The sequence below is a fragment of the Zootoca vivipara genome, chromosome 2 (assembly GCF_963506605.1).
Source record: "Zootoca vivipara chromosome 2, rZooViv1.1, whole genome shotgun sequence".
Lineage (NCBI taxonomy): Eukaryota > Metazoa > Chordata > Lepidosauria > Squamata > Lacertidae > Zootoca > Zootoca vivipara.
In genome coordinates this window covers 18803880-18873958 of record NC_083277.1, presented here as the reverse complement: position 1 = coordinate 18873958, position 70079 = coordinate 18803880, and the positions used below count along the sequence as shown (strand labels likewise).

Below are 70079 nucleotides of genomic sequence, written 5' to 3'. Positions count from 1 at the left end.
GGATGACCTAGAAATGTAAAAAAAAGAAAAGAAAAAAGGCTGACACCCTTGTAAGTGTGTGTAGGATTGCACCCTAGGCTTTATTTAAACAGGTGGTTGCCTTAGATCAGGCATCCCCAAACTATGGCCCTCCAGATGTTTTGGCCTACAACTCCCATGATCCCTAGCTAACAGGACCAGTGGTCAGGGATGATGGGAATTGCAGTCCAAAACATCTGGAGGGCCGAAGTTTGGGGATGCCTGCCTTAGATAGAAAAATGGAACTGGGTACCCCTTTTCCATATTAAAAGCTACTGAATCTGTTCCCATTTGTGAAACAGGTAAATGTCAGGAATAGCGTGGCAAACCTGGTGAGTGTCTTGCTCCAAAAAGCCCACAGTGACCTGGAGAAAGTCCGAGCCATTTGGACATGGATTTGCCACCACATAGGTAGGTGGCGGGGACAACTTTTTGTATCCTTGTGCCCCTTTGCTTCTGACAACATCACAACGGACAGGCATTCCACAGGTAAAGCTCTCCCCTAGCCCTGCATCTCCATCCATACTGGGGGAGATTTTCCTTTTGAAGTGCTGCCTGCCATGCAGCTGATAGATGCGTGGATGCCCCACAGGAGGGCGAAAACTCTGAAACAGGGTGGGGAACCTGTGGCCATATTGTTGGGCTACAACTCCCATCATTCCTGAGCACTGGTCATGCCGGCATGCTGTGAGAGGAGCAGGAAGTATTTGTGTTGCTGGTTGTTAGGGTTGCCAGACTCAATAGAGGACAGGACTTCTGTGCCTTTAATTGTGCTGCTCTCTTTTGAGTCTGGAAACCTTAAAGAGAAACCAGCAGACCCTTTGCTCGGAAATTAAACTTGGACTTCTTTCCCTGCACAGACAGCTTTCTAGGTCATGTGGCCAGCAGGACTAAACCACTTCTGGTGCAATGGGACACTATGACGGAAACCAGAGCACACAGAAATGCCGTTTTCCTTCCCGCCGCAGCGGTACCTACAGGTGAAACTTGGAAAATTAGAATATCGTCGAAAAGTGCATTTACAGTACAGTGGTACCTCAGTTTATGAACCCAATTGGTTCCGGAAGTCTGTTCATAAACTGAAGCGAACTTTCCCATTGAAAGTAATGGAAAGTGGATTAATCTGTTCCAGACGGTCCGCGGAGTACTTAAACTGAAGCGTACTTAATCTGAAGCGAACTTTCCCATTGAAAGTAATGGAAAGTGGATTAATCCGTTCCAGACGGGTCCGCGGAGTACTCAACCTGAAGCGTACTTAACCCGAAGTATGGGTGTAATTGGTTCCGGAAGTCTGTTCATAAACTGAAGCGAACTTTCCCATTGAAAGTAATGGAAAGTGAATTAATCCGTTCCAGATGGGTCCGCGGCGTTTGTAAACCGAAAATTCATAAACCGAGGTGTTCATAAACCAAGGTTCCACTGTATTTCAGTAATGGAACTTAAAAGGTGAAACCAATATATGAGATAATGCATGACATGCAAAGCAAGATATGACAAGCCTTTATTTGTCGTAATTGTAATTATTTGTCGTTAGGCGGGTCAATTATAAATGGAATGTAATCAATGAAATGTAATAGCGATGTTTATTTTTGTTTATTTTTGTATTATTGTAACTATTTGTTTTATTACTGTGGAATTTCCAAAAGAAAGCATTTGTAAAAAGTAAAATAAAATAATAATAATAATAAGTTGCTTTACTGAAATAAATGCACTTTTCGATGATATTCTAATTTTCCGAGTTTCACCTGTATCTACTTGCACTGGTGTGCTTTCGAACTGCTAGTTTGGCAAGAGCTGGGACAGATTCGAACTGCCGACCTGCCGATCGGCAAACCCAAGAGGCTCAGTGACTTAGACCACAGCGCCACCCATGTCCCTTGTAACAATATTTTCATTTAATTGATCAATCACTCTGATCTTCTGCTCAAAGTTTGCAATCCAAGTGAAACTGCTGCAGTCCCTTTCATGCTTTGGAGTGGTATTTCACAAATGTCTTTTTTCCTGCAGAATATGATGTGGAAGGCTACCATAACCTTGACAAGGTGTCTTGTGCAGCAGCTGATGTCCTTCAATCAGGAAAGGGCATTTGCGCTGGATATGCCTCACTCTTTGAAGAAATGTGCAGGTAATTCCTATTCGCCCCAGCCTCCATGACAAACGGTTGTTACTTGGCAAGGATGATGGGAGATATGGTGAGCCAGGGGTTCCCTACCCCAGCACCAAACTATGAATGCTCCTGAAGCAAATTTTGATATACAGTGGAACCTTGGTTTATGAACACCTCGGTTTACGATTTTTTGGTTTACGAACGCCGCAGACCCATCTGGAACGGATTAATTCACTTTCCATTACTTTCAATGGGAAAGTTCGCTTCAGTTTATGAACGCTTCAGTTTATGAACAGACTTCTGGAACCAATTACACCCATGCTTCGGGTTAAGTACACTTCAGGTTGAGTACTCCGCGGACCCGTCTGGAACGGATTAATCCACTTTCCATTACTTTCAATGGGAAAGTTCGCGTCAGTTTATGAACGCTTCAGTTTATGAACAGACTTCCGGAACCAATTGTGTTCATAAACCGAGGTACCACTGTATAGGCTTGCATTGTAATTGAAGTGGACTGAAATCAATTAATGATTAACTTGTTTTCAGAGGTATTCAGCCCATATTCTCTTGGTTTGCACCATTATGGAAAGAAGAACCAAAACACAGGTCTGCTGGAAATCTTGTTCGTGCCCTGTTATGTATTCAGTGGTCTGTATGCTGCGGTGGTAAGAACGACGCGACTCAAGGCAGGCTCATGTCCGGGAAGGCAACCCCAAAAACATGTCGGGTGCTCCCTTTTACAGTGGTACCTCTACTTACGAATTTAATGCGTTCCGAATGCACATTTGTAAGTAGAAAAAATTTGTAAGTCGAATCCCATAGGAATACATTGGGAGAAAAAATTCGTAAGTCGAAGCAACCCTATCTAAAAATTCGTAAGTAGAAAAAATCCTATCCAAACTGCATCCAAGATGGCGGATGGAGCTCCATTCGTAAGTAGAAACATTCGTAAGTAGAGTTATTCGTAAGTAGAGGTACCACTGTATTGGTAATTTTACAGGCTGTCAAAAATTAACTTCTCAGGTACAGTCTTCCAATCACAGGGGGACACACAGGACCAAAGGTGGGACCGGAACAGCATATTTGGGACTATTCATGAATACCGCACCTTTGTTGACATCCCCAGAATTCCCGCAAGCCGCCATTGTGGACGTGCGGCTCTGCAGGCACTCTGCCCATGCTCCTGTCACATGTGTCCTCTCTAAACACCCCTCCTTACTTAGTTCACGACCTTCCAGTACCTTTCCATCCATCCCATTGTTCTTTCCTGCCTGGTTCTGACCCATCCAGTTCATCCTGCTCCATCTGGTTCCAACCTGTCAAATCCCTCTTCGTCCTGTCTTGGTGACCTCTTCATGTCCTCTTATGTCCCATTGACCTATGTTCCCTATCCTGGTGTTTAGCGTGGCTTGCCAGCGCTTCTAACTTAATGCAAATGGTATGACGTGCCAGTGTACCCTTGGCAGGATTGGCATGGCATGCCATTGCCAATCCAAACCTTCCCAACACTGTATTTGCCTGAGCTTGAGTCTGGACTAAGGATTCTGAGTCCCTGTGTTCTGATTCGATACATGATATCCAATCATAGAACATTTCAGGATTTGGGCCTCTGCCATGGGACGCGGCTGACACTGTGGTCTAAACCACTGAGCCTAGGGCTTGCCGATCGGAAGGTCGGAGGTTAGAAACCCCGCGACAGGGTGAGCTCCCATTGCTCTGTCCCATCTCCTGCCAACCTAGCAGTTCCAAAGCACGTCAAAGTGCAAGTAGAGAAATAGGTGCTGCTCTGGCGGGAAGGTAAACGGTGTTTCCGTGCACTGCTCTGGTTCGCCAGAAGCGGCTTAATCATGCTGGCCACATGACCCGGAAAAACTGTCTGCAAACAAACATTGGCTCCCTCAGCCAGTAAAGTAAGATGAGCGCCACAACCTCAGAGTTGTTCATGACTGGACTTAACTTTCAGGGGTCCTTTACTTTTTTTACATTGGCCCTTAAACTCTGGCTTATGATTCGCAGCTTGGAAGTTTAGACAGCCAATCGCGTTGGGAATGGGAGTGCTCCAGGCCTTCATAAATGTACATAAGGAAAATAAAAAAATTCCTTCAGTAGCACCTTAAAGACCAACTAAGTTTTTATTTTGGTATGAGCTTTCTTGTGCATGCACACTTCTTCAGAAACCTGAAGAAGTGTGCATGCACACGAAAGCTCATACCAAAATAAAAACTTAGTTGGTCTTTAAGGTGCTACTGAAGGAATTTTTTTATTTTACTTCGACCCAGACCAACACGGCTACCTACCTGTAACCAGTACATAAGCAGTTGCTTTGCCCCTGTTGTCTAGTTCTGTTAATTCAATAAAGGTTCTTGCTGTTATTGCTGTGTCTTGCCTTGTGGGAACCCACCTACACTTCACACTCTCCCTAACAAGCATCCTTCACCAAGAACTGCCTGCATGTTTTAAAGCTCCTCTGTGCTACCTTAAAAGCTTAAGCTAAATTTCTCTGTCTGCCTGCCTGTCGCCTGCCTGTCTTCAAAATCTAAGCTGAGATTCTCAGGGTGCCAGATTTTTCTTCTAACCACAGCTTCTATGTCAATGCACGAAACACAGTCCGAAATGCAATGGGCTCAAAATAATGTTCTTTGGCATAACAATTCCAGCCGAAAAGAGCAGTGAAATGACATTCCTGAATACCTTTCTTCTCTCCCCCCCCCCCAGTATTGCAGGGATACAGTGCAAGACGTTGTCAGGGTACGCCAAAGGGGCTACGTACAAACTAGGGAAAGTCTTTAAGGGAGCGAGTACTCATGCTTGGAATGCTGTCCATCTTGATGGAAGGTGGCACCTTTTGGACAGTACGTGGGGAAGTGGCTACGTGGATGACAACAACAAAAACTTCGCTTTCAGGTATGCTGTTAGGCAAAAGAAAGCCTGGAGATAGTGTGGGACTCAGTGAAGGTATAGTTTACTTCTGCTGCTTTTAGAAGCCTTTTTGTGTGTGTGTCTGTTTGCGATTTGATGGCCACAAGGCTGGCCGTTGTAAGCATTTGCAATGAGAACCAAGCCATAGTGATGGGGGAAATTATGGAAACTCCACCAACCATTCATTTATCCCCTTGAGTGGTTCTAGAGTATTATGCTTATCCTGGGGAAGCTGGAAGCTAGGTTGTTGCAACACAACAGCCTTCGTCAACCCAGTGCCCTCCAGCTGTTTTGGACTACAATTCCCATTGTCCTTCATCAGTGGCCATGCTAGCTGGGGTTGATGGGACATAGAGTTCAGCAACATCTGGAGGGAATCAGATTGGGGAAGGCTGGTTTAGCACAGCGTGGCCAACGTTAACTAAAATTGGTTTAAACAAGCTAGCTGGATAAGCCATGGCTTGTCAAACAAACCGCTGTTGACATTAAGCACAGATTTGGGTGAGATAAACTGTGATTAATCTGAACCAGGATCTAGTTCCTTCACAGCAGTGCGAAAGAGAGAGTGAATGTGAGGCTGGATGTGGCTCATTTTCAGCTGCCCCCCCCAATCAAGTAAATACTGTAAATCAAAATACTTAACTAGCTGACCAGTTGCATCACAGATAGCTCAGTTCTGCCCCCCCTAACCTAAATCCTGGCTATACACATGAACTGGGCCGATATAATTCCACACTAAGTTTTAGGTAACTTTCCCAGTTTGTCCTTGGTGATGATTGAAGCAATTTTATGAAATGCTGCACAATTCCGCCTTCTCCTTTTGCAGATACGAGGAGTTTTACTTCCTTACCCACCCTGCTCTGTTTATTAATGATCACTTCCCAGAAGACCACAGCTGGCAGCTTCTGAAACGGACATTATCACTGCGGCAGTTTGAACGCAATGTGTGGTATTGGCCTGCCTTTTATTCGTTAGGACTGACTGGCACATCCACGGCAACGTCAGTCATCGAAACAGGTAAAGTCAATCAGAAGCTTTTGGCTGTTTTGTTGCTTTTGGCTGTCACACTGCCAATCCGTCTCATGTTTTTTCAAAGGCAAACTGCCCCATAACATGAGTCGCTACTGCATTATTATGAAACAGGGATGAGGGAACCTGTGGCTCGGGGAACCTCCAGAGGTTGCTGGACTGCAACTCCCATCATCCCTGGCGATTGGTCATGCTAACAGGGGCTAATGGGAGCTAGAGTCCCACAACAGCTGGAGGGGCCACGCAGGTTCCTCACACAACAATTGAGAGGCAGCTGGATTGCGCCTGGTCTACCTGGACAATCCCTGTGCATTACATATTGATATATATTTCAGCAGAGCACATAACATAGCTGCTAAGTCTCCCGTATTCCCCGGGAAACCCCGTTTTTCCAGCTGTTCCCAGCCGAAAAAACAGATTTTTTTTGTTTTCCCCGGTTTATTCTGGCGCGGTGGCCATTTTGGAACTGGGCGGAGCATGCTCAGAAGTGACTTTTGAAGCTGCTTTGCCCAGTTCCAAAATGGCTGCAGCGCAACTTCTGGTGCGACGGCCATTTTGGAACAGGGCAGAGCAGCATCAAAAGTCACTTCTGAGCATGCTCCGCCCAGTTCCAAAATGGCGGCAGCGCTACTTCTGGTCTGCTACTTCCGGTCCAGTCCCTTATTTCTCAGGCCGGAACTTGGCAGGTATGGCACATAAATGAATACACTGGTAAAACCTACTGAATGACGAACTAAATAAACATAAAGCAGCACAGCAAACTCTCACGTGCGCAACAGAACTTTCCCCTCCTCTCCCCTGCAGCCCTCCTCACACCCTCCAGGTCTGCTTTAGAGGGTTGGATGACCTTCCAGATCAGATTTGGAGGGCATGTGCCAAGAGGAAAGGGTGGGCAGAACTCTGCACGAAGAGCTCTTAGTGACATCTATCAGTTTCAATGGGTCTACTCTTGGGTATAAACAATAACAGTGCAAGGTGGAGGGAAAACCTCCAAAAAAAAGTCTGCTGATGAGCATTTCTCTATAATAGAAGTATTAACAATTGGAAACTCTTCACTTTTCTTTCACAGAAAACGGCAAGGCAACTGTTTTCATTGAGAGTCGTTCTCCGACCCTCTTCCTTTGCAACCTCAACGGGGCAATCGAACACTGCTTCATGAACCTGCAGAGGAACGGGATGACCCTGGAAGTGTATCCTCAAGAGGTGGGGACTCATATTTTGAACATCTCTGCCAAACCTTCCAAGAGCAAGGAGAACTACAGCCATGTGGTAAAATACTCCCTGGTGTGCCGATCTGTGGATAAGAGCTTCCGCTTGCCCAAACCGCTCTTCTACCCTATGGGGCCCAGCTGGTCATCGGAGGAGAAGGGGATCCTGGAGGCTTCGCCCGATAGCCCCATCATACACACTGATGACGGCCGCTGTGTTGTCACTTTCACTCGGTGGAGTGACCTGGACTTCTTTGCCACCCTGGACTCGGATACCAGCCGCACGCCAGAGAACGTGCGGAGGCGCCACATCTGGGTAACTCGCTGGGGTACTAAGGCTGAGTTGAAGGTACAGCTCCCTCATGCAGGGACCTTTGCTCTTCACATCTGGGCAAAGAAAGCATCTGATCCGGGCAAAAGTCATTGCGCCCTCAGCTACCTCATCTCCTGCCCAAATAAGGAGGTGACGTGGCCGGTTTTCCCACAAAGCTATACGAACTGGGAGGATGGCTTTGAGCTGGTGGCACCTCTCGCCGGTGTCCTGCCGGCCAACCGCGATGTCACGTTCAAGCTCAAGCTGCCTGGTGCAGATGAAGTGTCTGTCGAATGCAGAAAGTCTCGCCCACTGAGGCTGAGTGAAGACGGTTTCTGGGAGGGAACCTGCAGCACCTCAGGTGGCTCCACAGTGACAGTGAGAATGTCAAAAAATGGCAGTAATACCTTCTGGTCCTTGTTGGAGTACAAAGTGGAAAGTCACTAGCTAGTAGGAGACAGACTCAGTGGGAGAGTTGTGAGCCACAGATTGCTCCATCGACTCTGATGTGGCAGAGCAGCTCCACAAGGCCACCTCCTCCCTCAACTGTCATTTTGGGGCTGCCTCAGTGGGGGAGTTAGGAAGCAGGGCTCATTTCATCAGCTTTGCTGGAAGCCCAGTTCTTTCAGGGAACCTCTTGCCCCTGAACTGTGGCAGATGGTTGTAATGTATTTAGTTGTCTATGTTTGCCTGAGCTTGAGTCTGGACTAAGGATTCTGAGCTCCTGTGTTATGATTTGATACATGGTGTCCAATCACAGAACATTTCAGGATTTGGGCCTCTGCCATTGGCTCTTGAACTTTGAGTTGTTATTCACAGCTTGGAAGTTTAGACAGCCAATCATGTGGGGAGTGGGAGCGGCCCAGGCTTTCAGGAATGTATATAAGCAATTGCTTTGCCCCTGTTTCCCAGTTATGTAGTTCAATAAAGGTTCTTGCTGTTATCACTGTGTCTTGTCCCGTGGGAACCCACAGGGGCATACCCAGGATCAAAACTAGGGGGGGACAAGGGGCGGGGCCAAGGCACGGGAGGGGAGGGGCCACAAAGTGGGAACGTGGGCAGGGCTACAAAGCCCAGGTGAACACTAATAATAGTACATAAACCCAAAGGAAGAGAAAAAAAAATCTTTCTGACTCTCGGAGTCAGGTCATTGTTCCATTTTTCTTCTCCTCTTTATGCATTCCATATATTGGGGGCATCGTTAGGAGTCTTTACACGTTTCTGATGACCCCGGCGCCCGATGGCTAAGGCCATTTCCCAACAGGGACTAGGCTTGGACAAGCACGGCATGGCCAAAGGCTCTTTTGCCTCTGTGCGCCACGTGCCGAGCGGTGCATTTTATTTGCAGAAAACACACACAGAGAGAGGGGGAGGGAGAGAGGTTGAAAAGCTCATTCCTTCTTTCTTTTGCCAAGGACATGAGAGCGTGGCGTTGCAGATCGATTTCAGACCTCGCACGCAAAAGCTATGGATTAAGGGAAAGTGGCCGCATTTGCCGCCGCCACCTAGGTATGGTGACTCAGGCTCCGCTGCCTGCTGCCGCTCCTTGAGACCAGTTCGGAGCCTGGCGGCGTTGGTGCTTAAAGCCATTTCTATCCGCTTTCGCTCTCGCAGAAATAATGGGGTGCTCATTCCACCAGAGTAAAACAGCCGGAAACACGAGAGTTTTTGGAGAAACGCCGCTGTAGTGGAGAAGGGTTGCCTGGCTCGAGAGTAGACCTTCTGTTCCCCCCCAACTTTCCCATTGCGCCAAAAAAATATGTTTAAATTTCCCCGCTCAAATATTTCCAGTTCCTTGCTTTTAAGCTTACATTAGAGGGCGTAGGAGGCACAAGAAGCACTTGCAGCTCTTTGTGTGCGGCGCACTATAAATATAAGGCTCAAGGAAGGAGAGAACAGCTTGGGAAGATCAGAGGAGGAAGCTGACTTTAATAAGAAATACAAATGCTCTAAATAAATAATAAATAAGTTTGGCCACATTAACAAGATCTAGCCTTACTTGAAGAGACGGAAATAGCAACACATCTATTAACAGCAGCTTGTATTGAGGGGGTGCTTATCAAATTTGCAGATGACACCAAACTGGGATGGGTATTCAATGCCGCAGAAGACAGAATGAGGATTCAAGATTAACTGAACAGATTGGAGACATGGGCCCAAAGTAACAAGGTGAATTTTAGTAGGGACAAACATAAGGGTCTACACTTAGGCAGATAGAGCCAGATGCACAAATATAAGATGGGGAAAACTTGGATTGCCATGTGAAAAGGATCTAGGAGTCTTAACATGAGTCAACGGTGGGATGCTTACCTTCCAAGTCCCGGACTGCAGAATCCGGGACCGGCAGCCGTGTGACACCGGAAGTTGCGTCAATGTAAAAAAACCCCACAAAAACCCTAATGCTATTGCACATGCGCAGACCGCGCACACCACTTCTGCGCATGCGCATGCCACACGTGCGGTTAAAATACTTCTGGGTTTGCGGACTTCGTAAGTCGAAACCTTCAGAAGTCGAGGCATTCGTAAGTCGAGGTACCACTGTATAGTGTCTAGATCTATGGAAGTCATAGTCCCACGTGGAGTTCTCAGTCCAGTTCTGGGTGCCACAATTTAAGAAGGATATTGACACGCTGGAACGTGTGCAGAGAAGGGTGACCAAGGTGATCGAGGGTCTGGGGAACCAAGCCTTATGAGGAATAGTTGAGGGAGCTGGGTATGTTTAGCCTGGAAAAGAAGAGACTGACAAAAATCTAAAGGGATGTCACATGGAGGATGAAGCAAACATTCTCTCCTGCTCTGGAGGGTAGGACACAAACCAATGGCTTCAAGTGACAATAAAGGAGATTTCAACCAAACATCAGGAAGAACTCCTGTCAGTAAGCGCTGTTCAACAGTGGAACAGACTCAGAAGGTGGTGGACTCAGGGGCGGAGCACCCTGGAGAGGGTGTCACTCGGGACCGCCATCAGAGGCCCCAAGGCCAGGCGGCGGCACCACGATATTCCGCAAGCGCTCGGTGGTCCTTACGGGGTGCCACTCTCGCACGGCACTCTTTAACGAGCCGCTCTTGCACGTGCGGAACACCGTGGAGACACTGCACGCCAGCGGCACGCCCAACGGAATGCGCATGTGCTAGATCTGGCACGGGCACACTCCAGGATGCCGCTGGCGCTCGGCGGCCCACGTAGAGGGGGATTGCCCCCCCGCGACTTCTAAACGGAGCCTAAACGCCCCGTTTAGAAGTAGTGGCTGTGGCGAATTTGAAACGGTTATGTTATGTTTTTGTTTCGCAACCGACCTATCGAAGGGTTAACCCAGACTCCTGGTTTACTGACAGCAACATCCCATGGAAGGCGTGGCCTGCATGGGGTTTAAATGGAAAGGGGAACTGTTATTATCAGTTGGCGGTTGAGGGTTTTGTGTGGGAGCTTGTGTGGTTGTGGAGAAGGTAGATTTGGAGTAGATGAAGTAGTTGATAGGTATTCTGTTATTTGATTACCAAGAACGTTACCTTTGAAATTAAGTTGGTACCAATGTTACCAGAAAGCAACCATTAAGATTCAAGCCAATAAATATCCATCTTTAAAGTGTCATACCAGTAATCGTCTATTTCATTTTCCAGCTAAGGTATCCAGGAACCCAGTTGGTGGGGAACTCTTTTAAACTGTCAAAACTGCCTTTTAGAGGAGAAAGGTTAGTTTGTGGCTGAGAGTGCACCAAGAAAAGGAGGGGGGCTAAAGGAGGAGACAGGTTCTGAGCGATAATAAAGTTACCTCAGGAAGGAGGCTAGCTTTACAGTGAGGGAGTTTCTAGTGAAGTGAAAACCCTTATCCGAGTACACATAGGAACAGTCTTACTTATAGCCCCGAGTCTATATAGGTACCTGGCCACGTTTAGGCTGGAAGAGGACTCTCTTTTATTTTTGAAAACCCACGAGCGCTAGAGGGTTTAAAGAAAGGCTAGAGGGATAAGTGGGAGGTTTGAGTTACCTCAGAAATCCCTGTTAGTGCTTTTAATAATTGAGAGGTCAAAGTTATAAGACTGAAAGTGAGAGGACTTTTGTCGCAGCGGCCCATGCATCACTACATAGCGGCCCATGCGTAGCGATGCCACGCCCCCCGGGTACATGGCAATTTGCCGCCCCGGGTGTCGCGGCGGCTCCCTACGCCGATGGGTGGACTCTCCTTCCTTGAAGCTTTTTAAGCAGATGTAGGGAGCCACAGGTGAGAGAGCTGAGTGCAGGGTGGGGACCAAAGGTGGACGGACTATCCCAGAAGGAACATGACCTGTCCCCCCACCAGAGATACTGCCCTTCCCCATACACCCCATGGCTTTCGTTACATATATGCAGATTGAGTATAAGATGGAAGAGCTCACCTCATTAACACTCTGACATGTCTTGTTCTCATAGCTGCCAAGTTATCCCCTTTTTAAAGAGATTTTCCCTTATGCTGAATAGGCTTCCTCGCGAGAAAAGGGAAAACTTGGCAGCTATGCTTGTTCTCCCATTGGGTTTCTAGGGGGGGGGTCCCTGTGTTTTGCCTGCTCCAGGTGAGACTGGCCCAAGTCTATTGTTCTCTTACACTCACTGATGACATCACCTCCGGCCAGGGGAGTGGGGAGGGAAGGCTGGTCCCCTGAGCATCTGCAGCCAGTACTTTTTCTGTAGCAAGTAGTCACCTGTACTTTTTAGACATGCTCAGAAATGCTTCACAGCCATGAGCTTGACCAAGAGACTTGCTAGCCGCCTCCCTTTCTTTAGAATGTCACCTTAAAGGTCTAAAGCCACGGGCATGGTGAGGACCCGAATATGACATCCAGACTACTCCCACCCCCTAGTCCTATGACGTTGTGTCCCTATGGATCCTTCAGTAACTCGTTCTCTGTGTGTATATGTTCCTGGCGCTGCAGGACTCCAGATATTTCCCCACCGGACGAGGCAGGACAATGAAGGTAAGGCCTCCTCTGTACGGCCATACATTCGGGGTAGGCACGGCGGTTGTAGATCAGCCCAAGGCACAAATTTGGACTACAGCGTTGTGGGCAACCGAGAACAGCATAGGAGGTCAGGCCATTGATTCATAGAATCATAGAGTTGGAAGAGACCATAAGGGCCATCCAATCCAACCCCCTGCCAAGCAGAAAACACAATCAAAGCATTCCTGACAGATGGCTGTCAAGCCTCCGCTTAAAGACCTCCAAAGAAGGAGACTCCACCACACTCCTTGGCAGCAATTTCCACTGCCGAACAGCTCTTACTGTCAGGAAGTTCTTCCTAATGTTGAGGTGGAATCTTCTTTCTTGTAGCTTGAATCCATTGCTCTGTGTCCGCTTCTCTGGAGCAGCAGAAAATAACCTTTCACCCTCTTCTATATGACATCCTTTGATATATTTGAACATGGCTATCATATAACCCCTTAACCTTCTCTTCTCCAGGCTAAACATACCCAGCTCCCTAAGCCGTTCCTCATAAGGCATTGTTTCCAGGCCTTTGGCCATTTTGGTTGCCCTCCTCTGGACACGTTCCAGCTTGTCAGTATCCTTCTTGAACTGAGGTGCCCAGAACTGGACACAGTATTCCAGGTGAGGTCTGACCATTCATCTAGCTCCATGCTGTTGGCACTGTCAGGCAACAGCTGTCTGTTGGTGGGAGGCATTCCCAGTCCTACCCAGAGATGTCAGGGATTGAACAAGGGACCTTCCGCTTTCAAAACAGATGCTCTGCCACTGAGCTACAGCCCTAAAGACAGAATTCAGTACAGGGATGGAGGCTCAGTCTGCGACATGATAATGCTCAGTCAGTTGCTTCCCCCCAACTGCCCCAATTTCTCTTTTTATATCTAAAGTTTAGGGAAGTTTTTCATGTTTGATGTTTTACCAAGTTTTAATATTCTGTTGGGAGCTGCCCAGAGTGGATGGGCGGGGTATAAATAATAAATTATTATTATTATTATTATTATTATTATTATTATTATTATTATTATTAAAGTAGCCATAGAAGACCGACAGTCTTCACCACACCACCCCTCCTCTGCCCCCTTCTTCTTCTTTGACGATTACTCGTAGCCGAGTAAGATTGTCTTCCATAAACACGATTTTAACAATGGGTCCGTAAGTGACTGTGGAGGCCAATTCTGGATCCACACGTCCTTCCACAGTGGGGACATTGGTTTCCAGGCGGGAGTTTTATCACGGTGTGGATTTGCCAAGCGTGCCTTCCTCTCAGCACATTTCTCCCTTGCGTCCTGAGATCGAGTTTCTTCAAAGCCCATGACACCTTTGGTAAAGGCTGTTCTCCAACTGGAGCGCTCGCAGGCCAGGGTTTCCCAGTTGTCAGTGTTTAAACAGTACTACATTTTGTAAGATTTGCCTTGAGACAGTCTTTAAACCTCTTTTGTTGACCACCAGCATTATGCTTTCCATTTTTAAGTTCGGAATAGAGTAGTTGCTTTGGAAGACGATCATCAGGCCCCCACTTCTTCCCCGGCCTCATACTGAATACAACACTAATGTCTCATATCAAATGTAACTGATCTGCAGAAAAGAATCTACAACCAGAAAAAAAGCAACAATGCACATACTTTTGTAAAGCAAGAAAATCTTAATAGAAATATTTTTAAAAAGAAAGAAAGAAAAGAAGACCAGCAGTCTAAAGACCAGGACCAGGATGAGAGAAAGCAGTGCTTTCAGTTTAGTTGTTGAGTTTCCCGCAGCCCCAGCAAGCATGGCCCATGGCCAGAGATTATGGGAGTTGCAATATATGTTTTTAATGTACATATTGACACCTGCCACCCCAATCTCCATGAGTGGTGCAATATTTTAGGGGTTGCAGGCATGCTCACCCGGGTCTGTGTTCCCTTTGGGGACAACGAGCTCCAACAGGGACTGGTGTCTTTAGGATATATGGCTTATTTGCACGTATATACAACTTGTACCTAGATGGAGGGATCATGGAGCATTCGCATCCTCTCAGGATTGGATTCAAAGGACAGCAAAAATCCATCCTCTGCCTCTCTTTGTTTCAGCCTGTTGTCCCCAGCTCACTTGGACCTCTGCCCCCTTCCTCCTTCTCGTTGTGAACCTCCTCCCAGCCTACGTCATTCAAAGCTGTAACCCTAAACCTTCCCTTTGCCCCTGCCCACTAACTCTCAGTCCCCTTGGACTGGCACTCTTGCCCTATTATGGTTTCCTAGTTGGGCCATCGCTGGCCTTTGTCGCATCCATCAAGCTCTGCAGAGGTGTCTTGGCTTACTAGCCTAACTAAATCCAGCTGGGTTCCATGTCTGGCAAAGTTTAATCCATGCAGTAAAGGTAAAGGGGCCCCTGACCATCAGGTCCAGTTGTGTCCGACTCTGGGGTTGCGGCGCTCATCTCGCTCTATCAGCTGAGGGAGCCGGCGTTTGTCCGCAGACAGCTTCCAGGTCATGTGGCCAGCATGACAAAGCTGCTTCTGGTGAACCAGAGCAGCGCACGGAAACGCCGTTTACCTTCCCGCCGGAGCGGTACCTATTTATCTACTTGCACTTTGACGTGCTTTCGAACTGCTAGGTTGGCAGGAGCTGGGACCGAGCAACAGGAGCTCACCCCATTGCAGGGATTCGAACCGCCGACCTTCTGATCAGCAAGCCCTAGACTCTGTGGTTTAACCCACAGCACCACCTGGGTCCCCAAACCATGCAGTGCAAGTAGATAAATAGGTACCGCTCTGGCAGGAAGGTAAACAGCATTTCCGTGTGCTGCTCTGGTTCACCGGAAGTGGCTTAGTCATGCTGGCCACATGACCCGGAAGCTATACACCAGCTCCCTCGGCCAGTAAAGCGAGATGAGCGGCACAACCCCAGAGTCGTCCACAACTGGACCTAACGGTCAGGGGTCCCTTTACCTTTACCTTTAATCAAACTTTGATTAATTCTAACTTTTAATAAAGCATAACACATTTAGAGGAATCCCCCCCAACTCATAATGATATTGTCTCACCCCAACAATACCAATTTCATAGGTTATCAGGATGACGGAGAACAAGGATCAACGCTGTCTCAAAGACAAGATCTGTATGGTAAATGCAAATTATTTGTTATATCTGACTACAGACCTGTATATAGGGAACATTTGGCCCTCCAGATGTTGTTGGATGACAACTCCCATCCGGCTACAATCATGGCCGGTGGCAAAGGATGATGGGAGTTGTAGTTCAGCAGCACCTGGAGGGCCAAACTACCCCACACCTCCTGTGTATCATAATAGAGAAAGCACGTGCCCATGTGTACACCCACCATATACATGCCATGAGATGTTCTGGGAACAAGGCTTGCATGGTAAATATTAGCTGCACTGCACCCTTGCGTCCAGGACTGGCCCCATATTTAGGCAGAGTGGGTGCGGGGCATGTCTGGCACCAGATGTTCATCAGGAGAAGGGGGGCAGGCAGTGACGGATCAGAGGGCCGATCTCTGCATGCTACGCAGCCTGCCTTGCACCTTCTGCGTTGGCCTGTTGTCGATAGCAGAAGAGGATATATTGATTACCGTACTTTTCCGTCTATAAGAAGCCCCCATGTATTAGATGCCCCCTATTTTCGGGGACTCAAATTTAAGAAAATGGGGGGAGATGGCACAGAGTTGCTGAGCTTTTTTGGGGGGGATTACCCAAGGGTTGTTGAGCTTTTTTTAGGGGGGATTGCCGAAAATCACTCACCCGCACGCATCGCAAAAGCCGCCTCCCATCTGTCCCATTGCTGGCAGAAGCTGCCAATCACCCGCCCAACTGCCAGAGCGTCAGCCAATCAACACCACCCATTGAAGCAGCACCCAATAACACGCGGAATAGCAGCGGCAGCAACAACCAATCAAATGTCCACACTATGCACTACCCATGTATAAGATGACTCCCACTTTTTAGCATGATTCTTAAAGAAAAAACCCAAAGTCTTATACAAGGAAAAGTACGGTAAATATTATCCTACCTCACGCTAGTGAGCTGGTCGCAGAGTACATTCCCCTGTATATTTCAGGAAGCTAGTTGGTAGATTTGTTTGAATCTCTTGAGTTAAGCAATCCTGTCTGGCTTGTCCAGATTGGATTGTTCCTGGTGAATTCCCCTTTATTCCCTCTTAAAACACAACAGTGTTCTTTAAAAGTAATGATAAGAAGTTTACTTACATTCAGTTCACAGTATGATCCTGAAGGCAGGCTTTAGCTTGTGGTTACAGAAGAGAGTGTGAGTTCATCCCATATATGGGGACTGAGCCCATGTGCTGCTGGCTGAGAGCCAGCAGACAGCAAAAGCAGAATGGCAAAAAGAGAGCAACAAGAGAGTCACGAGAAGATGGCTGCGTGACTAGCCCCTTTAAAGGGTCTGCCAGGGTCAAGCCCATCTACCTGGTCACATACAGGGGGAGGATGCTCCAGACAAGTGTGACAGGAAGTCCTCCTGGCTGGAGTAACATCCCCCTGTGTGTCCACTCTGGGCAAACAGGAAATGTTGTACTTGACTGCTACAGTGATGCAACTCATCCCACAGCCTGCTCTCCTCAGGTGTGGTGGAGGACTCTGTCCCATCACCTGTGCTTAGCTTCTGTAAATGGAATGAGATGGGTGGGTATGAATAATAAATAGTGATGATGATGATGATGATGATGATGATATATGTGGCATGTGGGTGGGTCGGCCAGTACACTTTATCCATCATCTGAACCAGCCCGTGTACAAAACCAGAGGCTTCAGTGTAAAGAGGACTTCCCTAAGGACTTCACAATATTTGTCAACTATGGTCCAAGAAATAAAGGTAAAGGGACCCCTGGGGTTGCGTGCTCATCTCGCTTTATTGGCCAAGGGAGCAGGCGTACAGCTTCCGGGTCATGTGGACAGCATGACAAAGCCGCTTCTGGCAAACCAGAGCAGCACATGGAAACGCCGTTTACCTTCCCGCTGTAGCGGTTCCTATTTATCTACTTGCACTTTGACGTGCTTTCGAACTGCTAGGTTGGCAGGAGCTGGGACCAAGCAACGGGAGCTCACCCCGTCACAGGGATTCGAACCGCCAACCTTCTGATCAGCAAGCCCTAGGCTCAGTGGTTTAACCACAGTGCCACCTGGGTCCCTGGTCCAAGAAATAGAACCATCTAAAATTGTCTTGTGTGACGGCAGATCAAAATCTGCTCCAGCACTGTCTCGCTGGTTCTCTTTCTCCATGGTCATGTAAGCAGAGGAACATTGGTAACTCTGGGTTTTTACTTGGGGAGTAGAAAATGCCCGATATCTGTGGCCTTTTTCATTTGCTGCAGTTCGGCCATTTCAATCCCATGGTAGGTCCTCCTCCATTTCTCCTCTTGCCTTTTTCTGCTGGACTTGCGCTGGTTCTAGAATGACTTTTCCATGTTTGTTCCTAGATTACCCGTGGGATAAATCCAGCCTGAAGTCAATACCAATGGACTTGACGCAGTTTAAGGAACTGGATGACCATGCATCAAAGGTATACTGTCTCTTACGGTGATATAGTCCACACGGAATAATACTGCTGTAAAGAACCTTCTAGGATGCTGAGAGTTTTTTTAAAACAATAAATGTGGATTTGGAATTGGACCCTAAGGATCCATTCCAACTCTGCAATTCTATGATTCTATGATAGTACCTTCAAGTGTCCTCTTCTTACAGGAGGCAACTTCTTCTGTGCACATGGAAGTTCACAGTCGGAAACATTATGATTCAAAATCCACCCCAAGCCTGACACAAAGGGGATTTGGATTACAGTTGAATATTGTGGAAATAGCATGCCTGTGTACCCTGGAAAAAAAGAAAGGTTAAACATGCTTCATCCTTCAGAACGGGACGCGGCTAGCGCTGTGGTCTAAACCACAGAGCCTTGGGCTTGCTGATCAGAAGGTTGGCGGTTCGATTCCCAGCGATGGGTGAGCTCCCGTTGCTCGGTCCCAGCTCCTGCCAACCTAGCAGTTCAAAAGCACGTCAAAGTGCAAGTAGATAAATAGGTACCACTCCGGCGGGAAGGTAAACGGTGTTTCTGTGCGCTGCTCTGGTTCACCGGAAGTGGCATAGTCATGCTGGCCACATGACCCGGAAGCTGTCTGCAGACAAACGCCGGCTCCCTCAGCCTATAGAGCGAGATAATAATAATAATAATAATAATAATAATAATAATAATATTTATACCCCACCCATCTGGCTGGGTTTCCCCAGGCACTCTGGGCAGCTTCCAACAGAAAAATAAAATACAGTAATCTATTAAACATTAAAAGCCTCCCTAAACAGGGCTGCCTCCAGATGAGCGCCGCAACCCCAGAGTCGTCTGCGACTGGACCTAATGGTCAGGGGTACCTTTACCTTTACCTTTATCCTTAAGAACAATTTTACCCAGGGATAAAATTTAACAGATCGATAGACTGATCAAGTAGAATGCATACACTTACGCAGTATTCCTGAGCAGTTTTACACAGAAGTAAGCTCCATTGAGTTCAGTAAGGCTGACTCTCTTTTTAGTGCATGTAGGATAGCAGGCACCCTAATTTTTCTTTAGACAGCAGAAATGAACTCCTCCATGTTAACTTCTACTGATCTACAGTATTTACCTTTTGTGAAACAGGTGGATATCAGGAACAACGTGAAAAAACTGGTGAATGTCTTGCTCCAAAAAGCTCACAGTGACCTGGAGAAAGTCCGAGCCATTTGGATGTGGACGTGCCATCATATAGGTAGGTGGGGGTGTGACCTTTCTGCCTGTGAAGCAGGAAGTGATCCCTCCAGACAATGGAACAACTCTTCTAGTGGTGTTATAGGAAAGCTCCTTTATATTGTTGTTGTTTAGTCGTTTAGTCGTGTCCGACTCTTCGTGACCCCGTGGACCATAGCACACCAGGTGCTCCTGTTTTCCACTGCCTCCTGCAGTTTGGTCAAACTCATGTTGGTAGCTTCGAGAACACTGTCCAACCATCTCGTCCTCTGTCGTCCCCTTCTCCTAGTGCCCTCAATCCTTCCCAACATCAGGGTCTTTTCCAATGATTCTTCTCTTCTCATGAGGTGGCCAAAGTATTGGAGCCTCAGCTTCAGGATCTGTCCTTCCAGTGAGCACTCAGGGCTGATTTCCTTAAGAATGGATAGGTTTGATCTTCTTGCAGTCCATGGGACTCTCAAGAGCCTCCTCCAGCACCATAATTCAAAAACATCATATATATACCATTGTATTAAAGCAGAACCTTTGAAGGTGATTAACTGTTGATTTGTGAATGAAATAGATACCCCTAATCGAATTGATTAGTTACTCGGATCGTCTGCTAAAAGTTTCTGATGTAAGTGAGGTTGCTGCAGTCCATTATTTGTTGTGCATTGCAGACTTTGTGGTGACTGTCCATAAATGTCTTTATTCTTCCAGAATACGATGTGGACGGATACCATAACAAGGTGCCTTCTGAGGCAACTGATGCCCTTCAGTCGGGAAAAAGCGCTTGTGGGGGATATGCTGGCCTCTTCGAAGAAATGTGCAGGTAATCCCTATTGGGCCCGAGAGAGCTGGAGAGCCACAGGTCCTCCACCCCTGCTCTATAAAGGCGACTTTCAACACATCATTATGGAGGCAAACTTGGGTCCCTCCACAGCCACTGGAAATCCTGTTTGGCCCTCCCCACCATGCTTCTTTCACCAAACACTTCTTGTACCTTTTAAAACCCTTCTGTGCTGCCTTGAAAGCTTGTACAGTACTAGATTCCAGTCTCTCTCTCTCTCTTTCCAACATGCAAACCGAGATTCTCAGGCTGCCCGATTCGGCTTCTAACGACAATTTTTGTACCAGTGCAACATACAAAACTATCATGCAGGACTGGGGGATCTTGGGCCTTCCATATGTTGTTCAGCTACAACTCCCACCAGCCTTAGCAAGCTTGGCCAACCACCAGGAATGATGGGAGTTGTAGTTCAGCAACATCTGGAGGACCAAAGATTCCCCCAACCTGTAATATGCAGTTAAATGAGGCAGCCTGGCATTTCTTCAGAGTAGTCCACAGGTGCCATTTAGCATACTTCTCTTTCCTCCACCAAAATCCCAAATTGCACATCCTTAAGGGGCAAGATTGGGCAATATGGGAAAAAGCCTGACATGCAGGGTGTCGTTTGGCTTCTCCCTGAAAACAGAGCAAAATGAAGGATGCCCATTCTAATCCAAAAAAGCAGCGATTGCAACCACGGTGCCTTGTTCACAATGGCGTTCCTGAATCCCTTTCTTTCCCCCTCAGTCTTGCAGGGATACAATGCAAGCGGTTGTCCGGCTTCGCCAAAGGGTTCCAATACAAACCAGGAAAAGTATTTGAGGGGAAGACTAATCATGTCTGGAATGCGGTTTATCTTGATGGAAGGTGGCATCTTTTAGACAACACCTGGGGCAGCGGCTGCGTGGATGACTCTTGTAGTAAGTTCACTTTCAGGTATGTTGTTAGGCAACAGAAAGCCCAGTCAGAGTCTGGGATACAGCAAGGGTATAGTGAACTTCCTTTGCTTTCAGATTTTTGTTTGGTTTGCTTGGACTACAAGTCAGAAATGGTGATCTGATAGCCACAGGGCATCAGCATGGAGTGTTGAGGTAGTGGTGGGACAATTAATTGATGCTTTTGAATTATGGTGCTGGAGGAGACTCTCGAGAGTCCCATGGACTGCAAGAAGATCAAACCTATCCATTCTGAAGGAAATCAGCCCTGAGCGCTCACTGGAAGGACAGATCGTGAAGCTGAGGCTCCAATACTTTGGCCACCTCATGAGAAGAGAAGACTCCCTGGAAAAGACCCTGATGTTGGGAAAGATGGAGGGCACAAGGAGAAGGGGACGACAGAGGACGAGATGGTTGGACAGTGTTCTCGAAGCTACCAACATGAGTCTGACCAAACTGCGGGAGGCAGTGCAAGACAGGAGTGCCTGGCGTGCTATGGTCCATGGGGTCACGAAGAGTCGGACACGACTAAACGGCTAAACAACAACAGAGTATTATGCTTATACTACATTATGGTTACCAGATGTCCCCGTTTCCCAGGGACAGTCCCCGGATTTACAAATCTGTCCCCGGACAAAAACCCATCCCCGGATTTCATTTAATGTCCCCAGATTTATATTTTTAAGTGTTGTAGATTTATTAGTAGGGAATGAATGTTGTGTGATTGGTTCAATGGCACAAGGCACATCATATGGGGACTTCCGGCGAGGCAAAATGCCGGGCGCCACGGCAGCGAGCAGCTCCTGAAGCCAGCCAGAGCCAACTGTGCAGCGCTACCAGGCTGGCTCCGGGCTGCTGAGACTACCGCTGCTGCCGCGGAAACCAGAGACACCCGGCGTGTCAACCCCGGAATACCCTGGAGCCGACGCAGGGAGAAGGAGGAGAGGAGAAGGAAAAGGAAAAGAGAGAAAGAGGAAGGAGAAAAAAAGAGGGGAGCCCTGACCTTGCCGCGCTGCTGCCATAGCTGCCACTTAGGAGGAGAGGTAGGAGAGCACTGGGAGGGCAAGGACACGTGGCTGAGCCCAGGCCCGACCTGAGCCTACTCCACAGCGGCTAGCGCTCCAGAGGAAGGCCACGCAACAGAGTGTCATGGTCCGGTCGGCGGGCGTCAGGACCAGAGGCAAGATGGTGGTGAAGAAGCAGGGTTGAGGAGCAAGGCAGAGGCGAAGGTCCACGGGGCATGAAGCAAGGCGAAGGCGAAGCAAGGGTCCAAGGAGCAAGGAGCAAGGCGAAGGGTCCAGGAACAAGAAGCAAGGCGAAGGTCCACGGGGCAAGAGCAAGGCGAAGGCGAAGCAAGGGTCCAGGAACAAGAAGCAAGGCGAAGGTCCACGGGGCAAGAGCAAGGTGAAGGCGAAGCAAGGTCCAAGGAGCAAGGAGCAAGGCGAAGGATCCAGGAACAAGAAGCAAGGCAAAGGTCCACGGGGCAGGAGCAAGGCGAAGGCGAAGCAAGGGTCCAAGGAGCAAGGAGCAAGGAGCAAGGAGCAAGGCGAAGGATCCAGGAGCAAGAAGCAAGGCGAAGGTCCAAGGGTCGAGGAGCAAGGCGACGGCGAGGCAGGGGTCCAAGAAGCACGGCGGCAACAAGGCAAGGGTCCAAGGAGCAGGAGGCCAGATGCAACTAGGCAGGGATAGCGTTGCTGTGGCAAAGAGCTGAAGGGAAAATGCTGAGCTTTTATCCCTCCCAGCTCCTGCCACCAGGTGCAGTGAGATCTCAAGTGGCCTCACCTGGGTGACTACTCCTTGCCTCTCCAGCACAAGCTGAGGACTTCACCTGTGTGGCCACGCCTTGCTTCTCCAGCACAAGCTGAGGCATGCCCCAGTCCTGCAAAGCACTACAGGCCCCAGAGCCTGACTCCTGCCCATACTCCTGACACAGAGGAGACCACAGAAGAGAAGATATTACTTCTTCTTTTTTAAAAAAATAACTGTTTTAATAACTTTTTTTCTCTCTTTTTTAAAAAAGTGTCCCCGGATTCTTTGGAAAAAAAAATCTGGTAACCTTATACTACATGTGTAGGATTTGGGGATCCTGTGGCAATGCCCCTCCCTCCACGTGAAATAAGACACGAGGCACAATGAATAAGTTTAAGTGGGCGAAAAGGCCACAACTTTATTGGTTACGAATGATGAGCGGTATTGGCTTAGGCATTGGAACCTAACCGGCTATATCCAACTGTAACCCGTGTGTTACAGTCTGGGAGAAATTAACCACCAGAAAGGAGCCCAGTGATGTACATCTACTCGAACACCTCCTGTGGCCACCGTTGGGGGGTGCCATAAGGCCCTGTCCTCTGCAGGCCCAGGACAAATCTTCCGCCCCCGGAACACCTTTAACGGAGTTGCTTCTCCAATTTCTGGGCAGAGGATGACGCAATCTGCCCCCCTTCTTCTTTTATGCAAATTTCCAATGCCTAACCGCAAAACCAAGTTGTGACGAATTGCTATGAGGTAGGCGAAAAAACCAGCTTGGCTAGCCCAAGTGGAAAAGGTCTTACCAGGCCCCTGGCCAACCAAGGCGACCAACCGAAGTCCATAGCAGCGTCGGCTTACCTGCCTAGCCTACAGGGTGGGTGGGCGGGTGATCCGTTCGGGTTGGGAGCCGGGGCAGGAAAGGCTGAGTTCCCGCCTCCGGCCGGTTTAAAGATTGCAAAACCCCGCCTCCCGGCTGACCCTATTGGCCGGCCCAGGTATGACGGAGGCGGGAACTCCCACCTTGTGAGGGGGCTGAGCTCTCAGCCCCCATCGCGATAGTTCGCTCGGGGCCAGCCCACAACACCACCTCCGTGGGGATGCGGAAGTGGTTTTGCAACACAGCAGCCTTTCTCTACCAGGTGCCCTCCAGTGGTTTTAGACTACCACTCCCATCATCACTAACTATTGGGTGTAAGGCTTCAGGGACTCGGCTCCCCCCCCCCGCCCTTTGGCAGTAGATAAGCAAAACAAAGCAAAAGGAGTCTCTTACCAGTTACGAGATTTTAAATGGTCGTAGCGAGAGAACAAAGAATCCATTTCTAGGAATGAAGGTGCTCCCAATTAAGGATTCCACCCACTTCCTCCCTGGTCACCCACTTCACTTCTGCATCCTGCAACCTGAACTCGCAACCACTGTGCTTTCTGTGCCGCCACCTTATCTACTCTCCTTGACCTTGGGCTGAGTGGATGGACGCTTTCCAGCGAAATGGAGTCTGTTAACTCTCTCCCCCCCAGTTCTTTTCCTCCTAGCTGTTCACCACCTTGCCTTGCCTTGTCAAATAAAGCATTGTTGTCATTAAGCACACTTTAGTCAGATTTGGGTGAGAAAACAGGCTGTGGTTAATCTAAACAAGGACCTGGTTTCCAAACTGTTCACATGTGTGGCTGTGGGGGAGGGAGTTGGAACGAGGCTTGCTATGTTTCATTCCCAACATGCTAAGCTATGGTTTCTCTTGACCTCTGAACAAGGCCTAGAAGTATTCCACGCTCATCTTTAGATAACTTTCTCCGTTTGACCCTGGTGCTGAGATTTCACGAAAGGCTGCACAATTGTGTTTCTTCCTTCTGCAGGTACAATGAGTTTTACTTCCTTACCCACCCTGCTCTGTTTATTAATGATCACTTCCCAGAAGACCACAGCTGGCAGCTTCTGAAACGGACATTATCACTGCAGCAATTTGAACGTAATGTGTGGTATAAGTCTGCCTTTTATTCAGTAGGGCTGACAGGGACATCCACGGCAACATCAGTCATCGAAACAGGTAAAGTCGTAGAATCAAAGAATCATAGAATCATAGAGTTGGAAGAGACCACAAGGGCCATCCAGTCCAACCCCCTGCCAAGCAGGAAACACCATCAAAGCATTCCTGACAGATGGCTGTCAAGCCTCCGTTTAAGGACCTCCAAAGAAGGAGACTCCACCACACTCCTTGACAGCAAATTCCACTGCCGAACAGCTCTTACTGTCAGGAAGTTTGTCCTAATGTTTAGGTGGAATCTTCTTGTAGCTTGAATCCATTGCTCCGTGTCCGCTTCTCTGGAGCAGCAGAAAACAACCTATCACCCTCTTCCATATGACATCCTTTCATATATTTGAACATGGCTATCATATCACCCCTTAACCTTCTCTTCTCCAGGCTAAACATGCCCAGCTCCCTAAGCCGTTCCTCATAAGGCATCGTTTCCAGGCCTTTGACCATTTTGGTTGCCCTCCTCTGGACACGTTCCAGCTTGTCAGTATCCTTCTTGAATTGAGGTGCCCAGAACTGGACACAGTATTCCAGGTGAGGTCTGACCAGAGTGGAATACAGTGGTCAATAAGTCAATCAGAAGCACCTGTCTTGTTGCTTTTGGCTGTCACAGTTACACTGACAATGAGTCTCGTGTCTTTTTCATAACACAAGACGCTACTGTGCTGTAAAACAGGGATGGGGGACCTGAGGTTGCTAGACTACAACCCCCATCATCCCTGACAATTGGTTGTGCTAGTTGGAGTCCCACAACAGCAAGAGGGCCACACAGGTTCCTCGCCCCTAATCGAGCAGAACCAGAACTCACTGGGTCTTCCAATATGTGAAGGATGCTCGGGAAATCTGTTATCATTCTCGGAATTGTTAGGTACAAACGATTGTGAGGCAGCTGGATTGTCCTTGGTCTATTTTGATTATCCTTGTGCATTATATTACTCCTGGCAAACAAAGCCATTCTGTGGCCTTCGTGGAGTCGTGAGGCGAATCAAAACTAACCATCAAGATGAAACAGGAAGTAAAGCCTGAGGGGAGAAAACCTACAGGTAGTTAGTTGCTCAAGGAGGAGTCAGTGAGGAAAGAACAGATTGCCTGTTTCCCATCTACCAATCTATGAACCATCATTATTTTCAATGGGTCTACTCCATAGCTGCCAAGTCTCCCGTATTCCCCGGGAAACCCCCGTTTTTCCAGCTGTCCCCAGCCGAAAAAACGGATTTTTTTGTTTTCCCCCAGTTTATTCTGGCGCGGCGGCCATTTTGGAACTGGGCGGAGCATGCTCAGAAGCGACTTTTGACGCTGCTTTGCCCAGTTCCAAAATGGCTGCAGCGCAACTTCCGGTCCAGTCCCTTATTTCTCAGGCCGGAACTTGGCAGGTATGGTCTACTCTTATATATGGGTGTAACCCTATTTCTCACAGCAAGGTGGCAGAAAATCCATAGGGGGAAATCCATTCATGGGGTTTTAAAATAAAGATATTAACAAGTACAGAAAAACCATTACTTTTTGCCCCTTCCAACTTTTTTACTGGATTCCTGTTGCATACGAAAACATGTCGACATCAAAAACCTTTGCTTTTCTTTCACAGAAAACGGCAAGGCAACTGTTTTTATTGAGAGTCGTTCTCCGACCCTCTTCCTTTGCAAGCTCAACGGGGCAAACGAACACTGCTTCATGAACCTGCAGAGGAACGGGATGACCCTGGATGTGTATCCCCAAGAGGTGGGGACTCATAGCTTGGACATCTTCGCCAAACCTTCCAGGAGCAAGGAGGAGAACTACAGCCACGTGGTAGAATACTCCCTGATGTGCCGATCTGTGGACAAGAGCTTCTGCTTGCCCAAAACGATCATCCAGCCTGTGGGGCCCAGCTGGCAATCGGAGGAGAAGGGGATCCTGGGAGCCTCGCCTGCCAGTCCGATCGTCCACACGGATGACGGACGCTGCGTTGTCACCTTCACTCGAAGTAGGGACCTGGATCTCTTTGCCACCCTGGACTGTGATGCCGGCAGCATGTCGGAGGACCTGCGGAGGCGTCACATCTGGACAACATGCCAAGATGCCCATGTTGAGTTGAAGATACAGCTCCCTCACGCAGGGGCCTTTGCTCTTCACATCTGGGCAAAGAAAGCATCCGATCCGGGCAACAGTCGCTGCGCCCTCAGCTACCTCCTCTCCTGCCCAAACAAGAGTGTGTTGTGGCCGGTTTTCCCACAGAGTTATACGAACTGGGAGGATGCTTTTGAGCTGGTGGCACCTGTCGCCGGGGTCCTGCCGGCCAACCGCGATGTGACATTTAAGCTCAAGCTGCCTGGAGTAGATGAGGTGTCTGTCGAATGCGGAAATTCTCGCCAATTGACTCTTAGTGAAGACGGTTTCTGGGAGGGAACATGCAGCACCTCGGATGGTCCCAGGGTGACAGTGATGATATCCAAAAATGGCAGTCACTCCTTCTGGGCCCTGCTGGAGTACAAAGTGGAAAGTCACTAGCTAGGAGAGGAGCAAATTCAACTACGCAAAAAGATCTACGCTTACCGGAAGAGAGGGAAACGGTAATCCATCGTTAACCGCAGCTTGTATGTTAACTAGGTATAACTGGGAGAAATATTAGCAGTCGGATACTGGAGTATCTGATATTAAAAGACTAAGGGCTTGGGGAAGTGGTCCAAACAATAACCCTGACTAATTATAATTAAAGTAAGGGAAGGCAGACCTCTTAATAGTTGTTTTCTTTGAAGATGGAGTTTATTGCTATTGGTGTAACCAAAGGCAAGAAAATGCAGAACCACATACATTTTGAGAACGCTGTAAAATGGATTCATCTATATACACATACTTGATGGGCAAGCTTGTAACTTTGGCTGGTTGCTACCCCTAACAAAAAAAAAAGTTCAACAGCACCTCTTTTTCTAACAAAAAAAAGAGGCCTGGTTCCATCACAATTTAAGCATAAAATATAGAGGAGGAAATGAGCAAGTAAATGGACCACATTCTGAACCAGGACTTCCTGCTCATGTTGAATGGACCACTGCAAAGTGTAATCTAAGGTGGTTATATGATGTGTGCCTATATTAATAGGGGGCCTTCACCATTAAAATAAAAACATGCTTCTTGTAACATAAGGTTTCCCATGGTTACAGGTAAGTAGCCGTGTTGGTCTGAGTCGAAGCAAAATAAAAAAATTCCTTCAGTAGCACCTTAAAGACCAACTAAGTTTTTATTTTGGTATGAGCTTTCGTGTATGCACACTTCTTCAGATACACTGGAAACGGAAGTGTCAGGCCCTTATATATATATATATAGAGGGTGGTGGGGGTGGGTGGGGATGGGTGATGGGCTGATGGGAGTGGTAAACCTGTGGATGGCTGTTAACCCATGGTGTTGGTGTTGGACTTACACATATTTAACATTACAGTGGACAGCATGACAAGTCCGCTCTCTCACGAGGCCTTATTGGAGCAGAAACACTCCTCTCAAACCAGCAGCATCGCTAGCCTTCTGGCTGCCCAGGGCGGCAAACCAGAAGGCACCCCGCGCGGGATCCGGGTGCTGGAGCACCGCCGCTGGCAACCTGCTCCGTAGCGCGACGTGTGCTTCTTCCTACTCGGGCGGAGCGGCAAGGGGCGTCAGCGGCCACCACTGACGCTGCTCTCTGGCCCACCCCTTGCCTCCGCCCCACCAGGAAGAAGCGAGGGGCGAGGACAGAAACATCGGGGCCTCCACAATGGCGGTTGCGCCGCCGCCACAGTATTGAGGGGGTGCCATGCTGCCCCCCACAGAGCAGAGCCCGGGGCGCCCTGCCCCCCTATTGCGACGCCCCTGCCTCAAACTCAGTCATCTTACATGTGGACTCGGATGTTGCACTTCCACAAATAAATGCAACAGCAGCTACTTTGGAGCATTAGCCACACAGGTCCATTTATCTGTGCTTTATTTGAAACTGTAAAACCTGATCTCAAAGAAAGAGGGTGGGTGGACCTGCTAGTTCATAGAATCATTTGTAACCAGGGACCTCTGGTGGCAAAAGAAAGTGAAACAGCCACTCAACTTACCGTAGTTCACTTGCCTTCAGTTCTGACGTAGGAAATGACATAGAATCATAGAATTGCAGAGTTGGCACAGCCCAACAAGACAATGACAAAAATCTACTGACAGCATACAAATCAGTATGGCTAACCTGATCCAAAATACCCACCCACCCCACTCACACAGGAAAACAAAGACCATCGCAGCCAACCACAAATTAACAATCCACACCCTAGACCAACCCAATCTCTCTCACCCCCAAAAGAACACAAGCGAATAAAAGAGAACCTGCACAAGCAACGCTGACATCAAACCCTACATATAAGTAAAATAGAAACATCACCACCCGATCCCCCCCTTTCCACCCCCCCTATCCACCTCAGTCCCCCTCTTTCTTCCCAGTGTCTCAACAAATGTAACTGATTTGCAAAAATGATACATGTAAAAATAAGAGAGACACACTGCACACACCCTTGTAAATCAAGAAATCTTTAATAAAAATACTTTATAAAAAAATTGCAGAGTTGGAAGGGACCCTGAGGAATCTCAACTAAAGTTCGGGTCCTAGTCTCCAGAGCAGCAGAAAACAAGCTTGCTCCATCGTCCACGTGACAGCCCTTTAGAGATCTGAAGATGGCTATTGTATCTCCTCTCAGTCTCCTCTTTCCCAAGCTACCGTAAACATACGCAGCTCCTTCAACCGTCCGTCACAAGGCTTGGTTTCCAGACCCTTGATGTTCTTTCTTGCCCTCCTCTGGGCACACTCCAGCTTGTCGACATCCTTCTTAAATTATGGAGCGGAGCCCAGAATTGGAGGGCTCAGTATTCCAGGGCTGCTCTGACCAAGGCAGAATAGAGAGGTACTATCACTTTCCTCCATCTGGACACTAGGCTTCTGTTGATGCAGCCTAGACTAGCGATAGCTTTTTGTGGTTGGTGGTAAGTGGGTGAACAGGGCCGGATTTAAGTTTGATGAGGCCCTCAGCTACTGAAGGTAATGGGGTCCTTTATATGGCCAGCTGTCCTTTGTCAACAACAAATGGTCACTGTTTTTTTTTTTGTTGAACATATGCTATATGATAACTTATGGACCGAATAGGTATCTAAAGCCATTTGCACATAACAAAATAACCAGTCCATGCAGAATGTAGGCACCCTATACAGTATAGCCTATAGAAATGAGCAAACCAGTGATATTTTAGGGAGCAGGCTAGCAGGTGGGGCCGATTACTTACATCATAGGAGCCTACACAACACAAAACACTGTTGCTGTATGTAGGTTTTATTTTATTTGTTTTTCATCTTATATTCTGGAAATGTACATCCAGTTTTTTATCCTAACATTTTTTTGGGGGGACCCTCCCTAAGCTATAGCTTGTTTAGCTAATACAGGTGAAACTCAGAAAATTACCTAGAGTATCGTCGAAAGGTGCCTTTCTTTCAGTAACACAACTTAAAAGGTGAAACTAATATATGAGAGATAGATGCATGACATGCAAAGCAAGATATGTCAAGCCTTTATTTGTTGTAATTGTAATTATTTGTCATTAGGCGGGTCAATTATAGATGGAATGTAATTAACAAGATGTAATAGTGATGTTTATTTTTGCATTATTGTAACTAATTGTAATTACTGTGGAATTTCCAAAAGAAAGCATTTGTAAAAATAAAAATAAAAAAATAATAAGTTGCATTACCGAAATGAATGCACTTTTCGACGATATTCTAATTTTCCGAGTTCCACCTGTACATATGAATATGCCCTTCCGAGGAAAACCTCGTACAGCGCGGCTGCAGCGATGGCGCCTTCGCCCTCCAGGCAGGATGCTACCCATCCCTGACTGCGGTGCTTGCTTGCTTTTTTTAACAGTCCGCCCCTCGCTTCCCTCTCCCTCCGCCATCCCGGGTGCCTCCTGCCGGTGGCAGCCCCACCTTTCCCAGCTTCGGCTCCGGCCAGCCTCTTCCTGTTTCCCTCGCCAAAGGATGGGACGTCGGCGCCGCGACCCGGGAGGCGAGGGGGACCCGGGCATCGTGGTGGCTCTGCTCGCTGCCTTCCTCCTAACCCGCTCCTCGTTGGTCTGCTTCCCTCCTTCTCTGCTTTTCCTCGACGTGGAGCGCCGCGGAAGCAGCTGGCAGGCGGAGCCCAGTCGCTCTTTTGCCCGGAGCGCTTTCGTGTGCCGTCCGAGCAGCAGCCATGGCCGCCGCAGCCGGGATCCTGGCCGGGACCGTCAGAGTGGGTTGATCTCCCGGGGGAGTTTGGAGGAAAGACAGCGATGGGGAGCAAGAGATTTATGGGCATGCAGCCAGGACTGAAGGGAGGGCCGGGAGGAGCCAGGAAAGAACCCAAAAGAACGCCACCCCAAGTTCTGGAGCAGGGTTTCCCAAACCTATGTTTCCAGCTGGTTTTGGACTACATTTCCCATCATCCCTGGACCAGAGGTCCTGCTAGCTAGGGGTGATGGGAGTTGTTGTGGTCCAAAAACAGCTGGAGAGCCCAGTTTGGGAAACCCTGTTCTAGAGGCAGGGGGTCCCTTCTGATGTTGCTGAACTGCAACTCCCATCATCCCTTGCCATTGGCTGTGCTGGCTGGGGCTGATGGGAACTGGGGTCCAACAACGTCTGGAGTGCCAGTGGTTCCCCATTCTCCTTGTGTAAGCTGGGCAAGCTGCTATCAAACTGAGCTGACGGTTTCACTCTGGGTGCAGCAGCTCTTCCCTGTAATCCAGGGTTTCTCAAACTTTTTGAACTTCTTCCCAGCTTTTAACCTCGGTCTGTTATGTTATTGCTTATTTGTACGTAGCAGCCTTGCCAAATGGCCTCCAAGCAGGGCTGCAAAAATATCAGAATGAGAAAGAGACACAATAATAAAACGAAGCCACACAAGAATACAATTGGATGGAAATATATGGCAAGAACATCCTCCCCCCCCCAAAAAAAAATTGCAGCCTTCTCTGTGTTGCTCTACTGACTGGGAAGGAAGCTGCGATGTTCACCAGCCAGATGGGCGGGGTATAAATAATAAATTATTATTATTATTATTATTATTCACCCGGCTCCCTTTTCACTGAGCGTGGGTGGAACCATTAGCTCAGGCATCCCCAAACTTTGGCCCTCCAGATGTTTTGGACTACAATTCCCATCTTCCCCGGCCACTGGTCCTGTTAGCTAGGGATCATGGGAATTGTAGGCCAAATCATCTGGAGGGCCGCAGTTTGGGGGTGCCTGCATTAGCTAAATCCCACTGGGACGTGTGAGTGTGGCCTCAGTGGATGTGAATGAGTTGCATGTGGGAGCCGGTGTGAGAGTGGAGCCAGAAGCTGCAGCGAGAAAATGCGCCAGTAACAGTAATGCTTCTGATCTCTCCTTCAGGTGGAACTGCAAGAGCGCCTGGCTTCTCTAATGCAGCAGAGGGAAGTGGCGAAAGCAGATGAGAAGAAAATCAAGGAGCTGCTGGCAAGTCTCCAGAGCCACCTGCCTCCCCTCCCCCCCCAGCCTCCTCTTCTTAGAATATTTATTTATATTTATTTTATTTGTCCAATTTGTATACCACCCTTCTTTTTTGGGGGGGAAATTATTTTTATTTGATTTTACAAATTCATTCACATTCAAAATCACAAATAATAAAAATTACACAAGATTATTCCGAATCTCATGACTTGCCCCCCTTCCCTCCATGGGTTCTTTAGTTAACTTTTTCAACTGCGTACTATGAATCCTCATAGTTTTCAGTCCTCCGTTGTATCCAAAGTCTATGCAACATTACAATAGTTATTTAAGTGTTTACAGTGGTCTGTCTAATACAGGTGAAACTCGGAAAATTAGAATATCGTCGAAAAGTGCACTTATTTTAGTAATGCAGCTTATTCTTTTTTATTTTTCTTTTAATTTTTACAAATGCTTTCTTTTGGAAATTCCACAGTAATAAAACAAATAGTTACAATAATACAAAAATAAACATCGCTATTACATTTCATTAATTACATTCCATTTAAAATTGACCCGCCGAAGGACAAATAATTACAATGACAACAAATAAAGGCTTGACATTTCTTGCTTTGCATGTCATGCATCTATCTCATATATTGGTTTCATCTTTTAAATTGTGTTACTGACATAAATGCACTTTTTGACGATATTCTAATTTTCCGAGTTTCACCTGTATAGTATAAATTTCTCCAATTCTTTGTTGAAGTTTTGATCCTCCCTGGTTTCTGATTTCCCCAGTCATTTTTGCCATCTCTGCATAATCCAATAGTTTAGTCTGACAGTTCTCTCTGTTCGTCTTTCCAACTTGTCGTCTTCCCAGCCTTGAGCAAGCAGCATTCTTGCAGCTCAATTTGTATACCGCCCTTCATCCAAAGTTCTCAGGGTGGTTCACATCATCATCATCATCATCATCATCATTGATATATAAAATAAAAGGTGCCTTTTCTCCCCATTTTTAAACTTCCAATTGTAAGCTTCTTGTGGCAGAGACTTCTTTCATTCCCTTCAGGGCACTATACCCTTGAGAGCTCCCCTGCCAACTGCAGAAGTGGTTGCACTACGACCCTCCCCCAGCAGCCCCAGACCACCACAGCTCTCCTTTGCTGCCCCCCCCCCGAAGCTGGTTTTCACTGGAGAGGGTGGGGCTTGTGGGATTTCCTCATGGGTTGGGCCTGGGTTGGTTGGCCAATCCAAACATTACCTGGGAGGAGCCTGGGCAAAGCTTGCAGATCCCATTCATCCTAGGCATGGAAAGAGCCTGCTGCATAAGACCTAAGGCAGGCATCCCCAAACTTCGGCCCTCCATATGTTTTGGACTACAGTTCCCATCTTCCCCGACCACTGGTCCTGTTAGCTAGGGATCATGGGAGTTGTAGGCCAAAACATCTGGAGGGCTGCAGTTTGGGGATGCCTGACCTAAGGCCCATCTAGTCCAGCATTGTGTTTTCACAGTGGCCTGAAGCAGGACCCAATTGCAGCAGCCCTCTCCCTACTTGTGATTCCAGCTCCTGGTTCTCAGGGACATGCTACTACTTCCAGTGCTGAAGATCATTTGTAGCTATCATGGCTAGTGACCACTGGTAGGTTCATCCTCCAGGAATTTGCCTATCCCCCCCCTTAAAACTCACTTAAGTTGATGGCCGTCACGACACCTGGTTGCAAATCCCGTCGTTTAATTGATGTGCTGTGTGGCAAAGTCCTTTTGTTTGCCCTGAATCTTCCAACATTCAGCTTCGTTGGCTTTCCCAGAGTTCTAGTAGGAGAGGAAGAGAGACACAAACACATCTTCCTATCCAAATTCTCTGCACTGCACATAATTTTCTGCCCCCACTGATTGACCTTTTCTCTCTTCGAGTTCTAGCATTAGGAGAGAAGAGGGGAAACCTTTTCTCAATCCCTTTTCTCTATGCCATCCGTAACTTTATGAGCTTCCATCACGCCTTGCTTTTTCTCCAAACTAAAAAGTCCCAAACTTTGACAGCCATTCTGCATAGGAGAGTCACTCTATCCCCCTTGATCATTTGGGTGGCTCTTTTCTGAACCTCTTCCACCTCTACAATATCCTTTGTGAGGTGAGGCAACCAGAACTGGACACAGCATTCCAACTGAGGGGGCAAAATAGATCTGCATCATGATACGGAAAAGATTTAGTTTCAGTTCTTTTCCTAATGACCCCCTACTGTGGAATTCACCTTTTCCACAGCTGCTGGATGCTGGGTTGTCCTCAAAGTGCCTTTCTTTGGATTGTAGAAACGGATCGAAGCAGAGAAGCAGAAAATCATCCAGGAATGGAAACAGCTCTGGGAGTTTCTTAAAGAGCAAGAGCAGCTTCTGCTGAGTTGGCTGGAGATGCTGGGCTGGAAGATTGCACAGAAAAGGGAGGAGAGCCTCTCCAAGCTCTGCCTGGAGATTACCCTGCTTGAGGATTTGCTCGGCAGAAAGGGAGCGGAGAAAGAGGAGCCAAATCGTCTCTGGCAGGTGAGGCTGGGCTGTTGAACCTTGGCAAGAGTCTCTCTTGATTCTGCTCTGCCTGGGGAAAGTGTGAGTGGGGTGGTTCTCCCAAATTTGAGTGTTTAAGGCCATGACAGCTTAGGCCTGAAATATCCGAAAGGCCTTTCCTACCTGCCCTCTTGGATGCTAAGATCAACAGAATACTCTTAGAGCTTCCACCATACCAGAAAAAAACAGAGCATCCCGTTTTCTCACCGAGAACATGGCGGCCATTTTGGGTTCCGTGATCTTGTGTGGTTTCATGCCGAGATCTTGCCCAGAAAAAAGCACTCCCCCCCCAAAAAAAACGTGTTGTGGGGTGCTGTGCTAGCATGGCCCCGAAAACACACATACGGTATTTCGAGTTCCATGAGTCGTGACTCACGCAAGAGCATAGGCGGGAAGACATTTTTTCCCTGGTTTTGGGACTCAAAATGTCAGAGGGTATACTTCCACCACCCTTTGAGGTTCAGGTGGATGGTGGCTCAGGAGAGGGCCTTTTTAGTGGTGGCCCCTAAACTGTGAAACCTCATCCACACAGAGGTGTGTCTGGCACCTTCGTTATATAGCTTTCATCATACACTGAAGACACAGCTCTTTACCCTGGCCTCCTATGCCTGGGATGAGGCATTTTAGGAGCCATCCTATTCTGTCTGTACATTTTAATTTTAACTGCATTTAATACTGCGTTTTTATGTATATCATCTGTCCTGGGACCATATGGTAAGAAATCTGATGATGCTGATTCTCAATAATGATGATAATGAGAGCTTAAAGGCCAAAAGAAGGGTGATCGTGGGCTGAGGGAAGAGGGAAAGGGTGGAGGTCCCATTTGGGCATGACCCTCGGATGCTAGAATCACACAGCTCCCCATCTGCACCATACATTTATAGCAGCACAATACCACTTTGAACACTTATTGCTTCCCTCAAAGAATCTTGGGAACTGTGTTTTCTTAAGGGTGCCAAGAGTTGTCGGGCGACCCCTATTCCCCTCCCAGCACTACAGTTCCCAGAGCTTCCTGGGAAGAGGGATGGACTGAGAACTGTAGTTCTGTGAGGGGACCGACAACTATTAACAAGACAGGATTCTTTGTGGGAATCCAGGACTGCTTAAAGTGATGTGTTCCTGCTTTAAATTGATAATGCGGATGGATGCAGGGGGGGTCACAAGGCCAAAGAGGCCATAAGAGCCCCACAGCCTGCCACTGACACCCCACTTTTTAAAAAATAATAATGATTTTTATTGATTTTATAAACAAAAGAGATAAACAAAAGATCAACAACAACTTGAAAAGCAGTAGAACACATTAAAGAACAATAACATAACAATAAATAGAAAGAAAACAAACATCTAAATACAAATCCAGATTTCTTTAACATTGTATATAGGGACCCCCTTGAGTTCCCTCCATCTGATCTTCATTTCATTTTTATCTTTTAGCAATTTCTAATGCATTTCTATATACATATCTTAAAATTTCAAATCTATCCTTTCTGTATACTTCACTTAGATTTTAAATCCTCAGCTTCTATACAATTCTAAATCTATTCTTGGTATACAATTTTTGCATGTTTTTTCAAATAGATTTTAAAGTCTTTCCACTCTTCTTCTGTCGCTTCTTCTCCCCGGTCGCGGATTCTTCCGGTCATCTCAGCCAGTTCCATGTACTCCATCATCTTCATTTGCCAATCGTCCACTGTTGGTAATTCATGGGATTTCCAGTTCTTAGCTAGCAGAACTCTTGCCGCCGTTGTGGCATACATAAAAAAATTAACATTTTTCTTAGGAATCTCTCTCCCGACTATACCCAATAGAAAAGATTCTGGTTTCTTGGTAAATGTGTTTTTCAACACTCTCTTTAGTTCATTATAAATTTTCCCCCAGAAATCTTTCACTAATGGGCAAGTCCACCACATATGGTAAAAGGAACCTTCCTCTTTCTTACATTTCCAACATTTATTATCTTTGTTATGATAAATCTTAGCCAATTTTACTGGTGTAAGGTACCATCTGTACATCATTTTCATTATATTCTCTCTCCAAAGACTACACACAGTAAACTTTAAATTCTGTTTCCATAATTTTTCCCAATCTTCCATCATAATATTATGTCCCACATCCTTTGCCCACAACATCATAACATTCTTTGTTTGTTCATCTTTCGTATGCCACTCCAGCAACAATTTATACATTCTTTTGTCTTCCCCACTAGGGCTTCAGAAGCACAGGGAACAGGTGAGTCTCTTTCTCTTTGTGGCTTGGCCGAGATAGATCCTGCGACGAAAACTACGGCTGCAGGGTAGTCTGGGGAGCGGGATTATGCCTCGCCTTCTCTTCCTCTTCTTCCTTCTTCCCCCAGTATGGAAGATGGCGCATCACCAAAAGCGGAACTCGACTTGGAGGAGCTCGGACAGAGAGTCAACTGTTTCTCTGAGAAAAAGGACACCCTGCAGGAAGTGATGCTGCGGTTCAAAGGTGGTCCAAGGTCCCTTCCCCGCCCTGCTTCCCTCAGTTTTCTGGCGTTGAAGAGGTTATGTAACAAAATTCTTTTAGGTTCGGGTCAATTTCATTATTGGATATATGGGGGAATAGATCCATCAAAGGACGTGGAAAGTAAGTAACAAGCAGTGCCATAGAAACCAATTTTGTCATGTTCTAGTTTGATGCTGGAACCTTCTGGCCCAAGATGGGTACTTCTCTTTTTTAAAAAAAATAATTATTTTTATTGGTTTTATATATACATCAACATCACACGAACAACAGATATTAAAAGAAAATAACAATAAAAAAGAGAAAGACAAAAAACAAAAAATAGAAAATACAAAAAAACATGAAGATAAAAATACATTAAAACAAATATCCAAATACTCCTTTTAACTTTCTTCTACCTTTCCAACCATTGTTTCTTGAACTTCCCCAGATCCCTCCTAACTGATTTCCTTTTCAAATCCTCTTTAGCAGTTTCTTACTCATTACTTCAAATATTAATCACAACTATAACTATTACTTCCCCTTTACCTCAATCCATTAAATTTAGTTCATTTATCTATTTTCCTCGCATCTTCTTTCCTCCCTAATGCCTTAACAGCGAAATATTCCCATAGATATTCAGTCTTTTATATTCCAAAATATTTCCCTAGATATACTTTAAACTTCTTCCAATCTTCCTCCACCGTCTCCTATGCTTGGTCCCGGAGTCTTCCTGTCAGTTCCGCGAGTTCCATAAAGTCCATCATCTTCATTTGCCATTCTTCTATAGTAGGCAGTTCATTTTTCTTCCAATATTTCACAATTAGAATCCTTGCTACCGTAGTAGCATACATAAAAAAATTAACATCATTTCTTGGGATTTCATCCCCAATTATACCAAGTAAAAAGGCTTCTGGTTTTTTCAAAAATGTATTTTTCAATACTTTCTTCAGTTCATTATAAATCATTTCCCAGAAGCCTTTTACCTTAGGGCATGTCCACCACATGTGATAGAAGGATGGGTACTTCTCTATGGTTCTGTAGCCTCCCTCCCAGTGCTGTCCGACTGGCAATGTGCTGAGGGAGGTGTTTGGCTTTTCAGGCTCAGGGGAAGGTGTCCATGAGGTCCAGGCTCTGGCCCTGGTGGTCTGGGTCGACTTCGACAGGTGCATAGGACCTCCCACCTATTGGTCACCCGGTGGCAAAAGTTGGCTCACAGCAGTGCAGGGAGATAAAGGTCTGACTCGCTGGGCCAAAAACGTTCCTAACCCCTGCTGTAGTTGCCCCCTGCACCAAGCAAGGGGTTGGGCTAGATGAGCTCCAGATTACGAGCTCCAGATGCTATTACGAGGAAATTTTGCGTTGTCTCCATAACCCAGAAGGAGGCTGGTGAGCTGCTGCTGAGTGATATCGGCTTCCTAAAGCTACCCAGTCAGTTCACTGGCGAGCTGCACCCGTTCTCTGCACTCTCGCAGCCTCAGTTTTCCCACCTGTAAATTGGGAATAAGGTGGCCTATTTCACAAGAGGCTTTTGTGAGAGGTCAGGCAGTTACATACCCAAATATTTTGGGCCGGGTGGACTGCCGATACATCCCTGTGAATTCTTGGGAGTATAAAATATTCTCTTCCTTGTTTTGTTTCTCCCTACCCAGAGACTTTACGGATGAAGCTGGAGGGTGACACAGGTACGTCTCGGAGTGCGTGCTGGAGAGAGACACTAAAACAAGACTGGTCAAAAGGAGGAGCAATAGACACACCTGGGCCTCCAAGACAAGTCCATCAGCCACATATTGTGGCTGCCCCAGAGCCTGACCATCACTGCCACCTGGTTTTTTCAGCACAGGGCAGGTAGCAGGAAATGATGGTTTATTGAGCACATGATGCAGCCACCTTGCCAAGGAGGTCAGTGCCTGGGATGGGAGATCGCTAAGGAGTCCCATGTACACTGCCTTAAGTCGCATGATTAAAGTGGAGGGGAAAGCCATTGTGTTGATGTACCAAACTAACTAAAGATGGAATTTTCCTGATGTCCCCCATGTTGTGCTTTCCATCTTGACAGGCTTCAGAATAATATCCACCTTTCAGTCCAGAGCAACGCCTCCTCGCGGCAATCAGCCAGTGGAGATTCTCAGAGGAGGTTTACGTGCAGCCGAAGGAACTCAGGTATGTAGGTGCGGAGATCTCCAGGACACAAAATGGCCATGTTTCTGGAAGGAAGCCAAAGAACCGATCCTGCTTCTCAGCTGTCACCGTATAGCCACATTCTCCCTTTAGTGTAAAGAGGGGCTAGAACCTTAGAATCATAGAATTCCACTGCCGAACAACTCTTAGTGTCAGGAAGTTCTTCCTAATGTTTAGGTGGAATCTTCTTTCTTGTAGTTTGAATCCATTGCTCCGTGTCCGCTTCTCTGGAGCAGCAGAAAACAATCTTTCTCCCTCCTCCATATGACATCCTTTCATATATTTGAACATGGCTATCATATCACCCCTTAACCTTCTCTTCTCCAGGCTAAACATACCCAGCTCCCTAAGCCGTTCCTCATAAGGCATCGTTTCCAGGCCTTTGACCATTTTGGTTGCCCTCCTCTGGACACGTTCCAGCTTGTCAGTATATTTCTTGAACTATGGTGCCGAGAACTGGACACAGTACTCCAGGTGAGGTCTGACCAGAGCAGAATACAGTGGTACTATTACCTCCCTTGATCTAGATGCTATACTCCTATTGATGCAGCCCAGAATTGCATTGGCTTTTTTAGCTGCTGCATCACACTGCTGACTCATGTCAAGTTTGTGGTCTACCAAGACTCCTAGATCCTTTCCACATGTACTGCTCTCAAGCCAGGTGTCACCCATCCTTTATTTGTGCCTTTCATTTTTTTGCCCAAGTGTAGCACCTTACATTTCTCCTTGTTAAAATTCATCTTGTTTGCTTTGGCCCAGTTGTCTAATCTGTTAAGGTCATTTTGAAGTGTGATCCTGTCCTCTGGGGAATTAGCCACCCCTCCCAATTTGGTGTCGTCTGCAAACTTGCTCAGGATGCCCTCAAGCCCATCATCCAAGTCATTGAAATCAAGTCTTACCTTGATTGTAAGAACGTTAAGAAGAGCCTGATGGATCTGGCCAATGGCCCATCAAGCCCGGTATCCACTAGCTCTCCTGGTGGTGAACCAGAAGCCTCAAAGACGGTCCTAAGTTCAGCTGCCCCTGCCCCACTGGTAATTCTTGGCAAGAGGATTGTTTTCAATTAGGCAATAAAAACACAAGCTGCTGGATTATCCATGTGCACAAACAGCATGTGGCACAGGTTCAAATTAAAGACTGCTAGCGCATGCTCGAGATCTAGAGCGGGGAAGCTGCTGAACTACAACTCCCACTGTCCTTGACCATTGGCCAGGCTAGCTGAGGCTGATGGGAACTGGAGTTCGTCAACATCCGAAGGGCCACGGGTTCCCCATCCTTGGCCAATGAGCTCTGCATCTGATAGTAGATTTGAATCTGGGTCTCTTCCGTCTTCGTTCCAAAACTCCAGCCGCAGCAACATGTTGAAGCCCGCATAGTGCCCTGATGTATGTAGGAAAGGAAATAAAAAACGTAGGAACTCCAAGATATCCATTGGTGTACCAGTTACTAGATTCCAAATTGCACATCTGATGGATAAGAAAATGCCGGGTGCACAGCCCACGAAGCTCCTGCTTTTACTGACAGTAAGAGCTGTTCGGCAGTGGAATTTGCTGCCAAGGAGTGTGGTGGTCTCCTTCTTTGGAGGTCTTTAAGCAGAGGCTTGGCAGGCATATGTCAAGAATGCTTTGATGGTGTTTCCTGCTTAGCAGAGGGGTGGACTGGATGGCCCTTGTGGTCTCTTCCAACTCTATGATTCTATGACTGTATCTTTCAGAAAGCATGAAACCCTTTTTTTCCCAGGGTCTTCTGGTCTTGGATCAGGTACCTGAACACCATAGCATCGAACGGTGGACTTCCAAGGAACCCAGGAAGGGACCGTTGATCAGAGGCCTAGAGGAACACAAGGAAGGTGAACTGGACTTATATATTTTGTTCCACTCCGGAAATTACCATTTGCTTGTGTCCAGCAGCTGCAGTAGCTCAGTCTGCTCCTGGCCCTGCCATCTCTCCAAAAAAGGGCATTTGCATAGGTTCAAAATTGCTCAGTACCTTGCCTTTCTGAATTAAGTTGTTTTAATCTGTTGTCAACACTGATTTTTGATTGTTGGAACCTGCCGAAACTGTTGCTCTTCCTATGCTGCGAGCTGCAAAATCAGATCCAGCCATATCAGTCTTCAACAATGTGTTACCCTCTAGAAGTTCTGGACTACGAGTCCATGGGTGAAGACTCCATGTTAGGGGGGCAGAACCTCAGTTAGTTAAGTATTTTTATTTATTTACTAGGTTGGGGGGGGTAGCTGCCCCCTTCCCGCACCCCTTTGACTACGCACATCAGTATTGGCTGGGACTGATGGGAGTTGTAGTTCAAAACCCTCAGAGCACCGGGTTGGGGAGCTTTACCACAGGCATCCCCAAACTTTGGCCCTCTAGGTGTTTTGGACTACAATTCCCATCTTCCTCAACCACTGGTCCTGTTAGCTAGGGATCATGGGAGTTGTAGGCCAAAACATCTGGAGGGCCACAGTTTGGGGATGCCTGCTTTTACCATGTTTCCTACAGCTAGGAGACTGCTGGTCCCTCCCCCCCAATCCAAGAAGCTTACTCCCTCAATTCCTGGTGGAACGCTCTGTCCCAGGAGACTAGGGCCCTGCGGGATTTGTCATCCTTTTGTGGGGCCTGCAAGACAGAGCTGTTCCGTTTGGCCTTCGGACTGACACAGCCTGACCCCACGGTTACCCTCCCCTAAGGTTTTATTTCATAATGGTTTTATCTTATTTGTAGATTTTTAATTTTTCAAATTGAATTTTAACATTGTATTAATCTGCGTTTTAACTGAATTGTTTCTTTTATACGGTACTTGTGTTGATATTATTTGTTGTTAGCCGCCCTAAGCCCGGTCTTGACTGGGAAGGGTATAAATAAAAAATATTATTATTATTATTATTATTATTATTATTATTATTATATTTCCATGCCACTTTTCATACAAATGAACACCAAAACGTCTTACAAACAATAAATAACACGATATAGCACAATGAAACATCACAATGAAACATCATCAAGATGACCCTTGGGGTCCCTTCCAACTACGATTCTATGATCATAAATACAGCAAAAATCATATAGAATAATTAACAAACCATTACAGCCTATAAAACACTGTTAACAAACCAACAACTGAAAGATAAGCTAAACATCACAACTAAAGCAAAAGTCATATTACAGTGATACCTTGGTTCTCGAACTTAATCCTTTCTGGTAGTTGTTCAACTCCCAAAACCATTTGAAAACCAAGGCGCAGCTTCCGATTGGCTGCAGGAGCTTCCTGCACTCGGATCGGAAGCCATGGCAGCTGTGTCGGATGTTCGGCTTCCAAAAAACGTTTGCAAACCAGAACACTTACTTCTGGGTTTGCAGCAATCGGGAGCCAATTTGTTTGACAACTAAGCCGTTTGGGAACCAAGGTACAGTACCACTGTATATGGTTAACGCAGTGGTTCCCAACAGGTGGTCCGCGGACCCCCAGGGGTCTGCGAGCTATGCGAGAGGGGTCCGCAAGATGCTATTAGAATAAAAAATATATTAAATATATTTCGTATGTTAACAGATTTTTTGTTTTGGCCGCTTCCTGCATGAGCAGAGTCTAGTGCAAAACTAGAATTAGATGAGGCAGTAGTTCTGCTGTATGCCGTTAGGTGGCACTTTACAAACACTACTGTTTTGCAAAGAGGCAGCGCGCGCATTCTACTAACACTCACCTCCCCAAGATGCTTTGCGCGCGTCATCTTCATTTGTGCGCTACTGCGCAGGTACCCTGTCTTCTCCATTCCCCTCCCTCCTCCCTGGACTCTTATAAAAAGACTCTTAATTTGGCTCTCACTTTTTAATTTTAGGATTAGGAATTAATGGGGGTCCTTGTCACAATAGCGGCTCGATGAGGGGTCCTCGAGAAAATTTTGTTGGGAACCCCTGGGTTAACGAATCATTACAGCATTTATAACCTATAAAACACCATTAACAAAATAGCAGCCCAAAAATAAACTAGGCACTGTTTAGGTCATACATGGGTGTCTCTACACCAGTCACCCCCAAACTGCGGCCCTCCAGATGTTTTGGCCTACAACTCCCATGATCCCTAGCTAACGGGACCAGTGGTCGGGGAAGATGGGAATTGTAGTCCAAAACATCTGGAGGGCCAAAGATTGGGGATGCCTGCTCTAGACTCACAATCTTTCACTCTGTTCAGTTTGAGGACCTACCCAAGAAATCGAAAGTGAAACCTAGAAACTTTTGTAACGTTTGCTTTTTGTCCCAGTAGGGAACGGAATGCAAAGCGAGGACGAGATCAAGGTCTTTCAGCAGGAGGAGCAGACACAAAGGGAGCAGAACGTGACTGCTCCAGGCGAATGCCACAGGGTCGTTCTGAAGAATGTCAAAAGCGAAGAGCCAATCGGAACTGAGTGCAGGTTTGGGAATAACCTGCCGGGATTCCAAGGCCATCCAAGCCACCAGGAAACCGGAGGACTCCAAGCCCTGCTGGAGAAGAAGCCCCACGAGTGCCCGGCCTGCGAGAAAAGCTTTCGCCGCTTTTCCACTCTTGTTACCCACCAGCGCATCCACACCGGGGAGAGGCCTTACGAGTGCCGCCAGTGCGGGAAGAGCTTCAGCCAGAGCTCCAACCTTTTCCGGCACCAGAAAATCCACACGGGCGAGAGGCTGCACAGCTGCCCCGAGTGCGGGAAGCGCTTCTGCTTCGCCTCGGACGTTGCCAAACACCAGAAAGTCCACCGGGCGGGGAGATCCCTGACGTGCCCCGTGTGCGGGAAAGGTTTCAGAGGCTGCACGGCCCTCGCCCGTCACCAGCGTACTCACTCGAGCGCCAGGCCCTATGAGTGCCCCGACTGCGGCAAAGGGTTCCGGTTTAATTGCTTCCTCCTGGCTCACCGGAGGACGCACACCGGGGAGAAGCCGCACAGGTGTGCCTCGTGCGGGAAAAGCTTCAGCTCGCACTCGGCCCTCTTTGCTCACCGCCGAGTCCATACGGATGAGAAGCCCTTTAAGTGTCCGGATTGCGGGAAGGGCTTTGGCCAGAATTCAACCCTCAAGACGCACCGGAGAGTTCATACAAACGAGAAGCCCTACCGGTGCTCAGACTGCGGGAAAGGCTTCAGCCAGCACTCCACCCTTCTGAAACACCGGATAATCCACACCGGGCATAAGCCTTACCCGTGTGCCGAATGTGGCAAGAGCTTCAATCGCAGCTCCGCCCTTTTGGCCCACAAAAGGATCCATACAGGGGAGAAGCCGTTTGAATGCCCTGACTGTGGGAAAAGCTTCACTCAAAACGGCCATCTGATTCGACACTGGACGGTCCACACCAAAGATGCAGGAGCCCACTAAGCTAAGGCTGTGCAGAGACCAGAAATGAACCCAGTTCAATAATAATAATAATAATAATAATAATAATAATAATAATAATAATAATAATAATAATAATAATACTTGTATTATTTGTACCCCAGCCATCTGATTGTGTTGCCCCAGCCGCTCTGGGCGGCTTCCAACATGTATAAAAGCATAATAAAACATCAAACATTGAAAACTTCCCTTCACAGGGCTGCCTTCAGAGGATTCCACAGGGTGGGTGCCACCACCGAGAAGGCCCTCTGCCTGTACATGCACTTATATGGTAGCCTGAATGGTTAGAGTGTGGCACTGATAACACCAAGGTTGGAGGTTTGATCCCCGTATGGGACAGCTGCATATTTCTGCATTGCAGAGGGTTGGAATAGAGGGCCCCTTCCAGCTCTATGATTCTATGACTCCTGTTCTTGGACACAGGTGGAGCTGTGGGTTAAACCACAGAGCCTAGGGCTTGCTGATCAGAGGGTCAGCGGTTCGAATCCCTGCGACGGGGTGAGCTCCCGTTGCTCGGTCCCAGCTCCTGCCAACCTAGCAGTTCGAAAGCATGTCAAAGTGCAAGTAGATAAATAGGGACCACTCTGGCGGGAAGGTAAACAGCGTTTCTGTGTGCTGCTCTGGTTCACCAGAAGCGGCTTAATGGTCAGGGGTCCCTTTACCCCTTTCCAGCTCTATGATTCTATGACTCGTGTTCTTGGAGGTACATGGGGACAGCTTAAGCAGAAAAACTATTTTCATTTGGACTGTGTGGTGGCATTTAAAAAATAATAATTGGGAGGAGTGGCTTGGTAGGTTTGCAAGCTGCTGGGAACTGGTGCCTCTGCAGAGTGGGTGATAGGCGGAGGGACACCCCCCCCATAGCTGCCAAGTTCTCCCTTTTTTAAAGGGATTTTCCCTTATGCTGAATAGGCTTCCTCACGAGAAAAGGGAAAACTTGGCAGCTATGCCCCCCCCCCATATACCAGCCTGTGAGGGCCGGTAAGGCAGAAGGCTGGAGCTGAACAGTAGGTGGCGCCAGAGCCAGTGTCCAGCAGAGCCAATGACTTGTATCCCCATCCTCCTCCCTACTGAGTTCTTCAAGGGGGAAACAGACTCAGGAGGAGGGAGCTGACAGGCAGTTCCACCTCCTGGTCTGGCTATCAGGAAGGCAAGCAGGGCTGGAGAAATCAAGACTGATGTTGGCAGAGCAGTGCTGCATTTGCCCTGTGCTTGCCTTGCTGTCTGCATAAGACTATTGCCTGCTTCTCCAATAACATTTTTAAAAATATTAATGGTTAGTCCATATTTGGATTTGTGTTTCTTTTGCCCCAGGCCTTTTGCAGCAACGTCAAGGTGTTTCTGCGCATGCATGCGTGGGCTTCTTCCCTCCCTCTGTCTGTGATGGTCCCCAGAGAGAGGATGCACAGAGAGAGACAGGTGCACAAAGAATCTCAGCACCTGCAAAAACATTCTGCCGGAAAGGTGGTATATATACCATAAATCACTTAATAGAACACATTTCAAAAGCCACCTCCTGGCTGCTTTCTGCTCACACTGAAATCTGGAGGCGCATTTACCTCTTGTGTGTATATTGGCCACTAGAGCATGAGACTCTTAATCTCAAGGTTGTGGGTTCAAACCCCACGTAAGGCAAAAATGTTCCTGCATTTCAGGGGGTTGGACTAGATGACCCCAGGGGTCCCTTCCAAGTCTAGAATCCTACGATTCTAACACTCATTTCATGTCTGGAGCATGATGCATTGCTGATTCGGCTTGCAGAGCTACAATTCTCCAGACTGGGAATACAAGAAAGAATGATCTTGTAATTTCTGGATTTTAAGATTGAAAAAAATACTGGTTTATAGAAGATGATTTGATGATGATGATGATGATGATATGGTTGGACCTTAAGGGACGACTATCATATGTAGCTGCAGGACAGAGAGTCTGAATTGCTTTTATTTTTCCTTCTTTATCTCTTTTTCTTTCTTTTCCTTTTCTCTCATTTTTCCTTTCATTTCCTTCCTTCTGACTTTCTTCTCCTTTAGGCTAAGTAGCTGTTTTATTTACAGGTAGGTAGCCGTGTTGGTCTGAGTCGAAGCAAAATAAAAAAAATTCCTTCAGTAGCACCTTAAAGACCAACTAAGTTTATATTTTGGTATGAGCTTTCGTGTGCATGCACACTTCTTCAGATACATGCACACTTCTTCAGATACTTTCGTGCATGCACACGAAAGCTCATACCAAAATAAAAACTTAGTTGGTCTTTAAGGTGCTACTGAAGGAATTTTTTTATTTAGCTGTTTTATCTCAGTATAAAACAGTGCCACCTGTGTCCCAGTGAAAGTGGACAAATAGGTTCTGCTCCAGCAGGAAGGTAAACGGCATTTCCGTGCGCTGCTTTTGCCAGAAGCGGCTTAGTCATGCCAGCCACATGACCAGGAAAAACTGTCCGCGGAGCGGACAAACGCCGGCTCCCTCGGCCTTTAAGGTGAGATGAGCGCCGCAACCTCAGAGTCATTCGCGACTGGATTTAATTGTCAGAGGTCCCTTTACCTTTAGCTGTTTTATCTCAGTATAAATAAAAATAAAAAATCCTTCCAGTAGCACCTTAGAGACCAACTAAGTTTGTCATAGGTATGAGCTTTCGTGTGCATGCACACTTCTTCAGATACCTCATACCTATGACAAACTTAGTTGGTCTCTAAGGTGCTACTGGAAGGATTTTTTTATTTTTATTTTGACTGCGTCAGACCAACACGGCTACCTACCTGGAACTAGTATTATCTGAGTATATTATAAAAAAGATACTTTGTAATGGGTATGTATTTTTTGTATATCTTTGAATAAGTATCAGTTTATTTATTTCTAAAGCAAGCTTGCATGCTTGGGGAAGGGATGTAGCTCAGAGAGGGAGCACACAGAAGCTCCCACATTCCATTTGGGACTCAACAATATTGAAGTTAGAAGGCAGCTTCTCGTGTTCCTATTCTGTTCCATCAACCCAAGTTAATCCAAATAGTGGAAGCATCACAGCTTATTGTCTTTGCCAAGAGATTCCTGCATTGTTGGTGAATGCTGGGCATTTCTCCTTTGTTATGCACCGTTTGGGGTTATGGTGCTCATTTCCATTTCGAGCCTGTTTTTTTAGGCAAGCAGGAAGGATCCTCAGCAGACAAATCAATAGGGCAAAAGGTTCCTGGAGGGCAGGAAGTTTGAAACCCCAGAGAGAGAGAAAAACAATTGCTGTCCGGGGTCAATTCTGTTTTAGATTATGCTGACTAAATTATATAAATAATAATAATATCCTGAAAGGGGTGTAATTGGATGCAAAGGAAAGCAGAGCTCCTGTACCTTTAAACAATTGCAGAGAAGAGTGACTTTTGACCACTGCAGCTTTTCTCTGCTCTCCATGACAAGCTACAAGTGGCTGCTATACCTACATGGAAGCCTTTGCATCTGGCCACTTGCAAGATCAGGGTTCAAATCCCCCACTCAGCCATGATACTCTCTAGTTCAGGCATCCCCAAACTGCGGCCCTCCAGATGTTTTGGCCTACAACTCCCATGATCCCTAGCTAACAGGACCAGTGGTCGAGGAAGATGGGAATTGTAGTCCAAAATATCTGGAGGGCCGAAGTTTGGGGGTGCCTGCTCTAGTTGCACCCTGGGCCAGTCACTCACTCTCAGCCTAACTCACCTCACAGGGTTGTTGTGAGGATAGAACGAAGTAGGGGGAGAAGAATGGACACTGGCTTGGAGGGAAAAGCTAGGATATGAATGCAAACGATCAGAGTTCAGGGCCGGCTCTTCATAGACCCCTGGTGGCACAGTGCACCATGGCGCGGGGCTGGTAAGCTGGGCGCCGGCCTGGCAAGGTGGGTGCCGCGCGGCGAAGCCGTGCGGAAACCAATTGCGCTCTGCGAGGGCGGGGCGGGCGGCGGAGCGATCTCCGCCCCTCAGCACCAGGGCGCGTAATCTGCTCAAGACGGCCATGTCAGAGTTGCCATCTCTCTTCACGTTATGCTGCCCTAGCAAGTCATGGCAGACTTGTCTGCGTCACCAGGAAGTCTGGGCTTTTTTATTTTTAAAAAATGCAAACTGGCCCAACGGCTTATCATAAGAACCGATTAACGGGGTCTATTCTTTGTGGATTCAAGTGCACTTCATCAGATGCACGAGGAAGCTCATCTGATGCTCATTTGAGATCCAAGGAGGCGAACTCTAGCCAATGCAAACTTAGGTAAAGGTAAAGGGACCCCTGATCGTTACGTCCAGTCGCAGATGACTCTGGGGTTGTGGCGCTCATCTCGCTTTACTGGCCGAGGGAGCCGGCGTACAGCTTCTGGGTCAATTAAGCAGCATGACTAAGCCACTTCTGGCGAACCAGAGCAGCACACAGAAATGCCGTTTACCTTCCCACCGGAGTGGTACCTATTAATCTACTTGCACTTTTTGGCGTGCTTTCGAACTGCTAGGTTGGCAGGAGCTGGGACCGAGCAATGGGAGCTCACCCCGTCGCAGGGATTCAAACCGCCGACCTTCTGATCGGCAAGCCCCAGGCTCTGTGGTTTAACCCACAGCGCCACAGCAAATTGGGTCATCTTCCAGGTGCCACAAGGCTGGTTGGCTACCTCTTCCACCTCTACGGAAACTCTCGCTCGGTGTGCATGCAGTGGGAAAATACAACAGAGACCTATAATACGATGACTTCCAATGGCATGTGCAGCCATTGATTAAAAGTGCTCATCGGTGATGAACCGTCACACATGACACCTGCGTTTGCATGTTTTCAGGGGTCTGGAAACCCAGCCTGATGAGGAATGGTTGAGGGAGTTGGGTACGTTTAGCCTGGAAAAGAGGAGGTGTGATAGCCATCTTCAAATATCTCAGGGTCTGTCAGGTGGAGCAAGCTTGTCTTCTCCCGCTCTGGAAGGTAGGACTCAAACCAAGTTACAAGAAAGGAGATTCCGACTAAACATCAGGAAGAACTTTTTTGAGAGCTGTTTGACAGGGGAACAGTCTTCCCTCTGGGAGGTGGCCGACTCTCCTTCATTAAAGGCTTTTAAGCAGAGGTTGGATGGCCATCTGTCATGGACGCTCTAGTGGAGATTCCTGCATTGCAGCCGGGGGTTGGACTGGATGACCCTTGGGAGTCCCTTCTGACTGAACAATATTCTGTGTTCTGTGTTATTTCCTACATTGGACTTGAAGGCAAGTGGTGGTTTCGCTTTCTTTTGCCACCAGAGGTCTCTCCTTACCCCTGAGGCAGGGGCTGCCGCTTCTACTGCCGGCCTCCGCACGTTGTGGGGCGGCAGAGCTTTTTAAGAAGTAACATACCGGTAGATGCCTGTCACCCCCATTGCGGCCAGGCGTCCCGCCGCTGCTCTTTCTCCTGGTTCCAGCTGGATTTCGTTCTTCTTTCTAAAGAGAGGAAGATTTGCTCTCTTGGCCCCTTATCTACTGCGATGGGAGCCAGCAGAAGTTAAAGGCGCAGGAAAAGGACTCTCCTGTCACCTGCAGTTCCCAGGTAATAATAATGATAATAATAATAAATGAATCCGGGAGATACATGCCGGGGGGGGTGCGAAAGGGGGGCTTTCTACCTAAAGCAGAGGTGGGAGAGGGGCCGGATCTTCGGATCGGACCGCAGGCAGCACCAGGGGTAGGAAGGTAGTAGCGAGCAGTGGTTATTGTTTTGTTGTTTTGGTTTTAACGATTCATTTCTGCTCTTGCCTGAAGCGCCCTGAGAGGAAGGGCGGCACATAAATCAAATCAAATCAATAAAAAAAAATAAGTAGCGGTTTTGCAAAGGACAAACCAAGACTTCCCTGAGCGGCTCAGCTGCCTTCCTCATTCTCCCAGGATGCTGCCAACCTTTATGGGATAAGTCATTCATTGCAAATAAAAAATAAAAAATAGAGATAGCGGGGGTTCCACCGCGGGTTGATCCATCTAAGGAGAGGGGCTACCTGAAAAACGGACCCCTTAATCTCCGGTGTATATGTGTCCGCTCCAAATCTTTCCTCCACGTAGGAGTTTTTTCTTTTTAAAGGATTTTGTTGCGTTCCCTCTTGCCCTAGGTAAGCTTCACTAGAGGGCTTGATGATTTCCAATGTGGGAACTCTTGTGGGGCTGCGCTGCGGCGTGGCTCTCTCCCCCGGGACTTTGCACGTGCTCAGAGGCACTCCTGTGATAGTCCAGGCAGAGAACCTTAGTTCGAAATAGGAAAAAAAAGTATTGCTTGTACTTGGTTGTTTTGTGGGAAGGAGAACGTTCCACGGCGCTCCTTGTTAACTGTGTGGCTGAGGTTTGTTAGTTTTTAATTTAAAAACGAATCCCTGTTTTTCTGCATGTGTTTTGCATGAAGTATACAAGCAAAATGCAGGTTCCTGCCTCAAGCAGATTAGGCGGCAGAGATTGGGGAGGGGAGGGGAGGGAGGGGAGGGGGGGAAGAGAAACAATAAGAAGGCAGGTTAAGCGAATACAGAATTTTGCTAGGATGTTGCACGATATTCAGCCAGCTTTTAGGCTCTCCAGAACTCCTAACGGGCCTGGATGTTAAGCAAAAGGGGTGCAGGAGCTTGAATGATGTAACCACAAGACTAGGATCTAGTCATGATCTTAACGTGGAGTATGTTGTTGTTGTTGTTTAGTCGTTTAGTCGTGTCCGACTCTTCGTGACCCCATGGACCATAGCACGCCAGGCACTCCTGTCTTGCACTGCCTCCCGCAGTTTGGTCAAACTCATGTTCGTAGCTTCGAGAACACTGTCCAACCATCTTGTCCTCTGTCGTCCCCTTCTCCTAGTGCCCTAAATCTTTCCCAACATCAGGGTCTTTTCCAAGGATTCTTCTCTTCTCATGAGGTGGCCAAAGTATTGGAGCCTCAGCTTCACGATCTGTCCTTCCAGTGAGCACTCAGGGCTGATTTCCTTTAGAATGGATAGGTTTGATCTTCTAGCAGTCCATGGGACTCTCAAGAGTCTCCTCCAGCACCATAATTCAAAAGCATCAATTCTTCGGTGATCAGCCTTCTTTATGGTCCAGTTCTCACTTCCATACATCACTACTGGGAAAACCATAGCTTTAACTATATGGACCTTTGTCGGCAAGGTGATGTCTCTGCTTTTTAAGATGCTGTCTAGGTTTGTCATTGCTTTTCTCCCAAGAAGCAGGCGTCTTTTAATTTCGTGACTGCTGTCACCATCTGCAGTGATCAAGGAGCCCAAGAAAGTAAAATCTCTCACTGCCTCCATTTCTTCCCCTTCTATTTGCCAGGAGGTGATGGGACCAGTGGCCATGATCTTGGTTTTTTTGATGTTGAGCTTCAGACCATATTTTGCGCTCTCCTCTTTCACCCTCATTAAAAGGTTCTTTAATTCCCCCTCGCTTTCTGCCATCAAGGTTGTGTCATCAGCATATCTGAGGTTGTTGATATTTCTTCCGGCAATCTTAATTCCGGCTTGGGATTCATCTAGTCCAGCCTTTTGCATGATGAATTCTGCATATAAGTTAAATAAGCAGGGAGACAATATACAACCTTGTCGTACTCCTTTCCCAATTTTGAACCAATCAGTTGTTCCATATCCAGTTCTAACTGTAGCTTCTTGTCCCACATAGAGATTTATCAGGAGACAGATGAGGTGATCAGGCACTCCCATTTCTTTAAGAACTTGCCATAGTTTGCTGTGGTCGACACAGTCAAAGGCTTTTGCATAGTCAATGAAGCAGAAGTAGACGTTTTTCTGGAACTCTCTCGCTTTCTCCATAATCCAGCGCATGTTTGCTATTTGGTCTCTGGTTCCTCTGCCCTTTCGAAATCCAGCTTGCACTTCTGGGAGTTCTCGGTCCACATACTGCCTAAGCCTGCCTTGTAGAATTTTAAGCATAACCTTGCTAGCGTGTGAAATGAGCGCAATTGTGCGGTAGTTGGAGCATTCTTTGGCACTGCCCTTCTTTGGAATTGGGATGTAGACTGATCTTCTCCAATCCTCTGGCCATTGCTGAGTTTTCCAAACTTGCTGGCATATTGGGTGTAGCACCTTAACAGCATCATCTTTTAAAATTTTAAATAGTTCAGCTGGAATATCATCACTTCCACTGGCTTTGTTATTAGCAGTGCTTTCTAAGGCCCATTTGACTTCACTCTCCAAGATGTCTGGCTCAAGGTCAGCAACCACACTACCTGGGGTGTACGAGACCTCCATATCTTTCTGGTATAATTCCTCTGTGTATTCTTGCCACCTCTTCTTGATGTCTTCTGCTTCTGTTAGGTCCTTACCACTTTTGTCCTTGATTATGGTAATCTTTGTACGAAATGTTCCTTTCATATCTCCAATTTTCTTGAACAGATCTCTGGTTTTCCCCATTCTATTGTTTTCCTCTATTTCTTTGCATTGCTCATTTAAGAAGACCCTCTTGTCTCTCCTTGCTGTTTTTTGGAAATCTGCATTCAGTTTCCTGTATCTTTCCCTATCTCCCTTGCATTTTGCTTGCCTCCTCTCCTTCGCTATTTGTAAGGCCTCGTTGGACAGCCATTTTGCTTTCTTGCATTTCCTTTTCCTTGGGATGGTTTTCGTTGCTGCCTCCTGTATAATGTTACGAGCCTCCATCCATAGTTCTTCAGGCACTCTGTCCACCAAATCTAAATCCTTAAACCTGTTCCTCATTTCCACTGTGTATTCATAAGGGATTTGATTCAGATTGTATCTTACTGGCCCAGTGGTTTTTCCTACTTTCTTCAGTTTAAGCTGGAATTTTGCTATAAGAAGCTGATGATCTGAGTTACAGTCAGCTCCAGGTCTTGTTTTTGCTGACTGTATAGAGCTTCTCCATCTTTGGCTGCAGAGAATATAATCAATCTGATTTCGATGCTGCCCATTTGGTGATATCCATGTGTAGAGTCGTCTCTTGTGTTGTTGGAAGAGAGTGTTTGTGATGACCAGCTTGTTCTCTTGACAGAACTCTATTAGCCTTTGCCCTGCTTCATTTTGAACTCCAAGGCCAAACTTGCCAGTTGTGCCAATGTGGAATATACCAGGAGATAAAAAGGTAAAGGTAAAGGGACCCCTGCCCATTAGGTCCAGTCGTGACCGACTCTGGGGTTGCACGCTCATCTCGCATTATTGGCTGAGGGAGCCGGCGAAAAGCTTCCAGGTCATGTGGCCAGCATGACAAAGCCGCTTCTGGCAAACCAGAGCAGCACATGGAAACGCCGTTTACCTTCCCGCTATAGCGGTTCCTATTTATCTACAGTACTTGCACTTTGAGGTGCTTTCGAACTGATAGGTTGGCAGGAGCTGGGACCAAGCAACGGGAGCTCACACCGTCACAGGGATTCGAACGGCCGACCTTCTGATCAGCAAGCCCTAGGCTCAGTGGTTTAGCCCACAGCGCCACCTGGGTCCAGGTGATAGTGATCATAATTGAAGATTACTACCGGTAGGTGTTCTGCCGGCTTCAGGTTGCACGCAGGTCGTGGGGGTGGAGGAGTAATTCCTTTTTGAAAATAGAGCATCTAGCAGTTACCCAGTTTTTGTGTCCCACTTTTCCTTCAAGAAACTAAATGGCCAGGTGTTGAGAGCCAGATTGGTGTCATGGTTGAGTGCTAGACTAGGATCCTGGAGACCAGAGTTCAGATCCCACTCTGAAGCTCATGGGGGTGACTTTTGAGCTAGCCACTCACACTCATGTTAGTCTACCTCACAGGGTTCTTGTGGTGATAAAATGGGGTGGGGCCACTTTGAGTTTATTGGGGGAAGGGTGGTATATAAATGCAATAAATTGACCTGGGATAGCTCAGTTGGTAAAGCAGGAGACTCTTAATCTCAGGGTCGTGAATGCGTTGTTCAAAAGCGTCTTGCATTGCAGGGGGTTGGACTAGATGACCCCCGTGGTCCCTTCCAAATCCACACTTCTGTGATATGAATAAAATAAATATATGCATGGCCACAGGTTCCTCATCCTTGGGTTAAGAAATAAGTGAGTGTCCCAAGGTCTCACACAGTGAGCTTCGCTGCTGAAAAAAAGGAGTTTGAACCTGGGTCTCCCCGCTCCTCGTTTGGCACACTAACCACTACACCACATTGCTCCCCAACTAGGGCTGCAGCCCTATTGCCTTGTAACTGAATGTAGAGTTTGTGACATCGTCAGACTGAATGCAAAGCAATGTAGGGAAAAGACAAAAGCTAGATTGAGGTTAGGAGCAGGGGAATGTGCCTTATGCCTGAGTCAGAGCATTTGCTCATGTAGCTCAGAGTAGCCTACACTGAATTGCAGCAGCATTGAATCCACATACAAAACAGATGCTGTACCCAGGGCCGGATTTAGGTTTGATGAGGCCCTAAGCTCCTGAAGGTAATGGGGCCCTTTATACGTCCAGCTGTCTTTGTCAACAACAAATTGTCACTGTTGCTTACATCCTAGGAGCCTACACAACACAAAGCACTGTTGCCGTATGTAGGTTTTATTTTATTTGTTTTTATCTTATGTTTTGGAAAGGTACATCCAGGTTTTTTTCCTTTAATTGTTTTGGGGACCCCCAAGAGAGTGGGGCCCTAAGCCATAGCTTGTTAAGCTTATACGTAAATCCGTCACTAGCTGTGCCACATTCTGGAGATCTGAAAAGCTAGCTTATTTTATGCCGTTCTGGCTGGTCCTACTTTCCTAGCTGTGGGTTTTGGATTTCCCTCCCTTTTCCCTTGTGAACCAACCAGCACATCATCTTTTGCTTTCTATTTACACACAGTGGAAGGCTTTGTTTCAGGAGGTGGGGTGGAGGCTAAGGGTTTCCAAAGGGATACTTGAGGCAGGCTGGGAACATCGGCCCTCCAGATGTTTTGGACTACAATTCCCATCATCCCTGACCACTGGTCCTGTTAGCTAGGGATCTTGGGAGTTGTAGGCCAAAACATCTGGAGGGCGGCAGTTTGGGGATGCCTGCCTTAGAGAGAGGGAGGGGGTGCCCCTTTTCAGGAAGTTAAAATATCCTCTGTTCCTTATTAAGACCCTCAGCTCTGCTAATAATAATAATAATAATAATAATAATAATAATAATAATAATTTATTATTTATACCCTGCCCATCTGGCTGGGTTTCCCCAGCCACTCTGGGCGGCTTCCAACCGAATATTAAAACAGTACAGCATTAAACATTAAAAACTTCCCTAAACAGCAACCTTCAGTTGTCTTCTAAAAGTAAAATAGTTACTTATTGCCTTGACATCTGCTGGGAGGGCGTTCCACAGGACGGGTGCCACTACCGAGAAGGCCCTCTGTAGTGTGAGCAAGTTCAAGACTATGCGAAGACTAGCTGCTTTTGAAGAGAATTGCCAAAGCAGAGTCCAATCAGGCAAATACTGTAACCATTGAGAGACTGGGATGGGGGTGTGAAATTCCTGCTAGGCCTGGGGCCTTTGTAAGATAAGGTGGTATGCCTCAGAATACAGGGCCCCATCTGCATGGTACATTTAAAACAGTAGCATATATCACTTTAAACATTCTCCCAAAGAATCCTGGGAACCGTAGTTTGTCAGGGGTGCTGGAATTGGTTAGGGAACTGCTGTTCCTCTCCCAGAGCTAAAGTGACTTAGCAATCAAACCCTCTTCTCAGAGAGCTCAGGAAATTGTAGCTTTGTGAAGGGAATATGGGGGTCTCTCTCTCTTGCGGATTCCCAGCACCCTTAGCAAACTATGGTTCCCTTTTGGGGGGGGGGAGCCATGGCTGTTCAGAGCGGTGTGACAGGGCTTTAAATCTGTGGTGGAGATGGAGTCCTTGTTGCTTGGAATTGTGAACGCTGCCACACTCAGGTTGAAAGGATATCTCGAGGGCAAGAGAGAGAGAGAGAGAGAGATCTCAGGCATGTAGTGTGAGCAAGTTCTATCTCTAAGATCCAGAGGAGGCATAGTTTCTTTTATCATATGCGCATACTGCTCTGGGCCCCAAGACCCTTTGGTTCCTCCTGGCTATGGTTCACGCTGGAATCCCTCTTGCATTGCACGGCAGTCTTTAACCTACTTAAGACTACTGCATTGGCTACTGCAGCTATTTGCTGTTGCCACTGTCCGAAGTGTGCCTCTGAATGCCAGTTTCTGGGAACCACAAGTGGAGGGTGCAGCTATCGCACTCAGGTCCTGCACGTGGGCTTGCCAGAGGCATGTGTTGCTGGCCACTGCGAGAGCAAGACAGTGGGCCTTCATCCTGAGCCAGCAGGGGTTCTTCTTGCATTCTTATTTGAGAGTGAAGCAGGAGAGGGTTTTCTGTTTGTTTCAGATCCAGCCGAATCTCCTGGATGCTGATCAGCGAAGCTTCTACAGAGAAGCCATGCAGGAGAGCTACAGCTCCATCTTCATGGGTGAGATTATTTCCCCCTGTTCTTTGCAGTTGTAAGGTATTGGGTTTTTTGTTTTGTTTTTGTTTTTTAAGCACTGCAGAATTAAACTGAGCTGGACTTTGTTTTTAACTGTTGCGTAAAAGTTTGCTATGAAAGCCATGAGGATGTTGCATGGGAGAGAGGCAGAGCTAAGGACTCGCCGGGCACTTCTGCATCATGGATGTACAGGCAAGCCCATGCATGTTTACTTGGAATGCAGTAAGCATGTTTACTTACTGCAAAGTAGCTGTGCAAAGGACTGCAGCCTTAAACTGGCTAATAATAGTCATTCTTTCATATTTGGGAGTGAAGTGTGTTACATATGGTTTGGGAAACTTCAACACTTCAAAGGAGAGGAGGGGGAAATGTCTCTTCAAATATTTCAATTGTTCTATTAATGTAAGCTGCCTTGATAGTTTTTTTATATTAGAAGCCAACATTTATATTAGAAGGCAACATTTATCCAATCCTAGTTTTTCTAAAAATTAACTGAAAGAATGAGATCTGCCTAGTTAATCAGGGCTACCTTTTTAATCCATTCAAATGTTTCTAACCTTTTAAATCTAGTCAACCTACTATGGGAAAACCAGTCACATGTACAGTACAGAGCATTCCCTTTCATATTTACTCAGAGGCAATGCCCTCCTCTAGTTTCAGTAAGGCTTATTGCATAAGGAGTGCAGCCCTAGATGAATGATCTATTTAAACATTCCCACATAAGAATACAATTCTCCGAAAGGGGGAGAAACCTACTTTGTGTTATTTAGATTATAAATTCCATGCATGTGTCTTAACAAGCATAATCTAAAAAGAGGCATTACCCCTTCCCTCTTTTCACAGGATGGGATGCTTCCAGTTAGATGGTGCTTGTCCATAGCTGCCAAGTCTCCCGTTTTTCGCGGGAAACCCCCGTATTAAAACCCATTTCCCGCTGTTATCCCAAATAGAGAAAAATCCCGTAACCCCCCCGGATTTCCTGCCTGCCAGGGAGGCTCCTTCTGCGCCTGTCTGGACATGTGCCGAACTGATTTCGGGTGCCACTCTTCCCATGTCTGGGCACCGGAAATCGGGCAGCGCCGGCACCGGAAGTTGCTTCTACGCATGTCCAGACATGCGTGAAAACCTGTAGTTTTCACAAGTTTTCTGTTTTGAAAACTTTACTGCAGAGTGATTGCTTGAACAGTAACCTCCCCCCCCCCAAGAACTCTTGCTGGCTGGGGAGTCCAGGCTTTCTTTCTTGAAAAAGCAAGCGGGAAATGAATCCACAATTCATCTCTCTCTCTCTCTCTCTCTCTCTCTCTCTCTCTCTCTCTCTCTCTCTCTCTCTCCTCTTCCTCTCCAAGCCTCTGGGCTGTTTGCCTATCTGGGACAAGGGCAGAACACTTGGGCCCCAGATTTCCAGAGCTACCGCCGTGATGCAGATGAAGAGATGATTAAACAATTGCCAGAACAAGGGCCAGAGGCAGCAACCTGGTTCAATTCCTACCGGTGTCCTGTGAGCATCCATAGTTCAGATCCATCTGATCCAGGTAAGGGTTGTACTTGGCACCTTCAAGCTTAAGCCTAAAATCACCTTCCGAGCCCCAAATCAGAGGTGGCTAAGTTATCATGTTCCAGATGTCATTGAACTACAGCTCCCATCAGCCTCGGCCAGTGTGTCAGTGATGGAATTTGTAGCCCAACAACCTCTGAAGGGCACCAGGCTCTCCTCAAGAAGGACATGAAGGCCACAGACCCTTCCCCCAGCTACAGAAACTGGTATTCTGGCATATACTGCATTTGAACGTGGTGGTTCAGTCATGCCAAATAAGCTTTGCTAACCTTAAAGGTAAAGGTAAAGGGGCCCCTGACCATTAGGTCCAGTCGTGACCGACTCTGGGGTTGCACGCTCATCTCGCAGTATTAGCCGAGGGAGCCGGTGTACAGCTCCCAGGTCATGTGGCCAGCATGACAAAGCCGCTTCTGGCGAACCAGAGCAGCACACGGAAAGGCCGTTTACCTTCCCGCTTACCTATTTATCTACTTGCACTTTGACGTGCTTTCGAACTGCTAGGTTGGCAGGAGCTGGGACCAAGCAACAGGAGCTCACCCCGTCGCAGGGATTCGAACCGCCAACCTTCTGATCAGCAAGCCCAAGGCCCTGTGGTTTAACCCGCAATGCCACCTGCGAACCTTATCCTCCTCCTAATTTGTACCTGTAAAAAGGCCTCCATGCTAGCGGTCATCCTCACCTCTTCTGCTTGTGAATTACATAATTTTTTTGTGCCAGATGTGTTTCCCCGTCAGCAATCAAGTTCACCGTGTTTGACAAGAAACCACTTCTCTTTCGACACCACGTATAATTTTATACAGTTCAGTTCGGTCCTCAGCCCTAAACGGCTTCGTCCCTGCATACATGAAGGAGCATCTCCACTCCCATCGTTCTGCCCGGACACTGAGGTCCAGCTCCAAGGGCCTTCTGGCGGTTCCCTCACTGCGAGAAGTGAAGTTACAAGGAACAAGGCAGAGGGCCTTCTCGGTAGTGGCACCCGCCCTGTGGAACACCCTCCCATCAGATGTCAAGGAAATAAGCAACTGAGTTTTAGAAGTCATCTGAAGGGCAGCCCTGTATAGGGAAGTTTTTAATGTTTGATGTTTTACTGTGCTGAATGTCTTTAATTTGTTGGAAGCCACCCAGAGTGGCTGGGGCAACCCAGTCAGATGGCCTGAATAATAATAATAATAATAATAATAATAATAATAATAATAATAATAATAATAAACAACTATTATTATTATTATTATTATTATTATTATTATTATTATTATTACTACTACCCCGCCCATCTGGCCGGGTTCCCCCAGCCACTCTGGGAGGCTTCCAACAAAATATTAAAATACAGAAATCCATCAAACATTAAAAGCTTCCCTAAACAGGGCTGCCTTGAGATGCCTTCTAAAGGTCTGGTAGTTGTTGACCTCTGGTGGGAGGGCATTCCACGATGAGGGGAGGAGACGCTCCTTCAGGTATACTGGACCGAGGCCGTTTAGGGCTTTAAAGGTCAGCACCAACACTTTGAATTGTGCTCGGAAACGTACTGGGGGCCAATGTAGGTCTTTCAGGACCGGTGATATGTGGTCTCGGCGGCTGCTCCCAGTCACCAGTCTAGCTGCCGCATTCTGGGTTAGTTGTAGTTTCTGGGTCACCTTCAAAGGTAGCCCCATGTAGAGCGCATTGCAGTAGTCCAAGCGAGAGATAACTATAGCATGCACCACTCTGGCGAGACAGTCTGCCGGCAGGTAGGGTCTCAGCCTGCGTATCAGATGGAGCTGATAAACAGCTGCCCTGGATACAGAATTGACCTGCGCCTCCATGGACAGCTGTGAGTCCAAAATGACTCCCAGGCTGCGCACCTGGTCCTTCAGGGGCACAGTTACCCCATTCAGGACCAGGGAGTCCTCCACACCTGCCCGCCTCCTGTCCCCCACAAACAGTACTTCTGTCTTGTCGGGATTCAACCTCAATTGAATTATTTCCCCACCTCCCCCCTGCAACACACATTTTATTTTCATTTCACTTTTCATAGGGAGGATGTTCCGACCTCCTTTTGGTAGCCTCTCCCAAGCCTTCTCAGGGATTTTTATTTTCCTTTCCTTTGCAGATGATGAGCCGATGAGCGAGGAAGAAGATGAAAACCTGAAGAGGGTAGAAGGTCCCAGAGTCACAAAACCACAGGCCTCTCTTTTGGGGAAACCCAATGTTGGTTCCAAGGAGGGAGAAACCTGGGAGAGTGGGAACAATCACTTGCAGGGACATACGGCCAGCAACAATCCTGCCGCTGAAAAAGATGGAGACCTTGTTGGTAACGAAAACATCCAGCAAGGCATAGATGCAGAAGAAGGGAGCCAGAACGTATGCCTCAAGTGTGGGAAAAAATATGGTAGGACGTCAACTCTCAAAAGACATGCAAAAAGCCACAGTAGTACGAGACCCTATATATGTGCCACCTGTGGCAAAGGTTTCATTGAGAAATCAAAGCTCATTGCCCACACACAAGCACATAATAAAAAGCTTCATTTGATAAGGGAACCCTACGAATGCCCCGAATGTGGGGAGGACTTCTTTACGAAAGCCTCTTTCAATAAGCATCGGGCGACACACACCAACGAACCAACCTATTCGTGCCCTGACTGTGGGAAAAGCTACAAGGCAGAGATGCGCCTAGTTCGCCATGTGGCGAAGGCCCACTCGGGAGCGACTCTCTTCAAATGCCCTGACTGCGGGAAAGGCTTTACGAAAGAGAAAGCTCTCACTCGGCATCGAGTGACGTTCCACACCGAAGGAGGAAGCTTCTACCGGCGCCATAACTACAGGCCGCGTGTCGGAGAGGAATCTCCTCCAATCAAACGGCGGCGGAAGCTCCCCGCAATGGAGCGTCCTTGCAGACTCTCAGAATGCAAGGGAGGTTTGGGTGACGACGCCGGTCATTGGAGAATGCAAGAAAAGGGGAAGCCTCATAAATCCCTTCCCCGTGAAATGCACTTTGGAAAGAGGCCGCCCCGCCCCACAAATAGGGAACGTGGTGCAGAAGAATATAGCCACGAATGCCCCGTGTGTGGGCGATGTTTCAAGAATGGGAGATGCTTTGCTAATCACTGGAGGGTGCATGAAAGACAGCGGCAGCGCGAACAGGCCGGTGCATTCGGGGAAGAAACCCGGCTCACTAGAAATAAAAAAACCCAAGTCGATTTTGAATCCGATGCATGCTTTGACTGCAGAAAGCCCCTCTGTGCCGACTCGACGCTGCCTGTGCGGCCCGAAATTGAAATGGAAGGAAATCTGTATAAATGCCCCAACTCTAGGAAAATCTTCAGAGACAGCCGACGTTTTGCTAAGCGTCAGAGAAGAGGACATCAGGAAGACCTTGAGGCAGGAGCACTGCCTGCTGACCAGTTGGAAACCCCCCGGAAGAAAGGATCCTATAGATGCTCACGTTGCGAGAGAGTCTACTCAACCCACTCCAACCTCAGGAGACATCAGAGAGTCCACTCGGGATGCAGACCCGCCAAACGTCCCAGCGGTGGGGAAGGTTTCGCCTGCGCGGGGTCCTTCCCTGACAACCAGAAAGCCTGTGTCAAAGGAGGAAGCGGCTTGCATAAATGCTCTTGCTGTGCGAAAGGGTTCCGTGCTAAAAGTGTGCTGAAGGGACGCTTGCCACCCAGGGTAAAAGTCAAGCCTTACAAATGTCCCATTTGTGGGAAAGCCTTTGCGTCCAGATACACTCTCGCTCAGCATCTGGAAACCCATGAGGATGAGCAACACAGTCTGCATATATGCTCGTTCTGCAGCAAAGCATTCCGAACCTGGACCTCCCTCAATAGACATCAGCAGCTGCACATGGGAGAGAAGCGCTACCAGTGCACTGTTTGTGGGAAAGCCTTCGCCTACAGAGATGCCCTCGCTCACCACCGGGAGATACACACGCAAGGGCAGTTCCACAAGTGCAATTTCTGCCTGAAAACCTTCCCGACCGGTAATTCTCTCAGTAGACACAGGCTCATCCACTTGAAAACAAGGTCCTACCAGTGCTCTATCTGCCAGAAAGCCTTCGGGACAAAATATTCCCTCCGTAGGCACCAGGACACGCACGGCAATGGAAGTCCAGGCAAACTGACCGGTGGTGGGGAAGGTCCTGGTGTAGCTGAAGAGGAAGCTAGCACGACAGAAGAGAATTCCAATGGCTCGCCCGATGGTTCAATGATCTCTGGGCATGAGGACATCGACAAGGAGAAGGAGAGCTTTGAGAGTGTGGGTGGCGCTGCCTGGGACAGCCGCTCGGGGGGAAATTCTGCCAAAGGGTTAGAAGAATATAAGAACACATTCGGAGATGGCTCGGTGCTTCCCGAATACCAAGCTAGACATGCCGACGAAAGTGTCAGCCCATTGTGTGAAAATTCAATAAATTCTAAGCACCAGGGAGTCCACGTTGAAGGAAATTCACCTGAATGCTCTGGGACGATGGGCAGATCAGAGCTTACTGGACAAGAAGAACCTGTTACTGGTGACCGAACCCTTTCCAGGGATGGGTCCGTGGTTGCTCACAATCCAGCGAGCGATACAGAAGGACATTTCAGCCTGTGGACCGACAATTCAGCCTATTCTGGACTGGTTCAGGGAGCCTCTATAGGAGAAAAGCCTTCTGGGAGTGTGATGACCCTTGTGGACGGCTCATTGCTGGCTGAAGAGCAGAGCACCCACTTAGAGGAACACCCCGTTAATGGGTTAGATGGTCAGGATCCCGTTGGGGTCAATTCAACTCACTTGAGTCGTGAGGGAGTTGTCACAGGCAAAGAAAGACATACATGCCTTAACTGCGGGAAATCCTGCAGAGATAAATATTCCCTCACTAGACATCAGGTAACCCACACCTCAGCGGGATCTTATCAATGTCAAACCTGTGAGAGGAGTTTCCGGAAGCCTCAAATGCTAGCAAGGCACCAGCTCACACATGGAGATCTCAAGCCTAATCAATGCCATGAATGTGGGAAATGCTTCAAAACAAGGTCCTGCGTTGACAGGCATCTGAAGACCCACAGGGAGAAGCCCTACTGCTGTGTTTATTGTGACAAGAGGGTCGCAACAGGCACAAATCTTCGGAATCACCTAAGGCTTCACACAGGAGAGAGGCCGTATAAGTGTGCAGAGTGCGACAAAGATTACACGACACTGTGGACCCTTAAAAATCATTTGAAGACCCATTTGAAAACGAGCTCCGCCTAGAGCCTCTCTGCAGAACAGCTAGATCAGGTTTCGTAACATAGAGTTGCCATATTTCAAAAAAGTAAAATTCCTGACACCCGCAAAGTTGTTCAGCTTTTAGGCAGACCCCCAAATTGTTAAACTTCTTTGGTGGACCCCCTTCCCCACAAAATAGTGATTTTAAGCTTTTGGAACTGTTTCCGTTGCTTTTTCCACCACGTTGCCAGAAATCCGTGTTTTCCCCGACACTTGGCCGATTTGGCTAAATTTCCCTCAACGCCACTTTTGCACCTGAAAACCAGGACATATCAGGGATTTTCCTGACGTATGGCAAGCCTACTTACTATGTTTTCCCACAACGTAATGAAATGGGACGATCCTTAATATGGTCTGCTGCTGTGGGTCTCTTTTTTTCCTACGGTCGTTGGTGCTGAAACAGGCCTGTGTCTTCAGGGAACCCAGAATCTCTATACAGTATAAGGAATGCTCATAATCTACCTCACAATCAACTTTACTTGTGCAGTTTCAAAGTACCTTTGCTCAGGGAATGAACCTTTCATGCTGCTGGTGATACATACAGTAGATATTTTGGTTGTTTTGAATGACTGAACCTGACTTGGGAAACACGGATACTGCTTGATTCTTAGAATTTTGAAGTGTCAGGCATAGCTCTAGTGGCTTTAGCCCAAACGTAGCAGAGTTTTCCTGCACAGCGCAGAAGCTAGTTGAGGTGGAAATGACTAGTCGGCTAGACGCAGAATAACTATTTACAGGATTTATTAAAAGAAAATAAAACCAGCAGAGTTTCTGCATACAAAGCAAAGCAAAATAAATCCTTACTCTCTCTCTCTCTCTCTCTCCAACCATACGCAGCACTCCTACTCCTAACACCCAACAAGAAACAACTGTGCTAGCATTCCTAGATAACAGAGTTCAGTGCTGGTCATTAACCAATCAGAGAGCTGTTGCCAGGCCAGGCAGACTTTGGCTTTCTGCCAAGACTAAATTGACACTGCCTTGAGTTAACTGTGTGAAGCAAGAATCTGTAAGTTTCCCATGAGAACCAATTAACAGAAACCGAACATTGATGGAGGAGGGAGGTGATGACCAAGAGGCCAGTCTACGCTCTCAAAAGAAAAGGTGTGGGGAGAAACAACTGCGTAGTTATTAATTTTAAAACATCCACACCCTAGTCAAAAAACAAGAGCTGCAGAATATTGTTCACTTGGGCATGGCTTAGTTTGATGTTGAACTGGTCTGAATTCTAACACCCTGGTCTGAGCCAGTGAAGCATAATGGTTAGAGCAGGGTTCCCCAAACTTGGGTCTCCAGCTGGTTTTAGACTACAACTCCCATCATCCCTAACCACAGGTCCTGTGCTAGCTAGGGATGATGGGAGTCATAGTCCCAAAACATCTGGAGGCCCAAGTTTGGGGAACCCTGGGTTAGACCTGACGGACCAGGGTTCAAGTCCCCATTTGGCCACAAAACTCACTGGGTGACCCTGGGCCAGTCGCTGCTTCTCAACCTAACCTTGCTCACAGGTTTGTTGTGGGGGATTAACAGAGAAGCAAGGGAAACATGTGTGTCACCTTTGGGGGGGAAAAGTGGTATGTAGATGCAATAAATGAATAAAAGTAATATTTCAAAGTCCCTCTTTCATCTTCTGGAATATGATGGCAACAGAAGTACTGTACTGAAATATGGTACAAAATTAAAACCTACAGATTTCTACAATTTACAGTGACTGGAAAGCCCAAGATCGTTCAGGATAATTGCCCTACAAAGTCCATCCTTTGCAGGAATCCCAATTTACTATTGTTTTTCACCTGGATATATTGTGTGTGGTTTTTTTTTTATAGGAGCAGCTGCTACTTACTTATCGCAGACACTCCTCTGGAGCCTAAAACATTGAGGATGAATTATTTACACTGTTTTTTTCTTCATAAAAGCTTTTGTTACTGATATCTGTTTTCTGGATTTTATTTCGATGTGGGTGGGGTCAAAAGACATGGCTGCTGGATGGCAGAAGAAGGAAATTATCTTGAGCGTAGGAAAGTGATTTCTCTGCCTAGTCAAAGACTGGGAGGGGAAAAGCTTCTTCTTCATCATCAGCATCATCATAATATATTATTTATACCCTGTTCATCTGGCTGGGTTTCCCCAGCCACTCTGGGTGGTTTCCAACAAAGATTAAAAATGCATTAAAACATCAGTCATTAAAAACTTTCCTAAACAGGGCTGCCTTCAGATGTCTTCTAAACATCTGATAGTTGTGTATCTCTTTCACATCTGACAGGAGGGCATTCCACAGGGGGGGTGCCACTACCGAGAAGGCCCTCTGCCTGGTTCCCTGTAACCTCACTTATTGCAGGGAGGGAACCGCCAGAAGGCCCTCAGCACTGGACCTCAGTGTCTGGGCTGAATGATGGGGGTGGAGACGCTCCTTCAGGTATACCAGGCCAAGGCCATTTAGGGCTTTAAAGGTCACCACCAACACTTTGAATTGTGCTTGGAAACTTACTAGGAGCCAATATAGGTCTTTCAAGACCGGTGTTATATGGTTCGGCGGCTGCTCCCAGTCACCAGTCTGGCTGCCACATTCTGGATCAGTTGTAGTTTCTGGGTCATCTTCAAAGTTAGCCCCATGTAGTGCGCACTGCTAGTCCAAGCAGGAGATAACTAGAGCAGGGGTAGGCAACCTAAGGCCTGTGGGTCGGATGCGGCCCAATCGCCTTCTCAATCTGCCCTGTGGATGGTCCGGGAATCAGTGTGTTTTTACATGAGTAGAATGTATCCTTTTATTTAAAATGCATCTCTGGGTTATTTGTGGGGCCTGCCTGGTGTTTTTACATGAGTAGAATGTGTGCTTTTATTTAAAATGCATCTCTGGGTTATTTGTGGGGCATAGGAATTCGTTCATTTCCCCCCCAAAATATAGTCTGGCCCACCACATGGTCTGAGGGACAGTGGACTGGCCTGGAAAAGGTTGCTGACCCCTGAACTAGAGCATGCACCACTCTGGTGAGACAGTCCACAGGCAGGTAGGGTCTCAACCTGCGTACCAGATAGAGCAGGTAGATAGCTGCCCTGGACTCAGAATTGACCTGCGCCTCCATGGACAGCTGTGAGTCCAAAATGACTCCCAGGCTGCGCACCTGGTCCTTCAGGGGCACAGTTACCCCATTCAGGACCAGGGAGTCCTCCACACCAGTCTGCCCCCTGTCCCCCCAAAAGAGTATTTCTGTCTTGTCAGGATTCAACCTCAATCCGTTAGCCGCCACCCATCCTCCAACCATATAATTCCTCATTTGTCTGTGACTTGTGTGTTTTGGTATGGAGGAACTCTCGGTCCAGTGAATAAAGTAGTTTAACTTAGAACCAGGTTTTCCATCTCGCCTGAATTTTGGGAGCCAGGGTGGGTGCCAAACATCTCAGATCAGCCGCCCACTTCCATCACTGGTTGCCCAACAAGCGTTTGGTTGGATTTCTTCTCCATGTTTCGTGTCCTGGTTCCATCTTTTGCAGAATCTTGTGAGAGCCCTCAGGATGGCTACTTTGTGAGGGCAGAAGTGAACCAGGGCCTCACAAGTAGCACCTGGCTTTCCATCTCCCAGCAGTAATTAAAGCGAAGGGTCAAAAGGGGAAAGTCAGGAGATGGAGAGGGAGTGCCAGAGCTCTGGCAACATCCAAGAGCCACTGCTCCTCAGGCAGGAAGAGAGGGAGGGGGAAAGAGAGGAGGGGACTCAGACAGGCCGGAGACCTTCCCCCCCCACACACACTGGAATTAAGGAGGAGGGGAAAGGGGAGGAGGTTAGCTGTCCCCCGACTGTTATGTTGGTCAAGGTCGCGAAAGGGGGCAGTGCCGGATTCTGAATCGGACTGATGAGACATGAAACCAGCAGCTCAATTCACTGTAAATAATGTGCACCAATGAAAGTTCCTGAAAGACAAGCATGTGGGGGGTCGTTACTCAAGAGTAGTCGCAAAAAACCTGACAGTATGTAAGCTTTAACACACACATTTGGGTATTAAGTCAAAAGCAGGCCATCGTCAGTCTTCCTAAATTGCCACAGCTGCTGTATTTCTGGGTGGGGCTTTAAATAAGTGAATGGAAGATGGAATGAGCTGCTACCCAGTAGAAGCTTCTAGAACCCTGTCACTAAGCCCACACTCTCCCTGGGTTTATTTTTGTTTGGTTCAAAAAGTAGAAGTTGTCTTGATTGAACAACAGCTTTTTTTTCGTACACAACTGCTTACAATGATCACCTTCCTTAAAAATAAAGTTAAGACCTTGTGTGAAAAGAATCTTACAAATGAGTTTATCCAGGCTCCGTAAAAGTCAAGCACAACAGAAAATTAAGCTATTAACGCTCTGAGCCAAAGGGTGGTACTTTGAGGCAAATATAACACTGCACAAATTGGCCTGGTAGGTAAGTGGGGATTTGAACCCGGGTTCTTCAGCATTCACTTTCCACATTTCAGAGACCTCTTGGCCCTGCAGATCTCTCCTATCTAGCTAGAGTGGGTTGAGAGCAAAGGCAGCTGTGTTGACCCATAAGGAAAATGTCATAATCCTCACAAAACTCTGTGCAAGCCGTCAGGTTCTCCAGAATGCTTTCATCAGGCTAAATGGTGAATAAAGAGAAATAGTTCTGGGTAACTCAACAGCTTCCACACTAAAGCCAGAATTATGTACAGTGGTACCTCGGTTTATGAACACAATTGGTTCTGGACGTCTGTTCATAAACTGAAGCGTTCATAAACTGAAGCGAACTTTCCCATTGAAAGTAATGGAAAGTGGATTAATCCGTTCCAGACGGTCCGCGGAGTAACCGTTCATAAACTGAAGCGAACTTTTCCATTGAAAGTAATGGAAAGTGGATTAATCCGTTCCAGACAGGTCCGCGAAGTACTTAAACTGAAGCGTTCATAAACTGAAACATGGGTGTAATTGGTTCCGGAAGTCTGTTCATAAACTGAAGCGTTCATAAACTGAAACGAACTTTCCCATTAAAAGTAATGGAAAGTGAATTAATCCGTTCCAGATGGGTCCGCGGCGTTCATAAACCGAAAATTCATAAACCGAGGTGTTCATAAACCGAGGTTCCACTGTACTGTATAGTCAAAACCCATTGGGTGCGATGGCTGGTGGCGTTGCCAAATAGGTTTTCTCCAAACACCAGCCCACTTTTGAATTAAAACATATTTTTGCCCAGGTGCATAAAGATGAATGTGCACAAGTTAAAATAGCATTCCATTGCCCTAATGGGGATTTTGGAACTCCCATCTCTCCAGGTGGTTGTGCTGGTTATCACCTGTAAACCAGCAAGCAGATTTACTAAGGTCTGAACAGCTTTACTAGGAAATTTTATTAAGGAGTTTATTCCATCAGCTTGGGCTGGTAGCCCAGGGATACACTACTGCTGTCTATGTGCTTTGGCAACCTCTAGGTGAGATTATGGCAATGTATTATACATAGGATTGCCTCTGAAGATGGTTCAAAAACTCCAGTTGGTGCAGAATTGGGTCAGGCAGCTCACAGGAACCATACTCTCCAAGTGCCCCTATTACCCAGGGACAGTCCTGGATTTAAATAAACTGTCCCAGTTTCTGACTTGACCCACAAATGTCCCACCTTTCCTTAGGGTGTCCCTATTTTCACTGGAGAAATGTTGGAGAGCATGGAGTTATCCGACCCCCCAAGCCATCTGAAGGAAGCCTTGTACTGTATAGGGAAGGTCTAAAACAGGCATCCCCAAACTTTGGCCCTCCAGATGTTTTGGCGTACAACTCTCATGATCCCTAGCTAACAGGACCAGTGGTTGGGGAAGATGGGAATTGTATTCCAAAACATCTGGAGGGCCAAAGTTTGGGGATGCCTGGTCTAAAATGTTGAATGTTCTCTTATGTTTTTATATATGTTGGAAGCTGCCCCAAGTGGCTGGGGCAACCCAATCAGATTGGGGGGAAATAGAAACCTATTCAGACCCTGAGGTCATCCTCTGAGGCCCTTCTTTGTGTGCCTCCATGAGAGATCCAGAAGGTGCATGGGTGTAGGGAGGGGGAAACTGCCCCCCAAATCAAATAAATAAATAAAAACAACTGACCAATTGCGTCGCAGAATGCTTGGTTCTGCCTCACCCATGAGCGGGTGGAAAGATGTGCCTCCCCATT

The 70079-nt window shown here is 47.3% G+C and overlaps 4 protein-coding genes across 5 annotated transcripts in view; all 4 read left to right on the top strand.

Annotated features, from left to right (window-relative positions):
* The window catches only part of LOC118080903 (kyphoscoliosis peptidase-like), a 17881-nt gene extending 9353 nt beyond the window's left edge, over positions 1 to 8528 (top strand). The window contains exons 6-10 of the mRNA XM_060271017.1: positions 321 to 429; positions 2026 to 2143; positions 4841 to 5029; positions 5871 to 6061; positions 7143 to 8528. Of these exons, the coding sequence (XP_060127000.1) occupies positions 321 to 429; positions 2026 to 2143; positions 4841 to 5029; positions 5871 to 6061; positions 7143 to 8041 (1506 nt within the window). The 3' untranslated portion in view covers positions 8042 to 8528. The remainder of the gene's footprint in view (positions 1 to 320; positions 430 to 2025; positions 2144 to 4840; positions 5030 to 5870; positions 6062 to 7142) is intronic.
* A 7073-nt stretch (positions 8529 to 15601) lies between these two features.
* LOC118080078 (kyphoscoliosis peptidase-like) lies at positions 15602 to 27284 on the top strand. The gene is made up of 7 exons (XM_035105009.2): positions 15602 to 15644; positions 17981 to 18063; positions 19189 to 19297; positions 19975 to 20086; positions 20831 to 21019; positions 24619 to 24809; positions 26383 to 27284. Exons 1-7 carry the CDS (start codon positions 15602 to 15604, stop codon positions 27282 to 27284), a joined length of 1629 nt encoding a protein of 542 aa, XP_034960900.2.
* Positions 27285 to 30836: 3552 nt separating this feature from the next.
* LOC118080904 (zinc finger protein 436-like) lies at positions 30837 to 45005 on the top strand. Of its 2 annotated transcripts, none has more exons than XM_060271237.1 (9): positions 30837 to 31053; positions 32190 to 32273; positions 34557 to 34784; positions 37012 to 37034; positions 37159 to 37274; positions 38921 to 38953; positions 39328 to 39431; positions 41190 to 41298; positions 43711 to 45005. In XM_060271237.1, the coding sequence occupies exons 1-9, from the start codon at positions 31015 to 31017 to the stop codon at positions 44790 to 44792; spliced, it is 1818 nt and encodes a 605-aa protein (XP_060127220.1). In that variant the 5' UTR covers positions 30837 to 31014; the 3' UTR covers positions 44793 to 45005. The 2 variants fall into 2 exon arrangements, with proteins under 2 accessions (XP_060127220.1, XP_060127219.1); XM_060271236.1 differs by having other exon boundaries at positions 43708 to 45005.
* A 12109-nt stretch (positions 45006 to 57114) lies between these two features.
* Positions 57115 to 64061, top strand: LOC118080079 (zinc finger protein 11-like). The gene is made up of 3 exons (XM_035105010.2): positions 57115 to 57145; positions 58507 to 58692; positions 60805 to 64061. Exons 1-3 carry the CDS (start codon positions 57115 to 57117, stop codon positions 63921 to 63923), a joined length of 3336 nt encoding a protein of 1111 aa, XP_034960901.2. The 3' UTR covers positions 63924 to 64061.
* The last annotated feature ends 6018 nt before the right edge of the window (positions 64062 to 70079 follow it).

Bases quoted from the DNA above. Each gene is read 5' to 3' on its own strand.
- LOC118080079 (XM_035105010.2), top strand. From the start codon at position 57,115: ATGCAGGAGAGCTACAGCTCCATCTTCATGG. The intron at 57,146-58,506 runs GTGAGATTATTT...TTCCTCTCCAAG, and splicing joins CTACAGCTCCATCTTCATGG to CCTCTGGGCTGTTTGCCTAT. The intron at 58,693-60,804 runs GTAAGGGTTGTA...TTTCCTTTGCAG, and splicing joins TTCAGATCCATCTGATCCAG to ATGATGAGCCGATGAGCGAG.
- LOC118080078 (XM_035105009.2), top strand. From the start codon at position 15,602: ATGACGGAGAACAAGGATCAACGCTGTCTCAAAGACAAGATCT. The intron at 20,087-20,830 runs GTAATCCCTATT...TTTCCCCCTCAG, and splicing joins CTCTTCGAAGAAATGTGCAG to TCTTGCAGGGATACAATGCA. The intron at 24,810-26,382 runs GTAAAGTCGTAG...TTTCTTTCACAG, and splicing joins AACATCAGTCATCGAAACAG to AAAACGGCAAGGCAACTGTT.
- LOC118080904 (XM_060271236.1), top strand. From the start codon at position 31,015: ATGGCCGCCGCAGCCGGGATCCTGGCCGGGACCGTCAGA. The intron at 32,274-34,556 runs GCAAGTCTCCAG...TTTGGATTGTAG, and splicing joins AGAAAATCAAGGAGCTGCTG to AAACGGATCGAAGCAGAGAA. The intron at 37,035-37,158 runs GTGAGTCTCTTT...TTCTTCCCCCAG, and splicing joins TTCAGAAGCACAGGGAACAG to TATGGAAGATGGCGCATCAC.